At 42.2% G+C, this 70,962-nt stretch overlaps 4 protein-coding genes across 16 annotated transcripts in view; 1 reads left to right on the plus strand and 3 right to left on the minus strand.

The window, feature by feature from the left end:
* Positions 1-3,223: 3,223 nt before the first annotated feature.
* Positions 3,224-4,783, minus strand: LOC116332049 (C-C motif chemokine 20-like). The gene is made up of 4 exons (XM_031754904.2): positions 4,650-4,783; positions 4,418-4,529; positions 3,785-3,862; positions 3,224-3,644 (listed from the first exon to the last, which is right to left on the minus strand). Exons 1-4 carry the CDS (start codon positions 4,729-4,731, stop codon positions 3,521-3,523), a joined length of 396 nt encoding a protein of 131 aa, XP_031610764.2. The 5' UTR covers positions 4,732-4,783; the 3' UTR covers positions 3,224-3,520.
* Positions 4,784-11,885: 7,102 nt separating this feature from the next.
* Positions 11,886-39,553, plus strand: LOC116332047 (ephrin type-A receptor 4-A-like). The gene is made up of 19 exons (XM_039601632.1): positions 11,886-12,309; positions 12,987-13,054; positions 15,248-15,445; positions 15,743-15,853; positions 16,265-16,619; positions 26,299-26,454; positions 27,057-27,593; positions 29,993-30,117; positions 30,262-30,421; positions 30,510-30,621; positions 31,411-31,469; positions 31,670-31,783; positions 31,883-32,068; positions 32,141-32,202; positions 32,357-32,566; positions 32,881-33,057; positions 35,309-35,496; positions 35,699-35,884; positions 38,229-39,553. Exons 1-19 carry the CDS (start codon positions 12,153-12,155, stop codon positions 38,344-38,346), a joined length of 3,279 nt encoding a protein of 1,092 aa, XP_039457566.1. The 5' UTR covers positions 11,886-12,152; the 3' UTR covers positions 38,347-39,553.
* Positions 39,554-51,994: 12,441 nt separating this feature from the next.
* On the minus strand, positions 51,995-67,219 carry LOC116319173 (phosphatidylinositol 4-phosphate 5-kinase type-1 gamma-like). 13 transcript variants are annotated; one of them, XM_039602389.1, is made up of 18 exons: positions 66,948-67,219; positions 63,189-63,217; positions 62,961-63,050; positions 62,695-62,825; positions 62,490-62,607; positions 60,518-60,670; positions 59,783-60,082; positions 59,329-59,537; positions 59,167-59,250; positions 58,749-58,797; positions 58,500-58,584; positions 58,233-58,403; positions 56,836-56,992; positions 56,667-56,735; positions 56,347-56,582; positions 56,024-56,256; positions 55,354-55,428; positions 51,995-53,652 (listed from the first exon to the last, which is right to left on the minus strand). In XM_039602389.1, exons 1-18 carry the CDS (start codon positions 67,039-67,041, stop codon positions 53,392-53,394), a joined length of 2,544 nt encoding a protein of 847 aa, XP_039458323.1. In that variant the 5' UTR covers positions 67,042-67,219; the 3' UTR covers positions 51,995-53,391. The 13 variants fall into 13 exon arrangements, 12 of the variants coding, with proteins under 12 accessions (XP_039458323.1, XP_039458328.1, XP_039458327.1 ...); XM_039602394.1 differs by having other exon boundaries at positions 51,995-53,450; positions 53,566-53,649; positions 56,024-56,582; XM_039602393.1 differs by having other exon boundaries at positions 51,995-53,450; positions 53,566-53,652; positions 56,024-56,582.
* A 1,001-nt stretch (positions 67,220-68,220) lies between these two features.
* Positions 68,221-70,962, minus strand: part of LOC116319194 (phospholipid hydroperoxide glutathione peroxidase-like) — a 3,766-nt gene continuing 1,024 nt past the window's right edge. The window contains exons 3-7 of the mRNA XM_031738450.2: positions 70,779-70,923; positions 70,261-70,412; positions 69,333-69,357; positions 69,115-69,174; positions 68,221-68,742 (exon numbers count right to left, since the gene is read on the minus strand). Coding sequence (XP_031594310.1) covers positions 68,710-68,742; positions 69,115-69,174; positions 69,333-69,357; positions 70,261-70,412; positions 70,779-70,923 — 415 coding nt within the window. The 3' untranslated portion in view covers positions 68,221-68,709. The remainder of the gene's footprint in view (positions 68,743-69,114; positions 69,175-69,332; positions 69,358-70,260; positions 70,413-70,778; positions 70,924-70,962) is intronic.

The raw sequence follows: 70,962 nt of genomic DNA on the forward strand, positions 1-70,962 counted from the left end.
CGGCTACATAGGGATGACAATGTCCTTCAATGTCTTTCTTATCCTCCCTCGCTGGTGTAAGATCTGCTTTCTTGCCTCTTTGCTGACTTCTCTAAAATTAGAAATATCCTGTTTCAGTGCTTCCTTTACAACTACTTCATTCTTTTATTACTTCAGGCTTGAGGACATGTTCTGCCCTATGGTCAGGATGTCCTAAAACTCGCTGAAAAGTGTTCCAGAGGGTGATCCAAAAGCTGCAGTAAGGGTCCTGTGTGGGACTTCCGAAAGAGACTTCATATGTTGAGGTTGCCTTCTCTTCATTGGCTTCCTGTTAAATCCAGGAAAGGAATTCAAAATCCTTTGTGTCTTCCATACAAGGTGAACTTGATAATTCAGGCCACATCATTATCTTAAAGATTCCACTTAGTACCTTGATTTCACCCAGGTGTCGAGCACATATCTGTACCAGTGGCTGGGTACTCCTCCTGAAAGAGCCTACCTTTTGTTCCTTCCTCCATTTAAAGGTTGGCTAATGGTGACAGGGCCCATGGCACAGCCATGTTTTTCTCTGTAGAAGCCAGCTTCCATTTGAAGATTTGTGGTAGACAGACAGGTCTAACAGTGTGCAAATTGATCGGCTGTGAAGTTGGTCCTGTCTTCCAAGGAGCTGTCTTCTTGGGCTGGACCAGGTGACTCTGACTCCTCCCTTAGTTATGCAAGCAAGAGAGAGACTACATCAAAGGACACCATGGTTTCATCTGATCCAGGGTAATTTCCTTTCGGTGAGTCGGTGGAGTTCTTGATGTGGTGTGGGGTGTTCCCACTTAATAGAGGTGCAAGCATGGTATCATATTTCGCTGTTATAAATGGCTGAGTCTATGCACAGCATGTCTCTGATCCTGTTCCTTGTGGATCTTAGGACCCATAAATGCAGGGTATGGCCCCGCCCTCCCTGAGCCTGGATATTTGCCGCGGTCAGGTGATTTTTCCTGTTAAAGGGAAGGCAAGCTATAACTTTCTTTCGTAGCTGCTTTGCTTGCTCATAAAGGGGTCATAGGTGATTGTCACTGGGTTTTTGATCTGTATTTAATTGTTGTGTTTTGAGTTCTGTCCAAGATAAAACGCCCACTCACATCCTTTTGTTGTGACCTCAGGAATTATATAACAAATTGGGGCCAGGTTTCAAATGGGCTGACCCGAAACCTCAGCCTGATTCCTGTCCCACACCCGTTATTGGTTACTTTGGATATTTTGATTAGAGGTATCCACCAGGGGTCCTTTTAACCTCATTGGGGGATACTCCCACTGTTTAAATGTGTGTTTTGACCTTAGAACTGAAGAAGCTTCAAGGATGAGAGCTCTCAACTCTTCAGCTCAACTCAAAGAGTCCAGACATCTTTCTTTATTACAAATAGGAACAACTACAGACATTTGTTTTAATTTGAAATAATTTTAAATGCTTTCTAATGTCATCTCTATATTACCGTATATATTTATAACCAGTGATGTTTATTTTTTCTGTTTTGCCTTTTTAATATAAATTTCTGCCTATGCTATGTGCTTGCTCTTTGCAGAGACACACGGTATATCTCCATGACGAGAGTAATACAGCTGAGACTTGTATGGTGTTTGTCATAAATGAAATGACTGATCCCATCATGTATCCACAGTCTTGATGTTATGTGATTTTCTTTGCTCAGTTAAAACTCCCTCACTTGACTTCACTGAACACATCCATAAAACAGAGAAGTAATGCTTTGAGAACACACCAAACCCAACATTTGAATGCAATAACAGCTGTTAACAGTTACACTGCTGATGGAAAAAGTAAGCAATTTGACATCATTCTTCCCTCCTGAACCACTTATCAGCCATCTTCTTAGGATGTCAGTGACTTTCTTGAGGTTATTCCAAAGCATTTAAGTTTGGGCTCTGTCAGAGCTCTCAAAGTGTCGTTCTGTAGTGGATTAACTTCAGTCTTTACAGTCATTCTCCTGCAGCGAACTTCTACTGAGCTTCTGGCAAAAGAAACCACAAAGCATGATGCTTCCTCCTGGGGTATTTTCATGTTGCTGTGAGGTCTTCCCATCTATGTCTCATTTTTGTCAATCTACTAAATCATGTGAGTACTGTTGTAATGTGTCCAGCAGTTGCATGCAAGCTTCAGATGCATTTTTTAGCTTCATGGTGTATGTGCAACCCTGAATTAGGATTTATGTGAGGTGGACGTTTGAAGAGACAAGTCAAATTATTCCTTTAAATCTCTCTTATTCTATTTGCCTTTTTTAGCTCACAGCAAAGCATCTGTAATACATGACTAATAACAACTGGTTTAATGAAATTGTGGATATAAACTCCTCTGACTTCTCTCTGTTTGGGAGGCATAGACCTTGAAAAATAGAAGAGACTTGATTTTTTTAAACGATAACTTTATTTTTAAAATTGCGTTAGAAGTACTTAAGCTTAGGTTAGACAACTAATTGCTTCCACAACTGAATGATTTTTAAATATGAACAAGAGCACAACAAAAACTGTGTAATTACATTGAATACATGATGATGTTTTAACCCAAATTTGTACACGAAGATAGAGCATCTCAAAATGTTTTCATGTCCTTGTAGCGAGAATCAAAATCTCATGATGTAGCAGACAATAGTGTGTTATTTTCAGATTCATTCTGCCCTCTAGTGGATGCTTTAAGTGACTGCAGTGCATATTCAGTCAAAGGAATGTGTCACCTTGCATGACTGGTACACCAACCTCTTGGGGTGTTAATCTGAAATAGCACAGGAAACTGCCTCCCTAACAGCCATGTCATACATTTACATGAGCTCAGAGATCAGTATTGCTCATCGAAAAGTTTTCACCGTCCAACACTTAAGTACAAGTGCTTAAAGTGTATGCCATGTACCTAACTTAACCCGTCTGTGGGTCTTCTCTCATTGATTGTTTGAAAAATATTCTCTAAATGAAGGATTTGGTAAGGACATTGCACGTTACCTGAAATATTTTGTGAAACTGGTTAACAAGTTCTAAAGGCACTGAAATAACTTTAAAATCCATTCAGTGAAAGTTGCATGGCGAATTTTAGTTACAATGTTGCAATTTGACTAAAGCAATGTAGACAACAGCGTTACATTACCCTGAAATAAATTCATTTACTTGTCCAAAATGCAATATATGTATATTTTAGGTCATTAATTTGTTTACGCAGGAGATTTGTTGCAGTGAATGAAACAAAACATGTTTTTGTAAAGATTTATTGAGAGACTGAAGAAATAATCAACATTTGCCTCAAATCTGTTCTTAATACAGTTTTAATACAGGAGTACTGAATTTAAACCTGAGGCTGAAGAAGTTAAGAGCAAACAGTAAAGCAAAGGCATTACACATTTTGTCGGTTTTTCAAGGGACAGTGCCCTCAGCGTTAACTTGATTATAAATGCTTGAGTATCTTTATAACAAATGTATAGGCACACTGGGTAATTCTGCATGGCGATTTCTTTACTTCCAGCTGTCTAAGGTGACAACCTGGTTTTTGCTAATAAGCAGTGAAAGCCTCTGTTGCAGATCCACTTCCATCACGACCTGAAGCGTTTCCAGCTTTCTTCACTGAAGTTTTTCCTCCAACCGAGCCACCCTTGGACATGTTCTTCAGTTTTGCGCTAAAAAATAAGTAATTCTCACATGTGATATCCCCAAAACAAAGCCCCATTCATTCAAATTCATTATGCTTTTCCAGATCTTCAGGTGAGCATCTAAGCAGCCCCTAACTGACAATTTAAAGTGAGTAAGCATGTCATACCTGAGTTGTTCGAGGAGTTTTTTCACCCAGTGAGCTTTTGGGTCTGCACACACCTGCCTATTTGCAACCGTGTAGAAACTATAACAGTGAAACACATCATTAGAGTAACATAGAGTAACATAGTACTGAAGCGTATTCATTTATGCTGCATGTATATGTGTTGGTATATGATAAATAATATCATATGCCAGAGTCTCTGCTCGAATACTTTAATAACTCAATTTAAGGATTTTAGATTTTAAAATATAATGTAAAACCTAAAATGATTTAAAACCTATGATTCATTTTGATTTTAATATGAATCAAAAGTTTTGTTGGATTAGACTGATTCAGAATAACTGCAACTTTAATTACATTTTTATTCATAATTTAACAAAAACTGTTAAAAATAAAAGTCTTATTTTTATTTCACAAGAATCTGCAGAAATGACTTTTATACTTCTTGCCACCATTACAAAAAAAAAAAAAACTACCAGTGTCTTTGGAATATTTTGGAATAGATCCAATCCACCCCGTTAGTCCCCACCAGTCCACTTGCAAATGTTTGGAATGCTATGACTGTTCTAGTCCAGTATTATAATGAGTGATTTAGAGGTTGCAGGCAAAGTTGGATGGCTTGGAAGAGAGTCTTACATGATTGCCTCAATGCGGCAGTATTCAGTAGCCAGTTGTTCTCTGTATCCCTTGATGCGATTGAAGGACACTTGCGTCTTACTGTAGCTGGTACAGCAGGCTGTACGGGCACCTAATGCACACACAGACACAGATGCAAAGGCACCAGATCATTAACATGTCATCTTTGAGTCTTTATGTCATATTTTCATTATTAACTGACCAAAAGTTAAATGCAACAAAATAAACTTACATTCGGCTGGAGCTGGACTAAGTATGCCCAGTATGAAGCAGAGGAGAAGAGCCGTCAGGGTGATTGTACCTCTCAGAGCCATGTTGACAGTGCAAAAAGAGTGGCAGGGGACTCACTGACTACATGGTCTCTGCACATATATATATACTTTTTCCACTACTGATGTTTTTGCACCTTGCGGCTCCTAAATTGAGGACAGGAAGCCCACTGTTGCATCATGTTGCAACTTTGCATCTTCATTACCAATTTAGTCATGTACCCAGCTATTACGCAACACTAGGATTTGTTTATGTGGGATGATATGGGCCTGGTGCTCTGATTCAGTTAGTTCATATATCTCCTTTGGCTCTAATATGTATTTATACTTTCTGCATATGCATGTTATACTTTCTGAATAGTTGTACACTGAAGTTCTTCATATATGGCACAGCAGATTTGAATCGTTATATAGCTTAGCTTTACTTTGATTTCTCTTGATTTCATGGCTGCGTCTTCCTGTGTGAGTGCATATACCCACATGGCTACATGCGAATGCACGTGAGACTCACATGCGATATTCCCATAGAGTGTTGAAGTCCTAGCAAAACACGACTGTCATAGGCTTTGTCGTACAGTACTTTCACATTGTAGCTTAAAGCGGTTGTCTATCTTGGGTTTTTGATGTTATCAGCAATCTTGGGATTGTTTTGTGGTGAAAACTCAAAGTGTATGTAAAGGTTGTCAAACTTCCCCGCCCCCTTCCCCTGGTTCTGGTTAGCATGACCTATTTAGTCTGCAGAAAGCTGACAATTTCAGATCTCGCTCAGCTGACCTAGATAGGTGCAACAGCTTCAAGTTGTAGCACATACAATATGTATAGAATATGTTTCAAAAACAGCATAAACAGGCTGTTTACAAGTACGTGTAAAAATCAACAGCTCATTACAGTAAAATACTGATATCTACTGTATTTTATTTAGGCACAAATATGAATGTTTTGCAATTAACATGAGTTTATTTGCACCACATACTCCATGTGATTGGCCTTTATCAGTGGGAAATCACAAGTGTGAAGACCACCCACGCATTTATATCCACTGCAGTTGATAGGAATCTGTGGCTTTGCTCAAGGACACTTCAGAAGCATAAATGCTTGTTGACCGCTACTTGAGTAAGTCTTCTCACTGAGTTAACTGTCAGCTGTTTGATTAACACATGTGCTCTTGCCAGAGGCTGGTTTTTCATGTCCAGCATCACGGAGTAATTATGAAAACGAGTCATTTTCATGGTAACCATTTTCTTTCCCCTGAAATTCATGTGTCTTTGAGCATAAAGTAATTCAGTAATTCGAGAACAAAATGCCTAAAATGTATTTATTTTCACTGTTGTTTATGCATGCTGATAGCTTTTATAAGGAATCTGATGAGACGGTTAGATGAGAAGTCATCTGAAGCCTGAAGTCGTGATCCTAAATTAGTTCTGACTCTTGTGAGCTTTGTGTCATTATGACTTGCACAACTCCTGCCCTTCTTGAAACCTTTGCTGTCCTCCTACTTGGCAGGCTGACCCACACATCTAATTTAGAGCATCACACATGCACGGACCACGCTTGTTGGTGTCCTCCAGCAGTTTTTGCTTCCTTCTTTTATCCCTTTATCCATAGGGGGCACTGTGGTCATGGCCCGTTGATGGATGCCCAGCAAGATTTAATAAATAGAAATAAAGCAAATCTAGCCACTTTATGACCCACAGCAGTACAATTGTTTTTCATACCACCAACAAGAATTGCCTTGTATCTGTAAAATTCAAATTGTTCATTTTATTTTTTCTTTTCTGTTTTTGTATAAAACATGTTGCGGGGTAAGCGACTTTTCTCAGCAAATTTTTATTTGTGTCATTGAGTAAACGAAATGAAGAAACTCTCACGGTACCAAAAGTAACCGTGTGGGAGTCACCTACATATCAAAATCAAAATGAGTCAGGTTCAAATCAACACAAGAATTAAGGTAACTCATTAACATCCCACCTTCTATTTCAACCTCTCTGTTTCTACACATGTAGGCGTTTGCGTGTGAAATCTGCGGCATGCACTGATAAAGGGAAAGGTGGCATGATTAACTGAGCAATGTCTGGTTTAACAGCCTAATCCCTGCTAATCCGACATAAAACACAGCCTCTTGCCGTCCTGTCTCCTTCACTTAAAGAAAAACAAACGCCTTCCTGTGAGGTTACAGCCGCACTGAGTCTTTATTACAGAGAATTTACTCATCGTTTTTAAGGACCCAGTCAACTGTTTGCTTGAAATCACTCTAATAGTCTTTCATCTATAAATTTATATTGTATTTTCTTTTTACACATTATTGAGAAAATTAACCAGTTAATGCAGAAATGCCAGGATGATGATTATTATTTAAGCCTAAAAAGATCCAGATAATTGTTACACCTTGAAATTGTTTTCTTGCTCAAAAATATTAACTACTGTATTTCATTGTATTAAAGTAGACTTGTGTTCAGGCGCCATGCCAACTATTAGTCCACCTCTAATTGGTCGTTGCTTTTTAACAGCTCTTACTATCTGCCTCCACCTTCTAAATTCTCCATAAAATGCTCAATAGGCAGTGCATACAATTATATGCCATTGCACAGGTAGTACAGAGTGTTTCTCACTGAAAATGCTTGCTTTATGTGACTTGAAGCATTGTTTCTGCAGCTACAGTGAACAGAAAAGGTAACAGTAGCAACATAATTCAAACAACCCTGTGTTACAGAGAGGATTTAACAATTTCCTCACGGGTTGATCACTGTAAATACCGCCTTTTTCAATAAAGTAACTCCTTCCTTATATTGTTGTCTCCTGTATCGCCCTTTTCATTTTTCTGTTCGGTTCTTATATCATTATTATTATTTGCTAAAGTGCTGTTATTATTTTAATCTGTAGTAGTGGTTAGTTATGTGAAATTCAGGAAAAATGGTTGCTACCTCTGTAGCAGCTAATTGGGATCCAAACAAACCAGAAACAATTTAATGAGATGCAGATAAAGATCGTTTGTGATTATTTTCAGTTTGACTAACTTTTTGCTCAGCTAGTTTTTGTTATTAGTCATGCTTTATCACTCGTATATACAGAAACCACTTCGTCACAGTCAAAGGGCACACACACACACACATAGATATATATATATTCTTATATCATCTTCTTTTTATAGATGTATGTTTGGTGATTGTTTGATTTAGAGTGGGTGTGAAGTAGACTTTTTCTCCTCGTAGGCCCCTCTCCTTCATTTTGAACTCATGCTGGTGGACAGAGGACAAGAAAAGAGCGAAAGGGAGGAGAGACGAGAGGGTAAGGGGGTGTTGGTGGGGGCGGGGGGGTCACCATTGAGTTGTCCACCCACACAAGGCCCCCTCTGGTCACCTGCGTGGGTTTAGGCCGAAAGAAGGGCGAGGATGCACGCACACACGCGCGTGAGCACACACATGGGCACACACACACAAAAAGAACAAAACGGCAGCTTTCTAACCCCAAATGTCAAACGTACCAAAGTACTTTGGAATAAAAGCATTTTAAATGAGCAAAAAAGAACTTCCTCGAATCAACAGAGAGGGGGCATTGTCAGGATCCTTAAAAGCACTTCACAGCAAAGATGAGTTTAGCCAGAGAGAGAATCGGCAGAGAGATTAAGAAAAAATCTCCCAAAGCTCTTGGCTGTGGCATGATCTTCAAAAAAATCATCATAATTAGCATCGTTCCAGACTGTCGAACCCGTGAGGCACGAAAAAAACAATGCACTCTTCAATATTTTATTGCGTTATGGTAAATTATTTGATGTGTAATTAAGTGAGCCCGGCAGATTCTGTCCTCATCGTTTTCCTCCTACATGCCATCTGCCCCGTGTGTCCAGACTGTGGGTGACTGAAGTAGCTGCGGGGGGAGATGAGGAATTATTGTGGAAAATTATAAGAAAACTTGTGATGTAACAGTCTGAGTTACACTTTTGTTGTTCAAACCAACACTGCAACATCCACGGCCTCCAATAGAATGAGTAGTAGAAGATGAAAAGGGGGGGAAAATATAGAATTAGAAGACCTCTGTGACTCTAGGAAGCGCCCAGAGGTATTTTAGTCTGGCAGAGCTAACTCCTGGCCGGGGAGACTCCGGAGGATAGAGTGAGCCAGAAGAGGTGAAGCGAACAGAGGGGAAGCGAGTAAGTTGGTAGAAAGATGAGTATTTTTAGGGTGGTCTGTTATCTGTGGAGACGAGGGCGTGCGGTATCAGAGCCGGGTCATATCGCTGAGGGGGGAAACAGCACGGGCTCTCGGCTGAGACGATAGATAAGGAGGATGGGAACAATGAGTTCTTTCTCTGTCTCTTGTACATGCATACACTCATACAAAAACACACATGCACACTAAAAAACAAAAAACAAAACAACCACATCCACAGGAAGATACACCATAGCTTCACTCATACAAATACTTAGAAACCCTCAACCGTGTTAAAAGATGGTTTCAGAATGGAACCAGAGAGCTGTTACAGGTGACCCAAGAGTGTGTATTTACTCTAAAGAGTGTACAACAAAAACCAACAATATTGCAGAATCTCTTCACTGCACTACTTATCTCGCTTTCTTGCAATTTCCCTATCTGTCTCTCCTCTATTGTAGCCCTCTTAAGATGTAAATGCCAGCAGAACAGATGGATGGAGGGAACATCTCATCACTCTGACACCATGTTTATGCAATCACATGCAAACACACCACACAAACACACGCGGCATGCACGCGCACAAACACATATACACACCATAGAAAGATGCTGATGGAGATTTCTTCAGTCATCAAAGTGAGCACATGATGCACAGCACACATACACACACACTTTTGGTGTTTTTGATGAAACCTTCTGTTCGCTTCTTCCTTTGTTGATACTGAGCGCACGCGTGCGTGGACACGGACGCACATCCACACACGAATTGAGTAATTCGCCAGACTAGCAGCTGTTATGGAGAAAACCGGGTACCAGCGAAACGCCTCTGACATGCTAATGACGCTCTGTCGACCCAAGGAGTTCAACCACACACGCTCGCACCATACAGATTTAGAAAATCTGATTATTATCTGTCATATAACCCCGGGAATATCAGCCTGGTTGTGTGAATATTAAATGGTTTTAGCTCCCAGTGCGATGTAAGCACTCTGTGTAGGACTGCAAGCCAAATGAAACCTTAGCTCGCTCCAGGAATATCTTAGAGAGGCTTTGAGGGAAGATCCCTTTTCAACACCCAACCACCCCCACCCCCCCACACGCACACATACACCACCACCACCACCACCCACCCACCCAATCAAATCCTCACTGGCAATGCGCTGCTCCTCATCTCTCTTCCCTGCTTCTTTTGTTCATCTCTCTCAGCCGCCCACACACCTACCGTCCCTCGGGCTTTTCTCTTAACACTCTCACGCACATGCACAAATTTACATTTGGCTACTTTGTATGTACTTTGCTTAAATTTCTTCCTCTTCTCTCTGTTCTCCTCATCGCTGTTTGACACTTGGCGATTCTGGATGTCTTTAAATGCTGGTTCTCATGTGCTCATACGCTAACAAGCGCCTGTATCTAGTGGTCAACAATACAGATGTGTGGGCAGGAGCCATCTGGGGCCTTGCAGGGAACAAAAAAGCGTGTAGGGATGTGTGTTTGTGTGTGGCGTAGGGCTAAGGGCCAAACGTAAAGTAGGGGTTCGACGCAGGGGGATCTTTGTGCAAACCCCCCTCCAGAAAGCTGTGATTCTCAGGGGAGAGTGGGAAAAACATTTCAACCGTCATCAATCAAAACTTTGGTGACACAAATGACCAGAAACAATGGCGCATTCTCCATCCATGTCACCATGTCCCCTCCGCCTCGCTGCCATGTCCCACCCACCTGTGCCGCTGCCCCATTGGCCTTCGCCATACGACGCCCGATGCCATTGGCTTGCCGGTCCCCGAGCGAAATCGTGGTCCCCTCTCGGCTAATTGGGCCTTTGTGATTGCGCATTCTATCGTGGGCCTGGCGAAGAATGAAACGTGAAAACGCTATTATGGCGGGTGGGGGAAGAGTGGCAGGTCGATGCGGGGAGATCGTTTTTGCCGCCTCAAAGTGCCAGATGCTCTTCCTGGGTCCATTATGATGCCACACAGGGCTTTGAGATGGTTTCGGCGTAGCAACTGTGCAGACACAAAAGCAAGATGGAGACCGGCTCGCACAAACACATACTTGCAAACGCAGGCACGCACACACGCACACATGAAGTCTCACATACAGTGAGTCCCAAAAAAAGTCCCGAAAACCAGACAAACACCTGCCATTTAGTGCTCTTTGTTGCTGGTCTTCAACAGGGGTTATCAGAGCTTACCTTTGTACATGTTAAACAAGGACTGAACACGGTGGAGCAAGTCTTTGCTTCACCTTTTGTTGTTAAAATGGACGACAGAGGAGAGAAAACCAGACTGAGTCGATATAAATCGAAGAATTTACTTCTTCGAGCTGCGCGGCCCCTCAGCAGTGATTCCTTTCCAGGGTCTCTGAGAGAGGGAGCGTGTAGGAGGACAGGTCATGAGCCTGGCTCTTTGTTCGCTCCATCACGCTTACACACAAGGCCGGGCTCTTGAGCCTTTTTGTTTACGAGTGCTTTTCTTCTTTCATTAAGAACATGCTCATTTCTTTACATCCATGTGGGAGTTGAAAAAATACTAAAAACTGTAGCTGACAGACGGCAGGGAAATGACTGCAGCTCCATCAAACCTCCTGTTCTCAGCCTTAAAATAACCAACAGCCCACTGTGAAATGATCCTGACCATTCTTTGGGTTTCTCCTCCTTCACCCAGCAACCATCAACAACAGGTGGCGCTGTAGTCACATTCATGGGTGTTTCGCTTCTCAGGACAAAGGACAACCTCAACTCCAATCAGGCACTTCAGGCCTTTATCAGGAGAATGTGACATATTCATGTTTTGAAATGCACGTGACTATGTGATTATTTTTTAAGTGCAGCATTGTGACGTTTATGGCCTCCTGTACCCCTGCTGGCCCTCCTTTGGGTTATCACTGCTAAATGCCACTTCTGACGTGCGCCAGACAGCTTCTACTGACTACAGCGTTCATTTTTTTCCATCATTATATTTCTCAGATTAGGTGTTTTAGAGTGGGCTGAGTAAGTTTTGTGGTCGAATCAGTGAAAAACGTCACAATTATTTTTTAACAATTTTATGCAACTTAAATTTACAGCCAGAGGGAAGTTATTCTTTTTAACTAATGTCACCCGTTTTTAAACACAGAAGCTACAGATCTGCATTTGCCTTCTTGGAAACAAAGATGCTGAAGGATAACACACCGACGCTCGTATAGTCAAGAGAACAGTCATTTGCCTCGTGTCATTTATCATTACGGGAAGCATAGGAAGTGTAGGAGACCGCCCCAGTACCCACTGCTGCATCCAACTCGCGTTCACACTTGGTTTCATTCAAACACTTTTTTCCCACTGGGATGGAGCTGCTAGAGCGAGTGCGCGGAGCCGACGGGGAACGCACACGCTTCCACGCTGCACACATGGCTGCAAATCTGTGGCGAACGTTTTCTTCTACTATCTGGATATTAACATTAGTTTCAAGTTCGAGAACAAGGATTTATCCGCCAAATGAAGGTAAGCAAGGAGGGACTCGAATCCGTGTTGCTTGTGTGGCACAGTCGGGTCTTTTTTTTCCGCTCTTGCGAGCTGGGAGAGATTCTGCGTGCGCTCAAGGCGCGTCCTAGGATAGCAAAGAACAGGGACAAATCTGCAAACATCTAGAAGAGGAAAAAAAGTTGAATTCTTAGATATCTTTGTAATATTTGTGCAGTCCAGCTGTGAGCTTTTTCTTCCTTGAAATATTTTTCATTTTTCTTCTTCTTTTTTGTTTGTTTCTTTATGTTTGTGGATATGGTCATTGTGGCGAACACTGTACAGCTCGGCGTTTTTGTTATAAACTGTTAAACCGTGGAATTCATAGTTTTTGGTTTGGGGTTTTGTGCATGAATAAAGCTCTGAGCTCTCAAATCAACAGTTTAAAATTCTGTGAAATATATAAATGTATGTGATATTAAATGTACATATATGACTCTGTGCAGTGGAACTAAGATAAAATTTTAAACCTAACAGTGCCAAACCAAGTGACGCCTGCTTTTACTTCCATAACTGTTCACAGCTTAACCATCACTTACTTCTCGTGAGAAGTCTGTCAAATTAATTTTCTCTGCTTAAGAGCAATTTAAAAATATATATATATATTCCAGACTGGTTGTCCTGAATCCACCTGCATGTGTGTGTGTATGCAATTTCAGTGACCCTGCTGGATACCAGGACAGTGCCAGGAGAGCTGAAATGGGCAGCCAGTCCTTCAGAGGGAGGGGTGAGTGGGAGCTGCCTGTTCTTTTTTCTTTTTTTTTTCTTTATGAATACACTGTTTACAACCTGCTCTTGGAAAACGCACTCACACACCCTCTCTCGTTCCTCACACGCGCACATGCACACGCTCGGTCTGGAAACTGTAAATAATCATCCCACAGATTTTGAAATGTGCTGTTGTTCACCAAGCCTAAGTGCTAATATGAGACTGCTGCCATTGCGTTTGGCACAAGTAAAGGCATAAACCAGCTTGGTGGTGGGTGTCATTTTTTAGGAATTTTTACTACCGTGCAGTTGCCAGAATGAATCCTGGAGATATCTGTTTCAGATTTGATCTTCTCTTTGTGTTTTTTTGTCATTGTCGTGATCTGCCATCCATAGTTCTTCCTCTCTTTCTCTCTCTCTCTCTCTTTCTTTGTTGTTCAGTGTCTCTCTTACCTCTTTTGTTGGTTTAAGAGTTAGTGGTGAACTTGACTGTTATTTCTTCACTTGCCATTGCCCTTATACTCTCACATGCTGCTTGATTGACAGGGTCCTGGTCTGCACGCACTGAGCTTTTGATTAGAGGCACTCCCCCCACCTTCCTCACCCCTTAGCTACACACATACATACATACAAAACTCCATTTCTGTATGTTTTTTTTTTTCTTCTCCCTTGACAGCTGCGTAGGCTGACAAAAACTCTGAAGGAGACTAGACACAGAGACATCATACCCCATGTCAGCTTTTATACAGCTGACTTCCTCAACCCGCAAAGACACTACAACAGCGCACAAACGCTCACACTATGTGGGCTTGTGCACACGCTCACACTCACACAGGCCCACATTTTCACACACTGTACATAAAGAAATGCGTGGCTTACCAAAGATCAGTCTCGATTAGATATTCCAGGCCAATAGAAGTGCTGATACATTTTGAGTATTAAATCAATAAAGAATGGGCTTAAAATGTACATAAAACTGTAAAGGCTAACATATTTACTGCACCGCTTGCAAATCACCCAACATATACATAATATTATTATTAGCTGATGGCATATAGGCAATAAGCCCACATTAGACAACGAAATTGACTCTGATGGCATATCGATCAGTCTAAAGACACACACTGACACACAAGCATGCCCTCCTACTTCAAACACACACACACACACATTCTTCTGTCATTCCTCTCTCTTTTTCTCTCTTTGGACACGGTGCATTTAGTGTGTATACAGCTCTCACTAGCAGGGAGAGAGCAGATTATTATTCAGTGGCAATAAAAAGCCAATTTGGACTTGGGAGGCTCAGCGGTCATTTGAAGGGTCACAGTACAAGGCAAATAATCGGCTCTATTGAGATGGATGGCGCGGTGAAGGTTGAGCCTGCTTCACTCGTATGGAAATGTGCCTGAAAAAACCTTGGAGTCGCAACAAATCTGAACCACCGTCCGCTGCAGAATATTGATGCAAGAATGAGCGTTAGCCCGTGAGGCTTCACACAGCAGCGGTGAATCACAGGGTGCACACTGGCATCTGAAAGTTATTTTGTGTATATGATGACTAGAAGTACCTCCCAGTGGACAGGCAACCTAAGTTTTTCACAGTGTGCACTTTTTTGCCGGCCATCGCTGCTTATATGTGTGTGTGTGTGTGTGTGTTTAAAGCGTGTGCCTACGCTGAAGAGTTCAACTTTATGCGACGTATGCAGTCAGTTTCAGTTCACGCCAGCACAGTATGAAAATCAACTTTCAGACACTTTAACATTGCTGCCATCACAGCGGCTATTTAGATGCTTTTGTCAAAATTATATAACAGCCTGCAGCTGCCAGCATGGAAGGGTTTTGAAAACCCTTCTCTGTTGGTGCATTGTGGGAAATTGAACTGGCGTGTCATCTGAAATTTGAGTGCCAGCAGCCTTTTTAAATGACTGCTGCTTGGCAAATGACTCTTTCAGACTATCTTGAATTTGGAGAAGTTTTGGAAACCTGTTCTCCACATGACAGTTACATTTAATTAATATCAAGTCATTCATCAAGGCAACTTTGATGGAACATCTGCTTCAGTTCATTTCCAGTCGCTTCAACGTTGGGCTTCATGATGTTGGCCTGAACTAAATGCATTTATGGAATGTAGTCTAATGCCTGTAGGCAGCAACATATGTCTTACATGCACAATCATTGCTCTAACGCAGTAATACAAATGTGCTTGTTTGAAGTGGGAAGAGGTGAGCATTATGGATGAGAAGAACATCCCCATCAGGACGTACCAGGTGTGCAATGTCCTAGAGCCCAATCAAAACAACTGGCTGAGGACAGACTGGATCCCTCGGTCCGGAGCTCAGCGGGTCTACGTCGAAGTCAAGTTCACCCTGAGAGACTGTAACAGCCTCCCAGGGGTCACCGGCACCTGTAAGGTACGTGAAAGCGTGCTGGTGAATGTATGGCCTGACTGCGGTAAAAAGTTTTAACAAAACAGCAAAGAATTCTGATAAAGGGTCTGACCTTTTTTAATATGTTAACTCTCATGATAATTACTTAATGGACAGACTGCCGCTAATGGACCTTTATTTTATATTACAGCTGCTGTTTATTCAAGCACAAACCCCACTTTGACTCATTATCATATTAAGAGAAAAGATGAGTGCTGGTGCTGACGATAAATAGGTGCCTCGGTCTGTCCCTTTTTTTTAAATTCCCCTTTTGTCTTGTAGGAGACATTCAATCTGTACTACCATGAGTCAAACGAAGACAGAGAGAGCTACATCAAAGAGAGCAGCTTCATTAAGGTGGACACGGTGGCAGCAGACGAAAGCTTCACCCAGGTAACACCGAATAACTGAGTCAGGCTTTGAGTTCCCTCCTCCACTCAGTGTAATTTGCTCCTATGTGGAAAATAAACCCCCCCAAAAGCACTTAGCTGTAATGTTTTTATTTGTTTTACAAGCACTTTTATCTTGGACGTCCGTTTTGCTGTCCCGGGAATGTTGGCAAGGTGCTTTTGCCCAGTCTTTGCTAAAGTGACTTACATTCTAATCTTGCAGGCCGTAAAGCTTATTTCGCCTTAGCAATCAATAAAAGTTATTCTGAATCGGAGCCAAGTGCTGAAGATGTGGAGATCAGCGGCGGTTCAATTGAAACGCCCACTTTAAGTTGAACAAGCAAATTGAATTAATAAGGGGTGACACGGTTTACTGCACTGTTTATTAATGCAATGCTGTTTCCTCTCAATTCAGGTGGATGTTGGAGACCGCATCATGAAACTGAACACAGAGGTGCGAGATGTAAAAGTCACGACCCGGAAGGGCTTCTATCTAGCCTTTCAGGATGTGGGCGCCTGCATTGCTTTGGTTTCTGTCAGAGTTTTCTACAAAACCTGCCCGCTCACCGTTCGTAACCTGGCAACATTTCCCGACACCATTACCGGGGCCGACACATCCTCCTTAGTGGAGGTCCGGGGGTCCTGTGTCAACCAATCGGAAGAAAGAGAGGAACCTAAAATGTACTGTGGTGCTGATGGAGAGTGGTTGGTTCCTATTGGTGGATGTCTCTGTAACCCCGGATATGAGGAGAGGGGAGGTGCGTGTAAAGGTAAGTGGTGCTGGCTACAGCAGAGCTACTTCTCTTTTATGCACTCCTGAATTAATGTGTTGTCACTTTGAAGTTTAGCATCTCTGTGAACAACAATCACATATGTGCTCAGCTTAACAAGCTACTCTGAAAATATTGATATTTGGTTCCTTTCGTTTTTAAAGGGGCACTCGCTAGCTTGGCAAATGTGGTTTGGACAGGACTACATAACAAATTTTATTCTGTTGCAGAAACAGTAGACAGTAGCACTTTTTTAGTGTTTTGTAAGGTATCCAACTGAAATTGCAAATTACACAAAAGAACACAAAAGAAAATTGACACCATTCAAAATCTAATGATATTCAGATTGCAGGTAAGCTGAGAACAGAGAAAAGAGAAAGGATAGGTCATTCTGAAGGTAATAAAATCCATTTATGAACATCTTTAATCAAATTAATGGATTTTCTTTTTCTGGTGTTTCCGCTGGATACTTAGCAACTGCATGGCAAAGTCAAAAAGTAATGTGCACCGTGTAAAAGTGTAATTTTCACTTGATTTTTAGTAAAAATTCAACAACTTTTAAAATCAGTGAGCTTTAGTGGTGCAGTCCTATTACTGGCCTGCTCAGATCAACAGGGTGGCATGCACTGGGAGCATTTATCTGTATGGGCACATGCCCAGCCATCATTTAGAGTGGGTTAAATTAAGACCGATCTTTTTGCAAGTTGAAGTTCTGCTTTGTGTACCGAGCGCTAAGGTCTCCATATGAGGTGTGCTCGCATAACCACAGCCATCTGGACAAAAATGTCTTTCTGTCGCTTACAAATTTGGTCTGAACTTTACTGTAACAAATATGCAAGCTGTTCACACCTTTCACCGACTCACATGTGGCTCGGATGACGTGTAATATTTGGAAGTGACTGTTGTGATAGTGAAGACTGCAAATGTCCGCGCTTATGTGACAAAGTGGGGTGAACGGGGTTCGACAGACTTAGTGGAGACACTTTTACAACATGGCTCGACTCCCTCCATTCATGTTCACTCAAACACACAACACACAAACACAGATGGACAGAGACCAATAGAAGAAGAGCTGTGGTGGACGGGGTGGGGGTGAACGATTCACTGATGTGCTCCCTCGGTTTTATTTATGAAGCGCATCCCAGCAGGCTAATTGTATAACAAACAGACCCATAATTCAAAGAGAAAAGAGGGGACACTGAGAAAGAGAAATATACAGAGATGGACATAAAAAAGAGGGATGCGTTGCCAGTTGGCCAGTTGGTGATTAAGAGAGAAAAAAACATGACTTTTTTTCTTTGCAATGAGAGATGCAGTTGCCAAAATTCTGTATGAATATGAATAGTATGTGTCTCAGATGTTCTCTGAAACCGTCACCCAGCTTAGCTCATTTGTTTCATCTGAAAGGAGGGGGAGGTTTGTGGGGTGGTCCCTGAAGCCTGAAAGATGTTCCTCCTCAACTAGATTTAGGAGAGACCCTTGACTCTGTTGAACCTCCAGCAGATGTGAAGTGCCATCTATCTATCTGCTGCTCTCTTCTTCATCTCCCTACTCTCTCTGCCTGTCAGGTTGTTGGCTGGGCGCAGCTGCCTCAGTGGAAATTCATCAAGGTCTGAATGAACACAGAATGCATCTCGCCAAAACCTCTGACCCGACTGAATTAGACAGACACCTTAACTCTTCTCCTATTTTAAGTTTAAAATTTGCAGAGAGAAACAGAACAGGAGGGCGTAGTGGGATGGAGGGAAGAGAAATAGATTTCAGAAGAGATTAAGATGATCTGTCTCTCAACATGTCACAGACACTAAGAGATTTCTGGATCATGTAGACTCATGTGCCATCTCTGAGTCGGCACAACGCGTTCAGGTGAAGACAAAACCAGGCAAACTAACCTTGACTGGCAATACGTCATTAGAGGCTGTGCTCATTTTGCACTTGAAACACAACCATATGTCTCAGTTTGGAGTCTTCTCTTAGCACTGCAACTTACAGCTGTCATGCTTGTAAGTTAGAGTTGTCATTTAATGCAGTAATGTTAGAACCCTGATGCACGGGCCTAGAGACCTGTCTAAGATCATCTAGCAGCCACCAGTTGGAAGGAAAAATGTATATTCACTATGAAATTGATTGCTAACGCCCAGTTCATGCAGGTCAGCGACCCATTTAAGTACTTTTGCTATTGATAAATGTATATTCTGAAACTGGTTGCTGGCATCAAGTGTTACACAAACCAGAAAAGGAGCCTTCAAAGTGAAATTTGTGCCTTTGTAATTTGTTATTACACTGATAAGGCACAACTTTGCACAAGTTTGCATTGCACTTTTTCCAAGTTTCAGTACAACTTGGAGAGGGAATTGGGTGTATTTGGAAGACAAGTCAGCATCTTCCATGCTAACTACAGCCAAGCGTGGCAATCTGCTATCAACCAAAGCGATCACAAGGAGGTTTTTGGTGCAGCACTCTTTTTGCAACCAACTTCACCTTGCAGCAACCACTCACCCACTTGTCAAGGAATAGAAAATTTGCCACAAACCAACCAGAGATTACCGGGGGTTGTGACCTGTTTCTAGACCTGTGCAGCATTATCTCACGTTGAACATCAGCATCTTAAAAATGTAGCTAGCTACCAAGGATTAGCATTAACAACATTTCTCTTAATGCTTTAAAAGATTTTGATGGTTCATCCCTCCTGCTATACAAGCTCAAGTGACCGTTGATGGGTCACACTCAGGTTTGAGCGTTATCACTAGACAATCCAGGTTCTCGTAGTGCACTACATGTCGGTGTGAGTGCACTGAAATGGCAGCTGTCAGTGTGGAAGTATGAGGTCTGTGACGCAGTAAAAGAAAAATAATTCACACAAGCAAGGATTAGTTTGATTACCTCCTAAATAACTCCCACTTTCTGTTTTTGCATGAGTTTTTAAGGTGTTTATAAAGACACAGCAGAAAAATCTAGTCTTTGATAGTAAAACATCAAACAAGTACATTTAATTATAAATGTAAAATCTATGCTTGTCTGCTGGAAATGTTTCATAGTTATATGTCTACTGCTTCGATGGATTGTTACCCACATTAATATTATCTGCAGGTGCACTTTTGCACTGTTAATGCATTTAAGCTTCAGCGACAGTTGCGGTTAATTTAAACTGAAACAAGTGTAGATTTAAAGGAGTAAAATGTGAGAAGTTCATTTTCAGTGTTGACGCAAAATAATGAGGATGGAAAGGATGAGCGGAGAAGCTCTGGAGAGGAAGAAGGGATTAGATCATGAATGGGGTGAGAGAGGGGTTGAAAGAAGGCCACTGACAGCAGAAGGCATCAATACAGAGCTCCCCCTCCCCTGCTGGGGGTTTGTCACTCGGTGCAAAGGGGGCGAGTAGAGAAACACAAGAGAGAGGGAACTCCCCCTCTTTCTAAACCCTTGGTTAAGACCGAGGTCATGACTGAGCCTTATGAAGACGTCAAAAACTTTGGCTGACAGCCACACACACACACTTGCAGAAAGAGTTGAGTCGCACAGAGCGGGGTCACGACCGAGGTGGATGAAGACGTCAAAAGTTTGACAGCTGCGATCCGTCTGGGAGGATCGGAAACGAGGGAGGAGAGACAACAGAGAGAATGTGAAATGTGAACGGCTGAAGAGGTGGAATGAAAGCGGAGCCTCCTGCTTTTTGTTTCACCGTCTCTCTCTCTGCTGGCCTCCTTTTTCTCTGTCGTCCGAATCTCCTCAATTCTGCTCGGTGCCTGGGAGGGTTGGAATGTTTCTGTGTGCGAGCGTGTTTGCATGTGTGTTCCCTCCGTCCAGAAAGATTTCATGGTTGTGCTTCTTTCCAACGCACCTGCAGTGTCTCGTCAACAGCAGAAAGCAGTTGGACAGAAAGAGGCAGAGGGAGAGACGGCGACACTGAAAGAGAGATGATAGAAAGAGCAAGCGGATGATAGAATGAGTGCGTAATCGCTGTATTCAGTCCCTCTAATTATTGCATCGCATTTCTGGACTCCGGACATGTTGGACTGCTGACTTAGAGTGTGTGTATGTGCGAGTGTGAACAAGTGCACGTGTGTGTGTGTCTGTCTGTCTGTGTACTGTATCTCTGATTTTCTGCCTAACAAAGCCCTCCTTCCAATATACTCACAGTTTGGAGGACTGCCCAGGAATGCCTAGAGAAGAGTGTGATGGGGCAAACAGAGAGGGAGGAGTTTGTGTTTCTGTGTGTGCATGTGTGTTTGTGTATATGTGCACATATGGCAGGTGACGAGGCAAAGACACTGGAATAGCACGAGTGATTGTTTGAAGTGAGCCAAACTCAGGTGGGGGAAATGCTTTGCATTCCTCCATAACAATCAGAGTGCGTGTGTGTGTCTGTCTGCGTGTGTGCTATTGTCTGCCTCTCCCAGGTTGTTCTTAATGTACAGGAGGTTTGCCAGCTTCACCAGGCTGTGTTGTAGCTCCCTGGCATGGGCACAAGCTCCGCTCTCCCTCTCTGTCTTGCTCCTATTATCCCTCCTTTCGCTTCTCCAACTCCTCTCCCCGATCCACAGTCAGGGGGTGGGGGTGGGGGTGTTGCTGCTGCTATGGTGGTGGTGGTGGTGGTGGTGGCAGGGGGTGATGTGTGTCTGATAGGGAGGGGGGGTTATTGTTGCAGAGTCCCTTTCACATGCTAATGTTCAACACTGTTGGCTTTAGGCAGACACACACTCACAAATCCACACACTTCTCACTTCAGACCACCAGTTTATGTGAATATTTAAATTGAGACAAACTTAAAGCTGCAGGCTCGTCTCTCCACTTTTCTGACATTTTAAATGCAATCCAGACTCCATTGACCCTGTAAAATACAAGATAAAATTGGCTACAGGGGAACTTTGATTTTGGAGCCAGGCGGTCCATTCTAGGAAGTCGTACACTTGAAAAAGATAATCCGATCCTATCTTCGGCCTCACCTCCAGTGTTTCCCCCTGCATTTCCTTGGGCGATAATTAAAAAGGGGCATGACCCCTGTGATTAACAGCGTCCCTCCTTCTCGCGTCTATCAATCCGTCAATCCATCCGTCCCTCCATCCATCACGCAGACAGGTGTCAGACCGGAGCAGTGAGGGGTACTTCCTCCATCTCCACCCCTCTGCTGGGAAGAACCAAGGGACGATGACAGCTAACACGGGGTCAAGGAGAATTCACGCAAACGCACACACACCCACCCTCACACACACACACGCATGCATACAGTGTGCCGACGAGGCTCTTAGTTAGATTTGGAATGAGCTGCATTTGCATTTTGGGTAGCAGAAGAATGCATATGCAAATGAAGACAATGCTGATAGTAATCAAAGGGCACCTTCTCCTGCATGTCTCTCCCTTCTCCCTCTCACTTCGCCTCTCCCTCTCTTCATCTCTTTATCTTTCGCTTCTTGTCAGTGTTTTTCTTGTGCTGCCTCTCCCAGTCAACCTTCCCAATCCTTTACACTCTGTCACTTTGTCTCGCTTGTCTCAAGCAGCCGAACAGCTGATTGCTTTGTAATTATCGTCCTGTCTAACAGGCAGAATGTTAATGTGCCCACAGACACACACGCATCTTTTTTTTTTCTCCAAATTTCCACCTTATCAGTAAGAGTGCTTCCCTATCGCCGCCGCTTTACCGGTCAAACCCAGGCTCTCGCGCGGCCTTCGGTAGCGTAGGGTTAATGTCGGGTTAATGACACCCTCATGGGCTCTCATTCCAGGTCACCAAAAACCCACCGTCCTCCTGTAACCGGTGCTAAAGGAGACACAAAAGGCTACAGAGAAAAGAGAGAATAGAGACATAAGAGGGCGCTGAGGGAAGTTTATGGCTTCAAATACTTGCTTGCTTCTTTCTCTCCCCCCTTCAGCGTGTCGTCTTTGTTTGAGAGGAGGATGGAGGATTAGATGGGACAGAAACAAAAAGCAGTGTGCTACCCCCCTGGCAGATTCTTGTTGAGCCTTGTAATCAACCTCTAAGTCCTCCTCAGAGGTTCAGATAATTTTCTCTGTCTTTCTCCATTTAATTCCTTGTCTTTTCTACCCGTGGCTTGCTTACCTACACTGTTGATAAAGGAATGCGGAGAACAGCTGGAGAATGACTGTATTTTTATCTTGCACTTTATTGTCTAAACTGCCACAACACGATGAGTCACTCGCCACATGAAAGCCGTTCTTATCAGCCGTGAGTGTGTTTTATGAATTTACAGGTTTCGACCGAATAGTTTTCAGCTGTGTGTGCTTGTGCGCGGCACCCCTGGTATCGATATGGGGGTATAAAGAATGCCAGCCAACGCTTCAAAGGTTTCTCATGGCTTGATACTGCGAGAGGAGAGCGATGTATGGAGAAGAGTTATCGGAGAAAGACAGATAAGTGGAGGTCGAGGAGGAAGTGCATGGGGAGGGAAGGAGGGAGACTGTGAAATGTGAAAGGGAGGGCAAATGAGTGTGTGAAAGAGCAAATCTGTGGAGGCTCACACACAGATGGGGCAGGATGGTTGGTCTGAGTAGATTACAGAGGAGACTTCCTCCCTCTCATCTACCGATGAGTGTCATAAAGCATACTAACGCACTTAAACACAAACACGCACGCACACACACATCATTCCCAGATTCCTATCCACTCCCACTGGGATGTCTTCATCTCCCCGTGGAAATGTGAAAAGGGCTGGGAAAAAAAAAGCGGAGAACTGGGAAAGACGGTGGGATCGAGGAAGGAGAGTGAATAGGGTGTGATGATGAAAAAAGAAGGTGCTGAAAAAATGATTGCAGTGGAAACAAATAAAGGATTTCCTTCTGAAAGTAAAGAGAGAGAAGAAATTGCTCTAAGCAGCCATGCCTTGCCATCTCTTTTGCTTCACCAGTGGATGTCAAGCAGTATAATTATGCACTCATTTATTGTATTGTTGTTCTGTCAATGCATGAACTCCCTGGTATACAGAGAGAAGATGTATCTCCCTCCACTCTTCCTCTGTCTCTCTCTCAGCCCCTCTCCTTCTCTGTTTCTCCTCTTTCATATATTTAAATGTCAATTATATTTGTGTGGGCTGCCGGCACTGAGGAGTTTTGATGTATTCAGTTCTAGTGTTTCTGGTTTCTGCGTGTGAGTGGGAGCTGATCAGTAAGTGTTCTTTTAGGTGTTCCTTTCTTTGCTCATCAAAGTTAAAGATAAAAGAAGTCAACGTGCCCCTCCCCCCTCGCGCTGGATCTGTTTCTCTCTCCAGATATTTTCTTAGCAGTTGTTTGTCTTCGGATCAAAACGCTGTCCAAGGAAAAACCTACTCCGCTTGTCAGTTTGAATTTTGCAAAGGCTCTCTGAGCATTCAATACAGGCGAAAACAAAGAACTGTATCAAGGGTTAGGACCTTGGAAGTAAATGTTGACAGCACTAATTGCAGCCTGCAGCGGGGTGGACTTTAACTCCTATAATCTCATTAATTATTAATATGTTTTTAAAGATATCTTGCACAACGTTTCATACCAAAAATTATTGGGTGTATAATACATTCAGAATGTTTTTCACTGCCTATAAAGAATTAAAAAATTTCATTTCAAATTTATTAGAATTTATGAATTGAATTGATAAACTGATTTTTAAACTAGATGTGTTTGCCACGTAATAAATGCAGAAAACTGCATAATGCCACCTGTGTGACTGGGCGCACAGTCGGAGCCAACATCAGAGCCAACTGCATAAATCCCAGACAGGTTAGCACTAAAACAACACAATTATTTTCTCCGCTTAGATATACAGCCCTGTGCAAAAGTCTTAAGCACCCTTTATTTCTCTATATTTTGCTAGGTACATGGTAAATACTAAGAGATAGTGCTTTTCTACTCTATCTGCAACCTCTGTTTTACACAACATGCCTCGTTTATACAAATACATTTTTATGCTTAAGTACTTTCCATATAACATTTAGACTCTGATGGATGCATCGGAGAGCAACTTGGGGTTATGTTGCCCAAGTCTGGAGCAGCCAGGGATCGAATAACCAAACTTCTGAATAGTAGATGACCTGCTCTGCCTCTGAAGTTACACCCACCCCATGGTGGCCATGGTGACTGTAGCGCAGGAAGTAGATATGGGAAATAGGTGCCGTGATTTATTTATTTAAAGATACTTGGAAATCGTATATAAGAAAGTTTGTGCAATTCTGACAAGCTTTTACTGCATCGGAAGTGTGTTTGGGGTCATTGTCATACTGAATAATCAGTTTGTTGCCAATCACTTTCAAGATTGTCTTGCTTCAAGGACCAAAATCTGAAATTCTCACTCACTGTTGTGAAACTCTTCTGTACATATCAACAATGATTTGAACCACAATTTTAAATTCGGACCTGTTGCCACTGATTTTCAGTTCAGCCATATCAGTTTTTTTCAGCTAACAGCTCTTTATGAGTCACCTTGTTGGTGAATTCTATGTTATGCCTCTCAAATTGTGATAATGTCTTCATAGATTCAACTAAAGAAATGGGAAAGAACGATGTGTTTTTACATCTAGGTTGCTAGGAACAATGTTCTAATGATAGAATATGAAATTGGTGCTTTGCCAGGTTGTTACTGGTATATCTTTAGACACAAAAACACTGGTTTGTCCTGATGGGGTTTTTTTGCACTTGAATATTTTGTCTAGTGTCAATTATATCGTCAGTTATATCGTTATCGCAAATTTTCAAATGTATATCGTGATAAATATTTTTGGTCATATCGCCTGCTCTACATATCAACAATGATTTGAACCACAATTTTAAATTCGGACCTGCCTTTTATTCTTGAATGATAGGTCAGTGAACAGAAGATTATTTCCCTGAAAATGGTCAGGTAGAAAGACTGGACTGAAAATTGTCTGTTATGTCTAGACACAACACTGGTTTGAAAAGTGTTAAGTGACTTAACAAACAGCTGCCAATGTTGAAATCCAATGTTGAAATCCTGACACATTCAAAAGGCCTGGAGAATAATTCCTCAAGAACACTTTAAAAAATGACTAGAAAGTCTAACACACTAGATTCAAAATACACTTTTGCACAGTACTGTAGGCTGCTGTGCTGTGTGTTCTTTGCTGGCTGTATCATTCTTTTAGAGTCACCTTTGCTAACATCAGACTACATGGACTGGTCCAGACAAGCAGGGCACAACAGTTGATCATTTTACTTTGTATAGTGGATCATAAAGATTTTATTGCGTGTCTACTCTGACCAAGGGTATATACAAATATCTTGTATTTCTGTACTTGGCATTTGACGTTCACTTTTATGCTAATAATCCTAATCTTTCATTAGATATAGCCATGACAGCAATTTTTTCACATGAAGACATCAGACAATGACAGAAGAACAAAGTGGGGATTTCATCTGAAGTTGTCCTTTATTCTTTGTAGCACATAGCAAAAATAGTGAGGTTCAGACATGTTCTCACCTCTGAAAATACTCATTTACAAAGCAAGGGTGGTGCCTCGGTGGAGCGGGCAGGAGGAAGGTGTGATGCATGAGGTCAGCGTTTTTATGTTACGAAGTAGTGGACCAACACAGCAGTGCTCCTGGAGCAATACTAATGCAGTTTTTTGTGCTCTCCAAAAAATACTGTTCATGTTTGAGTCAGTGTGGCCTGTTTTTATCATTGTTTTTTTAATGCAGATGTTTCAAATGGAATCTTTCTTTCTCTGTGTCTCTGCAGCCTGTCCTGCTGGTTTCTACAAGGCCAAGTCTACAGATCCAGGATGTGCCAAGTGTCCTCCACATAGCCACTCACTCAGAGATGGGGCAACTATCTGTGATTGCCATGCTGGATTCTTCCGTGCTGATACTGACCCTCCCTCCATGGCCTGTACCCGTAAGAGTACACACGCAGACACAAACGATACGTGTATGCGTTTGCACAAACAAAAGCAATAAGCACAGCCGTCGTTACCCAAAGTCTATATCTCTACCAAACAGAGGGGCACACAAATGTGTCTGAATGCCACTCCTGTTTCACAATCCCATTCCTTATGACTAAGCCACCATCTACATTCTGTTAGGGAGTGATAACTAAAGACATCGGGAAGTGAATGAATGCTTCTATCCCCTCTCTCTCTCGCTGTGTAACTCTATGAGTAGGTTCTGTGTGACAGACTTGGTGGCCTTGGTTTGTGTCTCTTAAACTTAATTATGCCTATATATACAGCACATGGTTTTCTTGGCCTGGGAAAAGTAAAAACACATACACACAATTTCTCAGGCACACATACAAAAAATAAAGGCCACAGACGAAAACATCAACCCCATCAAAAACATCTCACAGCCGTATGATTTTCAGTCTAATGCCAGATGTCTACATTTTAAGCCGTGCCAGAAGCCCCCGCTCATTCCGTTTACTTCCACATTTTGAATTCGCAGTATATGGTTGATTTCATTTATGCTTATGCCCCCCCTCCCCTCACCCTCTTCTTTCAGAGCCACCATCAGCCCCACAGCAACTCATTTCAGTGGTGAATGAGACCTCAGTGGTCTTGGAATGGACCCCCCCTCATCGTTTGGGAGGAAGAAGTGACACAAGCTACAGTCTGGAGTGTCTCATCTGTCAGACTGGGAGCCACAGCCACACTGGTGGTAGAGCCATTCCTAGGAATCGCAGCATCTCTCAGCCTGAGGCTCAGCACAGTGGGCTGGGAATGCAGTCAGACCAGGGGATTGTGGGACCCGAAGCTTCTCATCTAGGCAGAGGTGTCTTCCAGAGCAGGCCTGGAGATTTTCCCCGGCCTGGCTCTGGCGGCAGCTCCGTCTCCAGCTCTCAACTCTGCGTGCCCTGCGCCTCAGATGTGCTCTTCTCTCCCGGTCAGACGGGCCTCAAGGCCACCAGGGTGGTGGTGAGCGAGCTCAGGGCCCACACGCACTACACCTTCATTGTCCATGCGCGCAATGGGGTTTCCCAGGCCAGTGGTGCAGGGGCAGCACAGAGCGTGTCTGTGAGCGTCACCACCAACCAAGCTGGTGAGAAAGAGAAGTGTTTGTTTGTGATAAATCTGTTTGTCAGATTGTTGACTGTAACACAAAATCTGCTTATAGATGTTGTCCGTAAGTGGGTCAGCACAATACAAGCCGCTACTCAGTGCGTGCGAAGGCCCACGGGGAAGTTAGGTCGCATGAGTAAAGCTCAAAACTGTAGATTGCACAAGCAGATATGCACAAGATAGGCACATGCTCTGCATGTAGGTATACTGCGTGTATCTGTGTGTATTGAAAGTAGCATCTGCTGTAAGCACTTTAAAGCTGTAAAACAATGGCAATTTTTCCACTGGTGATAGGAAGTAAAGGTACATATTGGTTTGCAATGAATGGAAAACATGTGAGAAGCAGAAACATGACGGCCAGTGGGGCTAAACCTCTCTGTATGTGTGGAGTTGTATGTGAGAACGCAAATGTACCACACAATGGGATATTTTAATTTAGCTACTTGCAAGAATGTAGCAGGTAATGATCTGGAGGATTCAGAGTGAGCCAGCGGTCCTGCCTCCTGCCCCTCTGCCTCCTGCATGCTTTACTTAGGAATACTTTGTTTAGCTCCTTACTTAAACAGAGTATCCCGGTAGTGAGATCACATCTAAAAGCAGACTACTACTTTTAATGCCATCCTGGCTTCATTGTCTCACGTTGTTCAGGCTTCATGTGTGAAAACTGGTTAAGTTGTTAATGGAGAAACACACGACAAGGCCTGTGTCGTGCTCTCTTCCAGCCGGAAACTTGTTCTCTTACTATCACTGTCACAGTTGCCATAGTTATTACTCTGTCCTCCTACACCTAACAACAGCTGAATTAATTATAGGGGTGTTTTCAAGAGGATGTCAGAAAGCATTCTGGAAAATGTAAATCACAGACTTAAAAACAAATAGAGAGTGTTGGTTAAGGGGGAAGCGGATACAATAAAAAGTAAATCGCCACACTTAAATAACTGAGCAGAATCGTGTCGACACTCAACAGCGCCGGCGTACCAAAGGGTGGGATTTTCCCTTTTTTTTTGCCCTAAAATGCTTAACCGCAAAACTATTTGAAAAGTCACCCACATTTTATGAAGTGTTTCATTTTAGTTGTGAAGGTGTCAGCTGGTGTGTGGCGTTCCTCGCACATGCTCTCCATTAGTTTTCAGCGTGTGCTTTTATTTATTTCTTTTTTTCATGCTGTTACATCTCAACTGTCATTGCTGTAAGTCTTTATGGTGGCATTTAGAAAGCAGCGCACCTGCCTGGTTCCAGGTGCCCCGGGGAAATAACTTAGCTGCGTGTGCACAGCATGAGAGCGTGCCTGGGATCTGTCAAGCCCAACCTGCACTACCATATGGCTCGATATCGTATGAGCAGCCACAAAGGAGGACAAAGAGAGTTAAAAGGAGGGAAATATGGAGGGATTTAAGGGGAGAGAGAGTGCAGAATGAAGCTTGTCTCTGTGGAATAGGAAGGAACGGGATGTAGGTCAGTTCTCGGGTGCACTGGGTCAATGGGACTGTTGATAAACAGCCATTCTGAGCTGCGTTCAGTGATGCCAAATTATCATACGGTTTACCTTAGAATCAGCATTAGAGCATATTCAGTTTCTCATTCTGCATATATGTTAGAATAATGCTCCTCAAACTTTCTTTAAATAATGCAAACTATTTAAAATATTTCAAGGCCAATATGATGTAAAAGCCAATCAGTGTCAGTGTCAGTTAATAAAAATACAAACGAGTGACTGAGAAACCGTTACATTTTGCATTTACCGATTGCAAAAGTGGTGGAAAACCACCAAAGACAGAGCCGCAGTTTCACTGAACCGAGACTTTCTTGTGGGTTGCACCTCAGATTTAGTAACAAACAGGGACTCGTGCATCACTGAGGATTTTTGTCATTTTCTGTGCCAGAGAGGCAACTGCAGCGATCAAACTCTTTTCCAGGCACAGTCGGTGTCTTTGCTTTGTTTTGATCAGAGTCATTACACAAAGGGAAGCTTAGCACAAATATATGGATCACCTCTTTTTCTGTGGTGTCTGTACTTGTGCTACGCTTGAAACTCCGTACCATTTTCTTGATTGTCGTCTGTCATTAAATATCTGTATGTGGTTTTGTGCTCACAGTAGACGGGATTGCACTTGGTGCTTTTTCCTTCTGTGAGGTATTGCGGCATTTGGATGAAAATAGGAATATGAAAAATAAAATGTAGTTCAGCGAGCTTTTGTTATTGAAATAATTGCGGCTAAAATATGTTTGGCTCATATGTCGTTAAAATACCATTTAGAAAAAAAAATAATACCTCCTGCAGTACTCTGAAGTACCCCTAGGGGTATGAGTACCATTTGAGAAACACTGGGTTAGACTATTGTCTTTGTATTAGTTCTCATCATGTGTCTCTCCTCTCAGCACCCTCTCCAGTGTCGTCTATCCAAGCCACTGATGTCACCAGGCACAGTTTGTCGTTGTCGTGGCAACAGCCGGATCGACCCAACGGGGTCATCCTGGAGTACGAGGTCAAGTTCTATGAAAAGGTGAGCTGCCCGCAGGTTAATTCAGCTCAGGCAGCTGTTTGGAATGTCAATATGCCGGCTCGCTGTTCGCATTGCACTGATGGTGAGGATGGATTTGCATTCAGACACTGAATAGATACCCTTCTTTTTGTCCTGTCTAATCAGGATCAGAGAGAGAGGTCGTACCGCATAATGAGGACCTTCTCTCGGAGTGTCGATGTCACGGGTCTCAACCCCCTCACTGTTTACGTGTTTCATGTGCGTGCTCGCACAGCTGCTGGATATGGAGAGTTCAGCGCTCCCTTCGAATTCTCCACAAATTCAGGTATTCAAACAACGCGTTCAGTAGTGGGAGTTTTAAAAGAAGCAGCTATCACTTTTTGGTTGGTGACTTCTGTGTCCTTCCTCGTTAGATCCCTTCCCTCTGATTGGAGAAGGAGTCAACTCTGCCTTCCTGCTGCTGTCTGTCAGCGGGGTTGGAATTTTACTGCTGATATCTGCAGCTGTCTTCATCATTAGTCGCAGGTATATATACACACACACACAGGCACACACACAGCAACACAGACATACAAACACAAAAGAACCCATCCAGTAGCCATACACACCTATAGACTTGTTAGGCCAGCTAGAAAGTTCTCATCAGTGCAAAGCTGACGTCAACATGAGTGCAGCCTTTCTGTTAACTACTGCTTCTGACCAAACTGCTTCAGCGCACACAAACAACAGCCACAGTTCCCCTGCTATTGTGGGCCTAAATAATGTGTGTGTGTTACCTGAAGCTTTTAAAAGGGATTAAAGTGGAGACAGTGATAATCCCTTTGTCCCTGACTTGTCATTACAGTCTCTTCAGCAACATAGCATGTGTGTCAGCTTCCGCTGGCGTGCACCCTCGCCAGCATGCGCAGATGCCCACACACACACACTCACGCACACACCTGCTCAGACACAAAGGTGTTTTTGACAGTCTCTTTGTTTAATGGAAAACACCTTTTATCTTGCGCTACCTGAGGCGTTGTGCCTCCTCCCTCTCTCGCTTAAATGCTTTGATCTGGTCGTTCTATGCTTTCCTGCAGCCCGTTGCTCTGCCTTCCTCATTGTCACTGCTTTCCGTTGCGGCAAATCCTTGAAAATCCAGCGAAAGGCACAGCCCTGCTAGAAGAGAAAGCACACAAAGTTAAAAGCAGTGTGACACACATGGCCTTTTGTCAGGTCAAATGACTAAAAATCACAGCACAAAAGACCCAGTGAATGAAAAAGATGGCTACGGGCTCACTTATCTTCATTGTCTGTCCCTCATTTATGTGTCATCAGGAGGAGCAAGTACAGTAAAACAAAGCAGGACTCGGAGGAAGAGAAACATCTTAACCCAGGTACTGCATATGTGCACTTAAGGTCTCGTGGATGCTGTTTCTCCGACTATTCCTTCAGATCCACCTGCACATCTTATACGCATACCAACAAAAGATATTTACATAACATATGCAGTTATACAACAATTTCTCACCCTCCTCTGCATCCCTCCTTCTCCTCCTTCATCTCGTCTCCTCTCCCGCATCTCCTACCGTTGCAGGAGTGAAAATCTATGTGGACCCGTTCACCTATGAAGACCCTGATCAGGCCATCCACGAGTTTGCCAAAGAGATTGATGTCAGCAGTATTCACATTGAGAAGGTTATTGGCATGGGTAAGCCTGGCATCGGTGCTCGCGCACGCTCACAAACCCACACACACATGCTTACTTGGCGCTGACGCTGCTGTTTTTGCTATCTCTGTGTGTGTGTAGGAGAGTTTGGGGAGGTGTGCAGCGGTCGGCTGCGTGTGCAGGGGAAGAGGGAGATCTACGTGGCCATCAAGAGTCTGAAGGCAGGATACTCTGACAAACAGAGGCGGGACTTCCTGTCTGAGGCATCCATCATGGGACAGTTTGACCACCCGAACATCATCAGGCTGGAGGGTGTTGTCACGAGATGTGAGTAGTGCTCAGGCTAGAACTCAGTGTGGGGACTTTGCCTGATATTTATAAAACTCTTTACCTCTTCAGGTAAACCGTTGATGATCATCACAGAATATATGGAAAATGGATCTCTGGATGCATTTCTTCGGGTATGGGCGCTTTTATTATGCGTATAGTAGTATTTAAAAAATGTGGTGAAAAAGATTTAAATCACAGATGAAATGCAGTCATTCATGACTGTACAGCTAGCTGTGGGTGTCTGTGTTAACTTGCCTTCCTGTCTCTGCAATTGTAACATTTCAGAAACATGACGGCCAGTTCACAGTGATCCAGCTGGTCGGCATGCTGCGCGGCATCGCCTCAGGTATGAAGTACCTGTCAGACATGAACTACGTGCACAGAGACCTGGCAGCTCGAAACATCCTGGTGAACAGCAACCTGGTGTGTAAGGTGTCCGATTTTGGCCTGAGCCGAGTTCTGGAGGACGACCCAGAGGCCGCCTACACTACAAGGGTAAGACACACTGTTATTTTCCTCATGTTAAGACAATGCTTTGCTTTTAATGATTGCAAATTCATTATTCTTTATCACTTACATATTTCCAGGCTATATATATGTGCTATCACATCTTCAGTTCACACATTTGTTGTTAAAGGCGGCCAAAGAGCTGTAGAATTCGTCAAATGAATAGACGCCGCTGAAAAGGGGGAAGCTTAGAGCAATAAACATTAGCAGTGAGGAGGTTTTTTCGCCCCCGACTGATTAAATGAAATCATAAAAAACATAAATTATTCAATTAACCAGTGTGATTTTTACTGCTGTTTTAGGAGGCCACTGGGACTTATCTTTCTCCTGGGGGGAAAATCCCCATCAGATGGACTGCTCCAGAAGCTATAGCCTACAGGAAGTTCACCACAGCCAGCGATGTGTGGAGTTATGGTATCGTTATGTGGGAGGTGGTTTCATATGGAGAGAGACCCTACTGGGACATGAACAACCAAGATGTGAGTAATTTTAATATTATCGAATCCATGCGATGCTTTGCAGAAAAAAAGAAAAAGAATGCTGTAATTCTTGATATGTGTGAATTATCTTGAAAGTAAAAACAATGGCTTATATGATGTAACACAAAGCTGTGTTTTTGGACATGTGATGAGCTCTGAAGCTAAAATGACATATCCACATATACTACAGCTTCTGAGCCACAAGCATTAACATTAATTAGAATTTTCACAAACAAGTTGTGAGCTGTGACTTTCTCTAAAGTCACATTAAACTTTTGCTAATGTTCACACAGGAAATGGGGCTTCAATTAACCCCGTCTACATAACACACCCCACTTCTTTTGCATATTTCAGACAAAAATAAACTGTCCTCTGTGTACTTCTCTCTGAGCTGTGTCTTTGACCTCTGTGCTGTTTGTAAAATGTGCAAAATTTTAGTTTGAGATCCTCGGGTTAGTTGAAAGCAATCAAAGGACGTTTTATTGAAGATAAATATTAAGACTTATATGCATTGGCTGCTTAGAGTCATTCCTCAGCCAAGCCAGGCAGTAAATGTGTTTTTAGGACTCTGCACCAGCGACAGACGCAGCTGGAGGCACTATGTTTTCTGCTTTTCCATCCATCATTAGTCTCTCTCTTACTTGTTAACATGATATCTCATGAATGCCTTCAGGGGAATTTTTTTCAAGCCTGGCACAAACGTTCAAAGGTGAAGGTCACTATGGCGGGAGAGGATTTCATTACATATGTTTACTTGGATTTAAGGGCGGGCTGATTCGATTAGACTGATTTTCTGGATAAACGTCACTGTGACCTCATAGAACAAGCTTTTTGGACATAGCTCAAGAATTCATACGCTAATTACACTGAAGAGGGTAAAGAGATGAAGTGATTAAATTATATATCATCATGTGCTGCAAATGTGCTTTCGGTGTTGTAAGCCGGTAATAGAAGGGGAAATGGTTGTAAAATATAACTTGATCCGTTCGAGGAGATATACAGAGTCGGCTGTACTTTGTAAACTTTTATCGACATATGAAGAAAAATCGTGTTACAGAGTTCATTTGGAGTAGCTGAAATAACTAAGGTGACGTGTGGACATGTTTGCAATGTGATGGATTTCATCTGCAGCACTGTTTGGATATTTAGTTGATTTTTATTTTGTCCAAGTATTAAAAGGGGAAATTAGCACAAGCAGAGGTGAACTATGCACTTTATTAGCTTATTTTTTGTAGTGCATAGATTTATATTATAAACTTACTTCACTAACAGAAACAAGTGAACTTTGTTTTTTTTCTTCATGAATATCCCGGCTATACTTTTCATACCAAGACAGGTTTTGACTGAGTGTGTTGCAGACATGTGCTGCTTGATATCTGCACTGCACACAGGAAAATGCAGAGCTGCACACATCTGCAGGAAATTAAAATCAATCGCAGTTAGTGGTGAGACGACTTTGGGAACCGCTTGGAAAACAACAAGCGAGTAATAAATCTTCAGGGAGAAGAATTTGCTTTGCTATTCGTGAAGTTTAAACGGTAGTCGCACGATTTTCATCATTTCCTTACAAAAACCACAGATTTATTTAAAAGTCTAAAAAAAAAGTGTTTTCTGACAGTAAGTATACACCACAGCATTTTTTTTTAGCTAAGTGACTGTACAAGTTTTAGATGGGTTGCCATAATATTTTACCCAGATATTTGTGGTTCACAGAGAATGAATCATAATGATATTTGTCATCGTTTTTTTTCTGGAGCTGCAGAAAAGCACGAGCGGGTCAAAGTTTGTAACTAAATGTTTGAAAGCTATCATCCAAATTTAAGATGATGAACATGGCGAACATTACACATTGTCATTAGGTAGATTAGTGTAGCGCCCATTCAGGGAGAGTGTAACCCGGGTTATTTGGCTAGAATTTACATGACAGGCTGTTACCATAAAAGCTAACAGATAAGCAACTAATGTTACTGCTTTGAGAGGAAGGACAATTAGTAAATGGATGTTTTATGCTTCTTAAAAAGCAACACATGAACTGTGTTTTGCATGAGGATAATTACCAATGCTAACCAAGTCAGCTGCTAAGTAATCAGGAAAGCTCATCTTATAGCTTCAAATGGCCATTTAAACATACACAGGTGCAGTTTCACGTTTTCTTGTGTTTGGTCTGCGTTTAACAATTTTCACATGTGACCAAATTTTTGGAACATCTTGGGTTTTGGGTTTTCTGATAACAATGTGAAACCTTTTTTAGGTGATCAAAGCAATAGAAGAGGGCTACCGACTGCCTGCGCCCATGGACTGCCCTGTGGTGCTGCACCAGCTCATGTTGGACTGTTGGGAGAGGGATCGAGCAGAGAGACCCACATTCAGCCAGATCCTCAACATGTTGGATAAACTCATACGCAACCCTGGGACTTTGCGCCGGACAGGAGGGGAAAGGTACTTACAGTGCATGAAAGCAAAGACAGAAATTTCCACAAGCAAAGTAGCAATTACATGCACATCCACACATATCCACATTCATACTGTACTCACACCCACTCCCACATCTTTATGATTTTTTTTTTCTTCAGTTATGATTTCACACTCCTATTTCAGTCCCTTGCCACCACCAACCTGCTGTTTTTTTCTGCACATATAGACCCACAGGCACAATACTGGAGTCAGGGGTGGGTTCGGAGGTGTGTGTGTCGGTCATACCAGAGATGTGTGTGCCTGAGTGGTCGCTGTGTGAGTGGCTGCAGTCCATTGGGTTGGAGAGGTACAGAGACACCCTTGCAGCAGCGGGTTACACCAGCCTTGACAGTCTTCTGGCTCTCACACACCAGTAAGTGTACCTTCATGTGAAAATGGATTGAAATAGGAGCCACTCTGGCATTAAAAATGTCTTAAAAATGGAATCTGTGATTTTTTTTTAAGCATTGAGCATAATCGAGTTAAAACTAGCAACAGAAACCCACTCGTATTTCTGAATCAAAATTCAGTGTCATGAAAAGCTGAAACAGGGTGTAAGAAATTTATTTATTCTGTATAATCGCAGCTTTCATTCTGTCCTGTAATATTTAACGCTTTAATGATTTCAATGCTTATTAACTGAAAAACATCAGTGATGATCCATCTTAGTCTTTTTAAAGTACCTTCAGTTTGTAAGCCTTGTTCAGTTTAACCAGAAACATAATTAGGGGGGAAAAGTGAGTGATAAAAGCTACTCACGACTATAACATTACATCATTTAAAAAGCTAGTGTCACCTCATAATCTTACAAATGCTTCTTTTTGTGTTAATTGGGTGTTCTCATTAGCAGCGAGTTTAGCTCACACGCACTCTTAATGGCATTAAAACAAACCTGTTTTGCATTTGTAGACTGTATATAAAAGAAGGATGCAACCTTCTGTGATGAACGGTGATGAGACAAACCCAGCGTGAGGCACAGAGGCAGGGGAGGTAAAAAGCAAAAGAGCCTTTGTTGGCAGAGAGTCTAAAAGGTAAAAACTAAGCGTAAAACTAGAACCGAGCAGAAACAGCTGAGATTATAAAAATGCGTCGTGACGGGGAAGAAGACAATGACTATAAATACGCTGTGAGCTAATTACACAGCAAGACACAGGAGGGAGCAGGATAGAGGTGGAAATAATGAATCCCAGGTGAAACAAAGCAGGAATAAATAGAGAATCACAAAGATGGAAACAAAAGAGATAAAAACTAACCTTCAGTGTTAACTAGGGATTAACCAAACAACAAATAATACTGATAAAAGTAGAAAGACAACGATACACAGAAGGCATGAGTTAGTAGGAAGAGAGAAGGGAGAGGGAGATGCTGGGGGGATTATAAAGGTAATAAATGAACTCAAGAACCAGAACACAAAATCAAAACAACCCAAAACCAAAGGAAGTTAAAAACTAAAAAAGTCACAAACTTCTCAAAACCATGGGACTGAGACACATCCATCCATCCATCGTCCTCTGCTTCTTCACTTCAGGTTTAGCTCTGAAATGCTGGATTCTTTCTAATAGTCAGCAGCGTTCAATCACTCCAGTTGCAAAAAAGCAAAGGTCCAAGTCTTTTTTCTAGATTTACAAACCTGTAAACTGAACCACTAGTACGAAGACTTTTTTTTAACAAAGAGTGATGTTTATTTTGTAAATTTTAGTCCCATTTAAATTTAAAAGGCAGAAATGTTTTGTACGTGGCTACACTCCAACTGAGAAATCATTGACCAGCCCGTTCTCACTCCCGAGGTATAATATAGTGACGATTTGTCAAGTCCCGAGGCGTTCCTGAGGAACGTGAAAGGTGACCTTCTGGGTTCTTATGCTACGCGCCGAGGTTATGGATGACATCCAGTAGAATGACGCTCCCGCGGTAATACACTTTCCAGCCATGTATTCCAGCCCTAACTCTAACCTTTATCCCTAACTTTAACCAAAGCGATTTAAGTAAAACGAACATATATGTGTAGATTCATTCCAAAAGGTTCTCATGTTTCCTCATTTTTCTGACCTCGTAATAAAAGTTCGTATTGGGTGGCAGGAAGCGCATTAAACTGACAATTTGTCACCTAGCGTAAAATGTTACGCTTTGGAAGTGAGAACGTGTTGCATTGACATGTAAGCATACAGTGTCCTCGACTTCTAAGCCACACCCACTCCTCACTCATCATGTCTGCTTTTTTTTTTTTTTTTTAAAGCAAGTTGGCGATCATTTTAATATATCAAGCCCTGAAGATGGGAACCCACAGACCAATTCACATTAGACATCACATTAGCTGCAGTGGCCATCTTTTATATACAGTCTTTGTTTTATTAGCGTGTGGTTTCTTGATTACGTTGCTTCGTTTTGCTGCTTTACTCTTTTAGTGCTGGGAGACAATGGTGTTTGCGGTGCAAAGGCATGAAGTATATTAAGCAACATAAACTCTTCATATTATGGCTGTAGTTTAATTGATAGACCGCTGGCCTGTTATTACCCAGTGATTTAAATGCATAGTTGAGCAGATGCGAAACCCTAAATATCTCCAAATGTTTGTGTGTGGTGAAAGTCAAAGTGTCGGTCAATTTAGAATAAGTAGGCTCGTGATCAAAAGAAAATAACAGCCAGCCTTATCCCTTAAATACTGCATATTGTGCCTTTGTGTGTCTGAACATTTATCTCTGTCTGTGCACCCACAGGGAGATGGACAGACTTGGAATAATCACACCGTCACATCAGGACATACTAATTGCTAGTGTGCAGCAAGAAATATTCTCTCAAATGCAACACATGCAGCACACTATGGTTCCAGTCTGAGCTGGCGAACGGATACAAACCTGTTTCATTTACCTCATCTGTGCACTTTAGAGGGACTTTTCACCAGTGGAAATACAAAGGAGCGGCGTAAAGTAGAAACGCAAAGCGAGACGGAAGAAAGGAAGAGAGAAAAGCAGCACTTTTTGTGAACTTCCATCCTGTGGAGTTTTCTATAAACCGTGATCTGGACGTGGTCGCCGATAGCGTTGAGCTACCGGCAGCTTAGACTGAAGCCTCATCCTCTTATCCAGTTTCACTTCTTCTCCTCTTTTCTCATCTGTTTTCTGAAGGCTGACATGTGCATAAGCAGAATGGCTTCCAACCTAGTTTGTCCCTTTGGCTGCTTTTGTGCTCGACTTGAACAAAATGTATTTTGTTTGCTCGTGTGTCTGTGTTTGTGCGTGTGTTTGTGCGGCGTGCGTAGCGTGAGTGCATCCTACATCAAATCTCCCTCGTCAAGATGTCAGCTATCATTGAATAACCTTAATATGCAACGTTAAAGAGGGAGCGGGAGAAGCCGGAAAGAATGTATCATTACGAGCTCTTACTAGTTTCATACAGGAGGATGATGCTAACCAATTGTATGATTTCGCTTGTGTTTTTCTTTTTTTATATTCATGTTTTTATTTTAAACTGTATGAACTTTTGATTCTGTTGAAGTAGACATTTAGATTAGGATGTTGTCCATCGGTGTCCGTGTACTTGTCACTTGTTTGATGCTAAGAAATAGATACATGAAACAGTTTGTTTATTTATGAGCTTTTTTTTTTTAAATCTAGTTTGTGCATAGTAAAATAGAAACACTGAGAAATGTTGTAATGAGTGCCATATTGCATTGCAATAAATGCCAAACCATCAGTGTATGTAGGCTTTTAATTGTGTTTGAACAGAAGTTTGGAACTGTAAGATATTTAAAGTCCACTGTAATGCACTCTCCGGGCTCTTTATGTTTATAATTTCTCCGTTTTGGCAGGAGAAAGTGTCCTCTGTGAAAGTCGAGACTTAGTCAGAGGTGCCTGTAACAAGGAAAACAACTCCAGAAGAACACCCAGCTGAAAGTCTGCTGGTGTTATCGCACACAGTGTTGCGTTTGAGTGGGTACGAAAGAGAAAAGAGACACAGAAGAAGAGAAAAGAAGGAGACAGAGTGGGAGAAAGGAAAAGCTGTGAGGAGAAAACAAACTTAAATTAAAAGAAGAGAAAATTAAGAGTGGGCTGTCACCAAGAGCGTCTGTGTGGCCTCGTGCTTTTTTTTAATTTTTTGGTTTCTTTCCTTCTTCTTCAGTTTTTTTTTTTTCACTAAATTGGGCTGAGCCTGCAGTGCAAACATGTCAAATCAGCAAACATCTGTCTCCCGCTACACCGCCACACAAACATACACTGCATATATATGTGTATACTGCGACACACACAAACACACACACCAGGGAGTTGATTGGAGGAACTCTTTGATATATATATAAAAAAGGCAAAGATATGATTGGGTTTCATTCTGGCAAAAAATGTCAATGTTTTTCCGTCCTAATGAGAGTTGCCTGCGCACATACAAGAAGCGAATACACACACACGACCCCCTGCCTCCCTCTCAGTACGTCCAAATCACACACAGCAAGCAAAATGCTGATGGTGGTTAATGAGGCGGAAGCCTCTGAGTAAGAGACAGAAAGAGGAAGAGAGAGACAGAGGGAAAGAGTTGTGTTGGCTCGGAGCAATGAAACAGGCAGCTTTCGTCAAATAATGAGACACTGACACCACATTTAGCAGGTAGCCTTTTGGAATGATGCATCAATGCACTGAACTCTACCTGGACAAAAAAGAAACAGAGTAGCAGCTGTCTTATTAAGAAAAAAAACTCTTCAAAGGATGAATAAACTCAATTTCCACTGTTTCAAAGTTGGCTGCATGGATGTAGCACGTGTGACTAAGCTGGTAGATGTGCTCTGCAGGTGACTCTGTTGGTTTTGTCGTCACTTGGAAATTTGAATCCTGCTGATTTTGGTGATTACCTGATATTTCCTATAGTGGCGCCATCAGGCAAAGGCACAGGAAAGAGCCTCTCTCGTCAGTCATTCCCGTTTCTCTCCCTTATCTCACTTTTTTTAAGTAATGAAAACACTGTATCTCAGCTTCAGTCATTCCAGTCCACTCTTACGACATCATTGCTAAAACAACACAGTCTGACTTGTTCCTCGCTTCACTGTGTTGCTTTTAATTTGAAATCGTCGCGTTATTAGCCAGATGTCGTTTTTCTGTGTCAATCGCAACTTTTAAACCGTAGCACCCTACTTTTAAGGTTTCACGTGGCACATCAACACGTTTTAACCTTAAGCGCATCTTTTCAGACAGTTTCATCGCCACTGTGGAAAGGTCATGTTAAATTAGAATCAGTAGGTAAACTCAAAACTTTACTGCCAGTAGGGCAGGTGTTTATTAGTCATAGGTTCAGGAGTTTGAGTCTTCTTGGTTTGTGAAATGTCAGCAGCTGTTGAATGGACAGCGATGAAATTTAATGCAAACATTTGTAATTCAAAGACGATGTCATCTTTTGGTTTTTGCTCCAGTGTCAGCATATTGATCCTTTCCCTCTCTGGCTTTGACCAATTAACTTTTCTTGTGTTGTGTTCAGTGTCAAGCACAAACTGTTAGCATGTCAAAACACTAAGATGTGAACCATCAGTACATTAGCGTTAGCTTATTTAGCTCTAATCGCTGTAAACCCTTGAAAAGATTCGCCTTTGCATATCCAGAAGTCTATGACAAAGTTTTTTTAGCAAAGATATTTCATGCACCACTTTAAGGTTACATTTTCATTGCATTTATTACAATAAAGCTCTGCCTGTAGGCCTTCCAAGTTGTCATCAAATTGATCAATCACAGGGATAAAAAGGACACAGTTTAGTGCTGAATCCACATTGACTGATGGTAGAGTGAGCAGTAGATATTTTAACCCTAAAAGACACTCTTGTTATATTGAGAAGGGCAGATCAAATTGAATCTTTCTGTCTACGTGTCTCAGTGGGAGGCAATTGTGGGTTTTTGTCCCTAGATTAGGGTGGGTACAGAGCCGGCTAATCCTACCCGCTCTTCCATGTGGGAGTGGCAGTGGGGTATCTTTGCTGTGCAGCCAGCCGTAATCTAATAGGAGCGAGATCGTGCTTTGTACACGGGCACGCTCGCTCACGCGCAGCTGGAGACGCACAACACAAAGTCTAGATTTGTTTCAGGATTAAAAGCATCACCTCAGTAACTGACATAGTGCCACAGGCATTCCCACGGTAAGCCCGATGAGGTTGCCTCTGTGTGCACATGTGCATGTGAGGCCGTGAGCGTGCCAAGCGTATGCGTGAATGCGGCTGTATTTCTGTCGGCTGCTGTTGAGCGTTATATATATAAAAATCAGAGAAAAAAAGAAATGAGCGGAGGCAAATTTATGTACACACTCACATCCAGACACACAAACTCGCAGCATTCAGTACCACTGGAGAAGCAGCTGCCTAAGTTGGCAGCCCATGTCCCTCTCATTATGCTGGCCAGTCACTCGTGTCCTGGCTCTCTCTCTCCCCTGCTGCTGCTGCTGGACAGGTAGCATCTGACACACATTAGCCTGCTATTAATAACTTCTGTTGCAGCCATTATCACACACTTAGGGAAAACGATCCCCAGGGTGCCATTTTTGCAGTGACATGCATTAAATATCTAAAACCACCTGATTTTCTCTGAAGTTCTGCAAGCAAAGCAACCTTTTTGTAAGACAAGACTCAGTTTTGCTTAGATGTAAACTCTTGTCAGTTGCAGTGCAATGATTCGATTACCCCTTTGTGTCTTTTTTAAATTAGATTTTATGCCTTTTTAATGAAGATAGTAGCCACCTTAGGATTAATCCAGGATGTCTGTGAGCTCAGAAGTAAATCCTAAGGAATGTGGGTGGGTGTGGTCCATGGAATACCACAGTGATTAAGATTAATCCTACAGGTTCGGACAATCAACACAAATACCATCACAGGATCTCCACCATCAATATCCTGTGGTGCCTCTTTCTCGGGTTCTTTACAACCTGATTCAGTGTTGACATTGTGTCTGTTCAAATTTAGGCTTTATTGGGTCATGGAACAATATTTCTTACAAGGATCATGTTGTGTTAGGTTAGCCTATATGTTTACCCTTCTTATAGATGATGCCTCCAGGACTGGCATGAGGTCAAGGATTCAACCCTCAGTGCAATAAACCTTTGTGAGTGTATAGAAACATATACAGTGAATTAAGATAAGATAAGATAAGATAATTCTTTATTGTCATTGCACAGTCATACATAGTACAGTAGTACAATGAAATTGGAAAAACTGTCCTCACGCCGGTACTACATATAACACAACACGACACGATATGACACATCACAACGCAACACAAACAACACAACACAGTATATTAACTTAGAAATAAAAAGAAGAATAAGTGTTATGTGTATTGCACACTGTTATTATTGCACATTAATTATTATTGCACCTTGTTATAAATATAAATATTATTATTGTTATTGTTTTAAACATTGTTACTCCCCTAAAAAGTCCAGGCAGGTAGCCAATCAGGTCAGCTATTTGCATTGATTAGGGCTATTGCCCTGTTGTAAAAGCTGTCCTTGAGTCTGTTTGTTCGGGACCTCAGCAGCCTGAACCTCCTGCCAGACTGCAGCAGCTTAAACACCCGGTGTCCTGGGTGTGTACAGTCTCGTAGGATGCTGCGTGCCCTCTTGAGACAGCGAGTGCTGTACAGGTCCTTCAGGGAGGGAAGAGGATGTCCAATGATTTTTTGGGCCATATTGATGACCCTCTGGAGTGCCTTTCTGTGTGCTGTGGTGCAGCTGGAGAACCATACACTGATGCAATATGTCAGCACACTTTCAATGGAGCAGCGGTAGAAGACGGTCAGCAGCTCCTTCTTCAGGTCCATTTTTCTGAGGATTCTCAGAAAGTGGAGACGCTGTTGGGCCTTCTTTAAGACCGCAGAGGTGTTAGAGCTCAATGGAGGTCTGTGTCTATGTGCACACCCAGAAACTTGAAACTGGAGACCCTTTCCACGCACTCCCGTTGATGCTGACAAGCTGCAGCTCGGACTTCCTCCTTCTGAAGTCAACTACCAGTTCTTTTGTCTTGGTGGTATTGAGGTCCAGGTTGTTATCTACACACCAATCTGACAGCCTCTGAACTTCAGCTCTGTACGCTGTCTCATCTCCCCTGAGATGAGCCCCACCACGGTGGTATCATCTGCAAACTTGATGACTGCGTTGTCTGGGTGGGTACTAACACAGTCATGTGTGTACAGAGTGTACAGTAGGGGACTCAGTACACAGCCTTGTGGAGAGCCGGTGTTGAGGCTGAGGGCTGAGGAAAGATGAGGCCCCACTCTAACTCTCTGTACACGGTCTGACAGGAAGTCTCTGATCCAGCGGCAGGTGGTAGAAGGAAGTCCGATTTCCAGCAGTTTAACTATTAGTCTGTCCGGGAGTATCGTATTGAAAGCAGAGCTAAAGTCAACAAAGAGCAGCCTGGCGTAACGGCCCTGCACTTCCAGGTGAGATATGGTGGTGTGGAGCGTTGTAGGAATGGCATCTTCAGTTGATCTGTTAGCTCTGTATGCGAACTGGAGTGGGTCGAGTGTGGGTGGCAGGCAGGACATGATGTGACGCCGGACCAGTTTCTCAAAGCACTTCATTATAACAGGTGTTAGAGCAACTGGTCGGTAGTCGTTGAGGCTGCTAATGTTAGTGCACGCTTTGGCAGTGGGACAATTGTGGCTGACTTTAGGCACGGCGGGATGCAGGACTGGGACAGTGAAGTGTTGAAGATCTTAGTGAAGACCCCAGCCAGCTGGTCTGCACACTCTTTTAGGACCTTTGCGGTTACCCCATCTGGTCCAGCGGCCTTCCTGGGGTTCACTGCCCTCAGTGTGCGCCTCACCTCATATTCCTGCACTATGAGGCTTGGGCTGCTGCTGCTGTCCGATGTTTTGCTGCTGCTGCCTCTGGTCCCTTCACCTCAAAGCATGCGAAGAAGTGGTTCAGCTCCTCCGAAGCTCCGCATTGCCCTCAGTCAACGTGGTATTGCAAGGTTTGTAGTTGGTTAAGTGCTGAACTCCTTGCCATACCTGTCGTGAGTTGTTGGTGCTGAAGTGGTCTTCGATCCTTCGCTTGTACGCTGCCTTGGCTTCTCTAATGCCTCTTTTCAACTCAGATCTGGCTGCACTGTACTGCACACCATCACCGGATCTAAAAGCGGCGTCACGTTGCTTCAGCAGGACCTGGACCTCTTTAGTCATCCAGGGTTTCTGGTTGAATACACCGGAGACGTTTGTCCACAGTGACACTGTTGACACAGAAGTTAATATATGAGAGCACTGATGTTGTGTGCTCTTCGAGGTCCTGATGTTCAAACACGCTCCAGTCCGTGTTTTCAAAACAGTCCTGCAGCTGATGTGATGCACCTTCTGGCCAGGTTTTCACAGTTTTGTGACTGGGGGCTCTTCTCCCAATGGGAGTGTATGCAGGGATCAGCAGCACGGACATGTGGTCTGACAAACCTAGATGTGGTAGAGGGGTTGCTCTGTAGCCTTTTGGATGTTGCTGTAGGCTTTATCCAATGTGTTTTTCCCCCTGGTTGCACATTTAATATGCTGTTCAATTCTGGGGAATACTGACCTTAAATCAGCATGGTTGAAGTCCCCAGCTATAATGTGCACTGCGTTTGGATGGGAGTTCTGCTGGTTGCTTATTGTCTTGTGCAGCTCCTCCATGGCCGAGTTAGCATTAGCATCGGGTGGTACATACACGGGCCGTTACCATGACAACAGTAAACTCGCGAGGTATGTAGACGGGTCTGCACTTCACAGTCAAATATTCCAAATCCGGGAACAGTGGCTGTCTACAATCTTTGTGTTTTTGCACCAGCTGTCATTGGTGTAGATGCATAAACCCCTCCTTTGATCTTACCGGAGTGGCCGTTCCTGTCGTGACGGTGGACCGTGCAGCCTGCTAGCTCAATAGCCGAGTCCGGAATTGATGGCTGCAGCCAAGTCTCTGTGAGTAATATTATGCTACTGTCCCGTACACACTTGTTGACTGCAATCTGTAATCTCAGTTCGTCGATTTTGTTGGTTATGGACCTGACGTTAGAGAGGAAAATACCGGAAGCGGTGGCTTAAATGGCTGTTTCTTTAGCCGTGCTAGTGGGCCCGCCCTGCAGCCACGCTTTTGCCTCCTTTGTTTACGTTTCCTCTTTGTCTTGCCGCTGGGAAGAACCAACCACGGAGACCCTGGAGCTCTTATTATGTCCTCCGGAATGCCGTGAAAATGGTGGTAGTCCGATGTAATGCTCCTTGCACAGCGTAATCCCAAACTCAGAAGGTCCTGACGACTGTAAGTGGACTCTACTCGTTGTATAATAATAAAAACACACACATCCACACAGATACACGTAGAAAAAGTAAAAAACAAAACACCGAACGTGAGGAGCAGTGAGCCGCTGCGTCTGTGCGCGCCGCCATCATGAACTTCATGGGGTCATGGGGTCTTAGATGGATTTGACTGTAATACTGTTGTTGCTTTTGTTAGTAACTTACTTTATTAGGGACCCAACCTATGATCACAGGAGCAAGATTCTGTTTATTATAGTTTTTCAAAAAGCCTTCAACATCTTCAAAATAGCCCACCCCCCAGAGACTAGTAACTATGCTACTTTTTACTAGTAACTATGCTAAAGTCAAGAAAAAATACATTACATAAATGTTACATATTGATTTGCATGTTACTGAGTAAAATAAGTATTTCATCAACAAGCAAAACATGACTTTCTGGAGAAATCCTTGTTCTTACCCATAGCAGAGAGGTGTTTCTTGTAGATGATCACCAGGTTTGCATAAATCTCAGGAGTTCCTCTGCACATAAATTCTCTAAATCCTTAAGATTTCTTGGCTGCTGCTTGGCAACTTGAAGTTCCGGGGACTGGCTAGGCCACTCCATGACCTTAATGTGCTTCTTCCTTATCTGCTCCTTTGTTTCCTTGGCAGGATGTTTTGGACCATTGCAATGCTGGAAGACTCACAAATGATCTACAGTGTTCTGGTTAAGGGAAGGAGGTTCTAGTCCAGGTTTTACAGTACGGCACACGGGCAGATTCATTGTCTCCTCAACATGTTGCAATCATCCTGTACCCTTAGCAGAAAAACAGCCCAAAGCATAATGTTCCCTCCTCTGTGCTCAACTCGACTGAACAAACTTAGAAATTCAGCAGGAGACCAAATCGTTATTTCCTCACATTAGTTCCACAGTGACTCACTGAGCTTTTTTCTGGCTGAGGTCTCTTCCTGTTAAAAGGGGGTTTTCCCTTCCTGCTGTCGCCAACTGCTTGCTCACAGAGACTCATCTGATTCCTGAGGTCTTCTCTCTATTATTGTAGGATCTTTACTTGTCAATATAAAACACCCTGTGATTACTGTTGCTGTGATTTGGTGCCAATTGAATTGAATTGAATTGAATTGAAGGAGGAAATTGTTTGAATAATTTGAATAAATCTGAAACATAACATAACCATAACATATAACATTTGTCTTATCTGGAATAAGTATGGAACAAATCCACGTCACTCTCCTATATCTGCTACCCATGCACCTCTAGAGAGAAATAACCAATGAGAGCTGGCACACGGAAACATACAGGACTAGTCAATCATCCAGTCCAGAGCTTCAGCAATATCTGATTTAAGACCAGGTGGATGAGGGAATGCTTGTCTGACTCTGTGTAAGCAGGGCAGAGGAGAAATGTAATAAGTGATAAGTGGTCAATCCAATCTCGCTCTGCATGCATCTTTGTGCCTCTATGTGTGCAGTGCATTCATCCATGTTAGTCCATTTTAATATACAGGCAAAACCTTGACAGCTCTGCAGGCTTCTAGTTTTGATAAAGCTCCACAAAAGTACCAAGCTGGATTTGTTTTATGTTCCACCGCAGACCACGTTAAATTGACGAGAACCCCACGAGCAAAAGAGACAGATTAAGAAGACACGGGCAGAGGCGAAGCACGGCAGCACGCTGTCAGGGAAAGTTTTGTCCTTCATCAGCCCTCCATCCCTCTATTCATCCATCTCATTAAGGATGGCTAGATGATCAATAGGAGAGAAGCAGTAGAAGGGGATTAGGATTAGAAATCGATGGCTTTGTTTTCTTCAGCCTGCCAAAGATAAACACTGCCTTAAGACACTGTCAACGCAGTGGAGAGCCTTTCAAGGCTTTTCGTGTGTGTGTGAGAGGGCACAGCATTCCCTCCGCGTGGACGCGCAGACATCTGTTAGCAGCTTCTCACGCCAAGTTAAAAAGAGATGTTTCGATCCCTGCCATGAGACTGGGAAAAGGGGGAGATGGGCTCTGATCCAACTTAGCGGGAATCTTCTACGGTAAGATTCAACCATGACTCTAGCTGGGATTTTAGTAGACTTTTCATCCAGCGCACTTCATCACTCCATTGTCAGCAGTGTTGAACTGTGAGTGGGAGATACAGGTTATGCATCACAGATCAGAGACTGACTTCACATCAAGTCACCATTTCAAGACTCTCTCAGAATAGCTGGAGATGACTGATGAAGAGGTAGTATCATAATTTGCTGGCTGCAAAGAAAAGTGATGCTCCTAAAAACCTGAGTGGGCTGCAAGGAGTGAGGCAAGGCATTCTGGGTAGGTGAGGCTCCACCTCCCACACAGAGATTCAAAAACATACCCCCTGCTTTGATCTCTCTTTCTCTGCTTTCTCTCTCTGCTCCTCTTCTTCTCTCTTCTTTTCACGTGCATGTGCACACACACACACTGCACACTCACCCTGTTTGTTCTGGCTTTCGCCCCTCTCTGCTTTGAAAGAACAAAGCCATTTGTTTATGTTTCCTGCAGATGAAAGCTCAGCTTTGTGATGGCCCATTCACCCCAGGTACAGATGCTGCCGCTCCACCGTGTTTCTTTAAATCCATGAATTATTTCGAAATATTTTTAGTTTATTACTCCTCGTCTAAGGTTTATGTTTCATTCCCCAGCCTCTTTGTTTATTCTTTTGGTGATAATCACCATGATAATATTACTTTTCAAAGTCACAGGTGTCTGATGTCTATCCCAGCCTGCATGCGAGCAGAAAGCAAGGAGAGGAGCAGAAATAGATTGGCAACGAAAGATAGTCATACAGTTTCCAGTGCATCTAATATGCATGTGATTGGCTTTGGAGCTTACAAAACAGCCTCAAGCGGACATTAGGAGAACATGCAAACTCCAAGCTAGGAAACATCATGCAGGTCTGATGCGACTATTTCACACTAAAGAATAATTTTTTGCGTTTTAGCGCTAATCAAGCGAGCCCATTTTTTATCTAATGAAGACACATTTCTACAAATGGTCAAAAATATAGACCTGGGGTTTAAGATTCAAGAAAACCCCACCAATCAAGAAAGCCCTTGGTGACAGTGGGAAGGACAAACTCCCGTTTAACAAGAGCAAACCTGAAGCAGAACCAGGTACAGCCATCTGCCACAACCAGTTGGGGGTGAGAGTGATGTAAGATGTAAAATAATCACTTGAAGAGAAGATAAATGTAGTGAATTTTAATGAGGACTCTTTCCATTGCAGGTGAATGTACAGCAGTGGTACAGTGTACGTACTGGGTCAGTGCACAGTAAACAGTACCCATGCCTGCTTGTGTTACTGTGTGGATTAGTAATGTTTTACCAGTACATGTCTGACTGTTATGGTGCTCTATGGAATAAAGTACTGTTCACTGTTCTATCAAACTTTGGCTACACAGATTTATTTTTTATGTTATTTGTTCTCACTTTTAATTTAAAAAAAAAAAAGCCTGTCTGCCCCTCTGTACATCTGGTCTTCACTTTGGTGGTTAAAAGTTGGTCACTTTCACCAAAGTAACCCCAAAGCAGAGGTTCTCAACATGTGAAAATAAAACTGGGAAAACAAACAGACAATAGTCTGATGATGCTATCATGTTGACCTGCATTTCGATAGATTCAGCATGTATCTTTTATTTTTTTGTTTAAATGATGCTCAGTTGGCACTAAGAGGCCCAAAGCATGCCAAGAAAATATTCCCTAAACCATTACAGCACCATCAGCAGCCTGAACCATTGATACCAGGCAGGATGGATCCATGCTTTCATGTTGTTTATGCTGAATTCTGACCCTATCATCTGAATGAACTTGAGACTCGTCAGACCAAACAATGTTTTCCAATCTTTTATTGTCCATTTTTGGTGAGGCTGTGTGAACTGGAGCCTTAGCTTCCTGTTCTTAGCTAGCTGGAATGGCGCCCTGTATACTTTCCTGCTGCTCTAGCCCAGGTGCTTCAAGGTTTGACATGTTGTGCATACAGAGATGCTTTTCTGCATACCTTAGTTGGAACGAGTGGTTATTTAACTTGCTCTTGCCTTCCTGTCAGCTCAAAGCAATCTGGCCATTCGCCCCTGACCTCTGGCATCAGCAAGGCTTTTTGGCACGGAGAAGCGCCGCTCACTGGATATTTTCTCTTTTCAGAACATTCTCTGTAAACCCTAGAGATGGTTGTGTGGGAAAATCCCAGTAGATCAGTGGTTTCTCAGTTTACTCAGACTTGGCTCATTAGATATTTGTATTAATGAGGCACTGAACAAGTGCACCTAATGAAGTGACCAGTAGATGTGTATATATACGCACACCCACAAACACACACACAGAGGCTTTTTTTTACTCGCAAGTTTAACTATTACAGAAAATGCCCAGCCTCACTGCAACCTTAATTTAAACCTTATTCTAACTTTAGCTCTAAAACCAGGTCTTAACTCTGAAACAGGCTGCCTTTGCTTAAGGTGTGAAAAAATTTGAGCCAGCCAAAATGTTCTACCTTTCACAAAATTTCATCGCTCTAACAGACTGGACACTCAAGACAGCTGCACATGTTTTCATTTTCTAAAATGTATTTTTGTCTTTGGTTTCTGGTGACAAATCACTACAATCACACACCTAGCTGAGCAGTACTTGAGAAAGCTGCAACCCACAGCCTGAACAGACAGTTTTTTTTTAAACAGGCACAATCACACACACATTGAGCAAGTGTATCCTTGCAGCTGTCCTCTTTTTAAAACAGTATCTTGATGATTGCCTGAGTGGACAGTTGTGAAATGTAGCTACAAAACATGGCTTTAAACATGGAGTTAGTTGCACTTCTGGGTTTGTTAAAGAATCTCCTTTTGGCTGAAAATCAGGAAGTAGGCATTAAATAGGATGGAGAGGGGGGGAAAGGGTGTGTGTGTGTGTGTGTGCGTGTGGACTGAAAGGCAGAAGGACAAAAAAGTGGAAAATCAAGAGAGGGACAATTTCATTCTCGGACAATTGGGCAGGTGGCTGCTGATCCTTGTCCATCACACATTCCATCAGTGCCCGACATGCCTGACTTGTCAGCCTGACTGACATTCGCAACTCTGGCCCACACAAGCACGCAGCAATACAAGTGCACCTGCTCCAGCAGTCAGCAAATTCACTGCACACTTGATTATATTTACTCTGCACTTTACTTGTATTTTACTTTTTCTCAAAGCAAATGTGTTCACATACTTACAAATTAAAGGAAAACTTGAACTCCGAGGCCCTTTTGCCGGCATGATTTGAGTCCACGTGTCCCCTTCGAGGAAAGAGACTCTGCTGAATCCAGCGATAAGCTTTATCCTGCGGCGAAACATTTCTTTCCAGTGACAGCAGTCTCTTCCGAGATGACGACGCTCCCATTCATGAGGCACGAGGGGTGGCTTGAAGAGTGTAAAAATGATGTGAATCATATGCTTCAGCATTCACAGTCACCAGAACACCTTTGGCAGATTTCTGGATCTCTCCACCGCCATCGTCAAAACACCAAATGACTGAGTATATTTTGTAAGGGTGCTGTGTCATCTCTCCAGTTGTGTTACAGACATTTAGATAATCACTATTAAAACACCTTTATGCTCTTTTATCCTTTAATTTGTCACCCATCTGTGTATAGGCTACACCCAAGTGCGTGCTGTAGTTCAGCATATTTCCTCAGTACTTTTTATGCTTATAATTAGCGTCACTCTGTCTTTCCTCTGTTCTCTGTTCATTTACCAACACATTATAATGGAAACCACTCTGACCAGCATCACTTTATGCAGACTATCAGCTAAAATTTCTGGTGAGCTGTTTTGGTTGAAGCCTTGTCTCTTTAGAATGGCGTCGCATTTATAGCAGTAAGTCCTCTGCTGATTTATGAAAATAAACACATAAATACAATCTCCAGAAAAGCAGTCGAGATGTCATATCATTATGTTTGCATGCCTTGAAATGTCAGTGTGATGTGGAGGATGTGTGGCTTTAAATACAAGCCCCCCTTTTATCATCCATTAGAAACACAATAAAATGACCTATAAGCAGCTGATTTTCTGGTATATGTCTTTATGCAATTTAATTCTACGGTTCAACTAAAAGGGGTGAGCAACACTGCGATGTTTCAGGCACTGAGAATTCCTTTTCTGAGACACTCTGGTGCCATCTAGTGGACAACTTGTTTGTGATTTAAAACAACAACAACAACAAATTACACAATATAATTTAATTATATTTTACACAGTGATCAGCTACAAACACCGTTGCCCACAACGAGGCAGGTTAACTTCAAATAATACAGTGATATGGTGCAGTGGTGCTTATGGACACAGTCAGGGGGTCAAACCTGCTTCAGCAAGCATCACCGTGTGTGTGGAAGAAGAATAGTACTGCTTGCCTTTTCTTGGATGCTTCAGTTCGTACTTTGTTTAATTTGGTAAATCTTGATAAATCCGGGGTGGCTGAAGACTCGGGCGATTCGACTCTTCTCGCGTAGCCAGCATGCGTGCAGCTGCTTCGGACTTTCATGGCCTTGAACAGCGATAGCAACTTTTCGACAAACAAAAAATATTCGTTTCCCAGTCACACGTTATACGCATGCAAACACATGCACAGACAGAGACATAAGGGCACAGACGTAGATTCATGTGGTACAGCACACACAGATTATCAACAATTTACAAAAGACCTTTTTTCTCTCTTGACCTTTTTGAATATGGAAAACGAGTAAGTGCTTGGCTGATTTCTTGTTTAAACTGCTACAAAACGCAGTTTCTCACAGTCGTATATGGATTTAAGAGTTTCTGTGTTCTTTCAATTGTTACATATTATCAGAAAATATGAATTAACAATGGTTACGATTATACCTTAGTTAAGATCAGTAAGGCAATTTAAACAAAACCTTTCATCGTCAGATCAGAGTTTGACGAGTGGACTGGAAGAGAGAACACCGTGCACGCACAACACCCACAGCATCACCTGTGTTTGAGTGTGTTTTCGATCAACAGTTGACGACAAGATAATAAAACACACATAATTATAATAAAAAGACCTCAGCCACTGGTACACCGATAAAGTGCTAGGAATAAAGTTACACACAGCTTTGACATGCCTCTAGTGAAAAATACAAATGGACACACAAATAAAGCATGACGTAGTAAAGTCGGGTAGAGTCAAAAACAGAAAGAAGTACCACGTACAGTATGTCCATATTGCATAGCCAGAGCTGGAGAGAGTGATATCTGGACTATGTTGCTTCGCCTGCCTCCAGCCGAAGCAACCTGATTCTGGATAAGAGGCAGAAGATAAACACGTGGAGGTTTGGTATATCCGCAAACTTTGGGATCAACTCTAGAATTTATCATGTTGTGTTAGTTGCAGAGAGCCCCGTTTTTATAACACTGAAAGCATTCACAGTGCCAGCGTGATACCTCCACTTGATATCAGTAAGATTGTCCTGGAGCTGATGCTTTAAAATGTTCACGATAATACTGTAAGATTTTTGATTGTTTCTTCGGCTCAGCGTAAATACTTCCAAAAAAAAAAAAAGTTCGCTCCTTTGGTTTTTGTTGGCAAAGCAAGCTCTCACATGCAGCTTGGCCAATCAGCGTTAACTCTTCGTAGCGTCCTGGTGGCTTCATCATTACAATCTCACAGATGACCTCTGGCTGCACCTATCGATGCTGCCTCCTCTGTGAGTTACTGGAGAAAGAGTGAGAAAGAGAAGATTAACATTAGAGAGGCTGGCAAAGCAAATGCGTCCACTCGTGTCTGTTCTGTGATTTAACTTTGACTCATGAATGAACCGTACACCTACTGGCTCACTCTCCCCATCTGAGCCCCGTCTGGACTCTGAGCTGCAGTGCAGAGGAGAGTACACCCAGCTCCGATCCTCCTGAGTCTGCTGTTACCAAAGACAGCCGGCAGAGGGCAGCGCAACAAGGAAGAAGAGCAGAGGACTTAAAACTGATTTGGGAAACAGAGCTCTGCAGAGACAATCCCTATTCCCGGAACAGTTTAGAGCTGCAATGTGCAATTTTGCATGTTGTGGCTTCTGAAGGTGATGCACTTATAAACATTAAAATCAGAATCTGAAATAAAAGCCTCGTCATCAGATCAAGCCATAGCCACTCTGTCCACATGATGCAGATCAACTTTAAGGGCGACTTCTCCAACTTCCAGCAGCTTCTCTATAATTTCTAAATGGAAACTATGTCTGTGTGAAGTAGATGTTACTTCCCCTCTTTGTTGCTTGTAAATTATTTCGTTGCTGCTTTTTTAAAGTCACAAATAATTAATGTAATATAGAAACAGCTTTAAAATGTTCAGCGCCATGTTCATTTACTGCCTCAGAAAGGATGATTACATTCAAAGAGGTTCAAAGAAGCTTGAACATCACTAAAAGCACAAAGCAAGTACAAGTTACAGTCAATTAAATGTAGCACAAAAAGTAAGGACATTTGTGTTTGATTGATTATTTCTTTGTTGTAACAAAGAAATGCTTCTTGCCAAGGATTTACTGTTGGAAATCCTGTTTCTGCTGCCACACTTGTAAGGAAAATGCATTTGTGGGTTGAGGCCATGAAAAACTTGCCAAATCTTCTCTGCTAATGCCAAACAGCTTATTCTGCTGTTGACTCTTGTTTCGAGCCTCTGGTACCCCAGGTGCTCGCAATCAGTTGGCTGATTTGTGCCTGATTGGCAGCACCTGTGAGCATGGACTCTGTTGCAACGGTCAGTTGGCGTCTGCATGCCACATTTGACTGGTCTGGATGGGATACTTGATTTTATGTTCCACAAAACTAAGCTGCATTATTTGGAGTGAACCTAAGTGCAATCTCTAAATTGAAGGATTACAAAATCCTTCAAGACCCATCTCACCTTGATATCTGCATCAACTCCGTTTCACTATCCCAAAAAGACTAAGGAACATGAACCCATCTCACAATCAGATCCAATTTTGATGGATTTACATTGTTACAGCACAATCTCATGTTTACATATTAACTTCAGGCAGATATGGAAGCGTTTCAGATCCATATTTATGTGTATATATATATATATATATATATATTTTTTGTTAATTTTATTTTCATTTTATTCTTTTTCTAGAGACCTCAGTTTCGTTGTCCAATGTTTCATTGTTACAACGGCAATATAGATTCTCACCCTATCAGCACTTAGGAACCATAGGCATGCATTTGCCCTACATAAGTGGGACATTTTAAGGGGAAAAAACTGGCTTTCCAATGGAATAAGATTTATTGCCAAAAAGCATCGTTACAACAATCAAATCTTCAACCAAACACACATTTATCCTTACCTACTGTACTACGTTTATTTAGAGGTCCAGAAACCTACACGTTCCAACTAATCTTTACTACCAACAAACTACATGACATGCAGTTTTATATGCAGCGCCCTTTCTTGTGACATCCGCATGAAATAAATCATAGGAAACAGACTTTGCTTTATTTTACCTTCAAAGATCATTAAGCAGCTATGTGTGCAACAGGCCCAATGGAACAGTTACTACTAGTGTAGTCTAGTGTGTACGAACATCTCCTGGACTAATGCACAGCTAACTACTTTGATGGTGACTTACATTGTAACTTGAACTAGAGTTTAGTTTACGACGGCCAAGAACTGGAGAGTACACCCAATATCTGCCATCTGCATACTGATGAATGGACACACACATGAAAATGAAATGATCTGAACATAAAATTACATGGAAAAATAAGATGCATGAGAATATAGAAGGAGTTATAAGAGAAACATAAAGCAGAAAATGTGGAATGAATGGAAGAATGCAGCAAAAACAAACAAAATCCCACAAAGGATAGAGCTGTGAGTGAAGCTGAGAGGAGGAATGACTGCAGATCAGCAGCTAAGAATCATGCTGTGCAGAAAAGGCAACAATCAAAAAGCATGGACGGTGGCTCCTGGCAGCCTCATGTTTCAGTTGAAATAAAGCATTTTGAAAAGCAAGAGCATTTCCTATAGTGCGTGCAAACAGACAGAGCCCCCTCTCCCCCCCTCACCATCACAACTCTACCACGCTGTCCTGACTGGGCCACTGCAAAAGACCCAGCAGATCAAAGACAAACATCAGATAAAATCATCTTTACTCCCTGAAAATGGATTTTCTCATAAATCAGCTGTATGATCATGTGGTTTGTTTTAACTCCTTTAAAGTGGTTAGTATCTAGTGTGGAATATTTTCTGCAAAACAAGAACCAGAAGAATTGGAGCGCGAAAACGGGGGAACTTACAAAGTATATGTCGGAAACCTGCACCTCCCCATCCAGTGAGTTGTGGCTGCTGGAGACAGACAGCTGATTGCACGACGTACGTGGTGACTGCTGACACACCTGGGGGCTTTGAGGGACAGAGGAGGGGGGTGTCGATGGCAGGTGGTGAGAGGAGTTGTGGGAGTAGGAGTGAGAGGATGCCGGACAGATGGGGGTGAATGCTGATGCAGGAGGAAGGGTGGAGCTGTTTGGACCTGTGGATTGTGCAGCAGAATGACAGACTGGAGAAGAAAGGCTTAAAGACTGAGCAGAAGCAGGAGATGTGAGTGGTTTGGTGGACGGACGGATTGATGAAGTAAGTGCGGAGGATGAATGCCCGCTGCACTGAGAGGTGGTGGAGGAGGAGGAGGACAAAAAGGAAGGAGGAAGGGTGGAGGATGAATACTGAGAGCAGGGGTTAACAGAAGGAGGAGTGGATGACATGGATGATGCAGTGACAGGAAGCAGAGGATCAGCTGCTGGATGGCTGGATGTGGGGATTTCTGTCATCTGTGTGAGCTCCGTGCTCTTTGGGATTTTACTGCATGAACCAAGACATAGAAAAATGTTAGAATAGCACATATGAATAAATGGAAACCATCCTGGGATTTTCATTTTCATCTACCTGAGCTCCACCTCCACTGTTATAGTGTCCTGGCGTTCACCGTGCACCTCAACTACCTCTTTTTGTGACCTGAAAGCAAACCGAAGCACAGAGCAAGCATGACTGTGGAAGAACAATATCATAAGAGCAAGATTAGATATAACATTTTATATTCATCAGATATTCTCACCTGGAAATGTTTGGTGAAAGCATTTGCCTCCTGTAGCGAGGGTGCTCAGGTGTATCGAATGGGGTGGTGGGTAGGGAGTTGTTTGATGACAGAGTGGTAGCGATAGATGCTGTGGTGGCATCTTCAAATGAAGGAGGGGTGCAGGGCGGTTCCTTCCCTGAGGGGCATAGTTAGGTAAGAGATCATGAGCTGTGTGCGCGAAAGAGATGAAAAAATGAACAGGACATAAATTCTTTAAGAAACAGAGAGGCTGTTTCTCAGGAGGCTGTACCACAGAACAAAGATCCATCTACTCCTCTCTGAACCTCTGATATCTGAACTCTGCCATATGCTTGCAGTGGTCCTTAAACTCAGTTACCTGCCTTTGTGCTCAGTAACACTGTGCATCCTTTTTTAATCTCTAATTAAGCCACCAAAGAGCTTAACTTAACCGTAACTTAGGTCTAAAGCATATAAAAGGAAATGTAATTGAGTTTTAATGTCACCTGGTCAAAAAACTATGTGCCAGCTTTTTAAACAGGGCAAAAGAGTGCGCGAAAAGAGCATTTTCTGACATTTAATATTGGTGCAATCAGAAGTAAATTGCTACAAATTGTTACAAACATTAGTAAATCAGTTTGTGCACTTCATTTAATATTGATTTTAATATACTCCTCTCTATATTTTGTGCCTTGAGAAAGTAACAGGGTCAGTGGCAGTCTGCTGCACATGACATGTGACATGTACAAAATTTTTAATTTAATTGTCTTCTTACATTCTTGATCTTACAGGTCTTAGAAAATTTACGTGTTCCCTTATTTACTGAACTAATATTATTTCTGCTATTGTTGTGCACACCTCACATTGTGCTTTTCCTGTGTTTGCTTAAGCACATCTAGTCCTGATTTGTTACTTTTAGTTTTACTTTGTTTCTTATGCCGCTTTGCTGCTGCTTCATTTCTGCACATTAATAATAAACAATAATGTTAGATTTCTTTTATTTAATGAGAAAAGGAGCTGCAGACAATAGAGGATGTCAGTGTCAAGATTAGAAAGTTGTGCTGTGAAATCCAGCATCATCATTGCAACTGGGCTATTGCTTTGCTGTATTAGCTTTTAACTTGGTGTGAAAAAAAACAACAACAAAGGAGATGTAAGCTTTTTTAAGGAGCTTTCTAACACACAAATCACAACAGTAGTTGCCTCAAGGTGCTTTAGATTGTAAGGTAAAGACAGAGAAAGCCCCAAGAATTATATGACCCTAATGAGCAAGCGGTTTGGCAACAGTGGGAAGGAAAAACTCCCTTTTACCAGGAAGAAAGAAAACCCTTAAAGGAAACCTTTGTGCGCCCTGTGAGAAATATTTCTCTGTTCTTATCAAGTCATTTTTTTCAATTAAAGCTTAGAAAAGGTCATACCATTGTCCTCCAGCATGGGGAAACTGCGAGCTCCTCTTAGGTTCTCCAAGTTGTCCAAGTTTTCCGGCCTTTCATCAGTCAGTGAAGGACGCTGCCCCGTCGAGCTGGCTCCTGCACTGGACTTGGACGTTAGAACCCCTCGTCCTCTCTTGGATGGAGACGATCGCAGTGCTGTAAATTCAGCATACGGATTACTTGGACTCGTTCCCTTTATTAGGACCACAGGAAACACTACAAACTGCGGCCTATGCACATGCATGAACTCACAGCAGCTCTTCTTGAAGACAACTGTGCTACAGAACTTGTAGAACCTCTCAGCGTAGAAGCTCGGTCTGTGAACTGACACGGTGTCCTGTGGGAGAATACAGGTCCCAATAAAGAAAGAGTGAAGATAATATATATAAACATTTTCTATCCTTACTATATGCCGTAAAACAAAAAACAAGATATGGTTTAGAGTGGTCTGTTGGGCTTGGATTCAAACTATTACATAGTAGTTACATAAAAGACACTCACTCCATCATGGATGAGGGACTTCCAGGAATGCTCCAGTTTCTTGATAAGCCTGCCAGATGGAAAAATTCAATTATTTATTAGCACATATCTAGCAGTTTACTGCTAAATCAGTGGCTAATATTGCCGACATAAAGCAATCTTCCCAAATTAAAAAAAAAAACAGAAATCAACCATTATGTAGATCCTCATTCCTTCCACCTACATATTATTATTAAATGACTTTGCAGCTATTTAAAATATGACATGCTTGATGAGTTAAGTAGTTCCCAGTAAAACACTAAGGGTTTGAGTATGAACAGTGCATTTTTTCTTAATAATCTTCCCAGAACTGTGCTACCTCTGCACCCACCTATGCCTTAGTTGTTGTGCTTTCTTCAGTGGCACACTGTCTCACATGTAGCACACACTGATCACCTACCTGTAGGACTGCAGAATGTCGATGATTCCAATGAACAGCAGGAGGCGCTCCCCTTTAGCACCCATAGCTGGAATCCCACCCATACTAAAGAGAGCAGAAACGTTACCCTGTGTGTATATTTGAGATGAGGATGAGGAGAGGCTTTTTGAAGTGCCGTCTTACGTGTCATCCTGCTCCAGAGTGTCCCTGCATGTGGAGCCTCCCTGTATTGACTCCATGGCACTGGAATACAAGGATCTCTGCCCTGCGGGCCTTTTTTCATCCCCTCCTTTGACGGGTGAGCCCTGAGACTGACGCTCTCTCTCTGCTTGGGTCTTGTTGTGGACCCCAAGCAGCAAACTGTAGTCCATAATCTTAAAACTCTCCAGAACCTGATGTTAAACACATAAAATGCAATAAATATTTATGAAAACTTTGTGGAAAATTATGAATATTTGAGTATGGATTTAATGTTAGAGCCTAGCAATAGGTGACATTTAAGCTTTTTTTCTGCTTTCCTTAAATTCTTTCATGAACTACCAGGAAGATGTGTGGTTGGCTTGGCTGCTAGATGCACAGTGTTAATCTACTTTTACAAAGACCAGTTTATCCAGCTCCTTTCTATTCTCCCTCTTACCAGGCAGTCTCTTTGCAGTGTTTTGACCAGAGCGCCGTATGTGTCCTGGTCCAGTGTGAGGCCTTCAGGAATATCACTCAGAAAGTCCAGGTCTTTAAAAGTGGGTTTGGACTTCTCTCTTTCCTTCTTGGATGCTCGCCGCTTGTATGTTGAGCCCTTTAAGTCGAACTTGAGGTGCATGCGCACGGAGCGTGGTAGAATATTGTTCATCACAACCACTCTGATGTTCTTTCCTCCACACTGGACACAGTAGAGGCCAAAAAACTTTGGCAGTAAAGTCCGGGGGTTCTGGTTCAAGTTCTGGAGAGGGATTTATAAAGGGAGAGAGAGAGGCACAGGGAAGAAAATGTGGCACATTAGTGGTTAATTTTGGTTGCAATCTGTGGATTTCAGTACCATGCACATGCAAGACAGTGTGACTCAACACCAGGCCTCAGCTCACGCTTGGTCTTCACCACTGTGTCCGTGCTTCACCAATTAAGGAGTAACTCCTTGCTCTCACCTATCACAACACCACCACCTCCTGACATCACCGCTAACCTGGGCCAACCACGGAGGTTTGGATTAAGAGGATAAAGGTGACTCGAAGTTTCTTTTGCTGGTCTGCTCTGTGGCATGTGCAGTTCAAACCCAAAGCAAGATTTCATTCTCCAACTCCTAACATATTATCACACTTATGGAAATCATTCATTTGGCTTACTTTCCCAAAATGATTCTAATGGATGAGATACTTACCATGTAGTATCCAGGGAGCAATTTCTGCAGAAACTCAGCCTCTTTGTGCAGCACAGTTTTGATAATAAACTCATCATCACGGGTCACGTAGAAAATTGAGCCACTAGCTCCTGGATTTGACAGCTCAATCAGTGGCTCATTACACAGAGAATACTAGACAGAAGCACAGATAAGACACAGAGTACAATTTAACCTGGTGCATTTCCTCAATTCAAACAGTCTGACTCTACGATCTCTGGAAATATGTTTTTAACATGCAAATGCTACAAAAGCGAACTAATTCATTAATTTCATATCATGCTTGTGTCACCTGTTTTGACTGAATAATGAGATAGTCAGAAGTTCGTACAATATTCATTATTGTTGGGTGGCTGCATGGCTTTGCTAATGTTTGAGCCACTAGAGCTTTCCACCATCCAACCAAAGGACTAATGCATCTACCCACTCACTCAGCATTACTCATCGGCACAAAAAAGAAACTATGTGAGTATAGACTGTTGAGATTACTACAAATTAATGCTGTATTAGTCACTCAAATGAACTTACTATCTTTACTGTTGCATTCATTTATCTCATGAAAGTGTGCAGAAAGCAGGGATGATGTTTCACCAAAGCTCATTAGGCTTTAGCCTAATAGAGGCATTCCAGTAGCATCAGCAAACTCCTCACTATATCTGACATCTGAGGTATTTGAGGTAATTCTCTGGTTGGAGGCTGGAGAAATGAGCTGAGAGGTAAGCGCGTACCCTTTGATTGTAGCTAATTTGCCTCACATAGGAAGGCAATTTTCTATGGCTTAGCTGACAAAATGCAATTATCTCATTACTCCACCCCTCCACTGGCAGCACAAACACATGCAGACACAAAAACAAACCGCTCTGACCGTCTGCTGCCACTAGTTGGAATTTTAAAAGGAAGGCTTTAGTCAGCTAATCTCCCTCTGGCACAGGTAGAATGTGAGCTTAAATGTGCTGCTGAGAACACGCTCTGTCACCTCATGTGCGTATGCATGTGTGTGCACACTGACATGCACAGTGTGTAAATGGTCGGGCGACTGAGAACTGTGACCTTGATCTTGACCTTGACCTTGGGCGTGATTTGAGTGGAAACTCATTAGGTTATCGTTGTGTTCAGGTTTTACTAAAATCTGACCAATGCTTTAGGAGGAGGAGTAATTCTTGTAAAAATGTAAAGGTGCTCACAGCACAGCAACTATTATTTTGACCTTGAGCACAACGCAGGTGATGATCATTATGTGTAAGTTTTAATACACTGTGACTAAAATTCTAGGACAAGACTGATATTTGAATTGTGGAGGACAAATGATGGATGCCTTGCCATGTCACATGATCTTCTGAATTAAAAATATTGCTTTATTTCTAATAACCGGTGGAAATTACATTGACATACTGCACCCACAATTATGATAAGTCCTACTATGTGAATAATATTCTAGCTTAACACTGACAAATAGCAGGTCTTGGGCAGGATTATATAGTTTGAGCCAGACAGTTAAATTAGAGTGAAATACTCTGAATGAAGTCACACATTTCAGTCAAGATGACTTTAGTCAAAAGAGTCATTTATACTCTTTTGTTCTAACTTGTTCTAACTTTAGAACAAGTACGCATAAATGACCAAAGACATGACTGAGTCAGAAACGGCATAAAAAGGAGGAGCTAGTGTGGAGGTGGGTTACAAAGTGGCTTGCAGAGACAGTGACAATTGTAGGCAGGCTAATGCAACTTAAATAATGTGCTTTATATGAGATTTTCCACTAGGATGTGTAGAAGGATATTAGCTGATGAATTGAGACTGATGGCTAAGCTATGCTATGCTATCTTCAGTTTATGCAAAATTTTAACTGCTGATCCCAAATGTGAAGGAATAACAGTTTAGTTACACTGTAATTTAGATGATACTTAAATACACTGACTGCATTGTGAGTCATCAGAGAAAATAAGTATCTCACCAGGTAATCATCTGGTCGGATCCCAAAAAGCTCTCTGAAGTAGCGGAAGGCCACAGGGGCGTAGGTTTTGAACCTGAAGTCTGGGAAGTGGTGGGCTGGTGTGAGGTTACTCCCTTCGCTGTATGGAGTAAAGTGCGACAACAGAAAGAGGATAAGAAGCAATATCTCATGGAAATTGTATGCACATCCACTGATATGAATGTACCTGGGGAAGAAGATGCTTTCAACCACGTAGAAGTCCTGCATGAGCACATCTCTCTCGGGCTTGGAGCTGAGGTTGCCAACAGTATATCCGATACCCAACTGGATGGCACCTTTCAAAGCAGAGGAGGTTGTCTGGAGGCGGACAACAAAGGAAAGAGCAACAGACCAAGGTGTGGGTGGCAAACAGTTGAAATCGTGATGCCACGAAAACCTACAAACAGTATTAAGAGACAAACAGGCAAAAAAACAAAACAATAAAAGAAAAACCTTCTTGTATGTCGTCTCTCCAGAGGCATCGACCCTCCTGTGGCCAATCTTCTTCTCATGCCCTTGGCTTGATCCGAATGGGGACGGCATCTGTCACAGATAATGTGTATTATTCCCATGAAAGTTACAATGAAATGAACTATTCAAGAAACAAATAGGAGAAGGGAACGAGCAGATGCAAGACACAGAGACAGGTGAGGGGTGTAGAACGTGAAGCAACAATCGCACCTCTGTTATTTGAGCCTTCTTGCTTGAATCTGTGGACAGAGGCAGAAAGAAGGAGAGAAATGTGTAATAGTGCCCACATCTGTACATTACTCAGCATGAGTTAGTGTGCACCTCTAGCTTTAATATCAAGCTAAATAATTAGCCCCAAATTAGACTGAAAGCACACGTCAAATATCCTAAAGTAAAAGAAACAGCCAGACTCATCCTGCGGATGCTCTGGATCCTAGTTCAGAGTAGCAACATAGACTATAAGCACTACATGACAGTATGCAACATCAGCTCAAACTTTATTTATTTTGTAGGTTTTAACTCAAAAAACTTTATCTGCAGAGCTTGAAAACAGTCTAGCAGCATTATGATTAGCATTCAGTTCCACATTCCTTGGCTCAGGGTCATTTCATTTTAGTTCGTTTAAAAATGGAAATGTTCAAACGCTACTTCTGCAGCATTTATTAATCTTGTCAAATAAATTGGTGTTTAAACTCACCGCGGAAGAGTTTAGTCTCTACAAGTTAAAAATTGTTTGATAATCCAGAAAGAAAAACAAGATACTGGATGCAGTGAAACTGTCTAAATCAAACTGACATCCAACTGTCAGGCTGCTGCAGCGTACCGTCTGTGTTTTCTATTCCTGGATCAGTGAGATTTGTAGAGAGAAGGTAAAAACTCTATTGGATTGACTTCCTTCTTAATCTGAGTGCTGCCATTGGACGAGGTGTCCAGATCACATCACCGACCAATCACACGCAAGGATTAGGAAAAAATCTTTCCAAGCGACAGGAAGGACGCAACTAGGCTGTGTTTGTATGTATTTAATAGGATGAGAGAGCAGGAAGCAACTTCATGGTAACTTTCATGTTGTATGAGAGTCAAGGTTAACAAAGCATTGCTGAGATAATGCATGAGAAAGCCATGTTAAAGTACACAGCAGACACTGCAGCAGATGTTGCTGTGAGTTAATCATGACAGAGCAGTTTGCTGATCACATAATTTGATGACGACTCTTCAGACTGCAAGTGTGATCTCAACTGTCATAAACTTAAACTAACATGCAGAATATTTGATTTAACAACAGTAGGGTAGCACACAGTCCTCCAACGTCATTAATACAAGTGTATTCTCCTCTTACCGACTCTTTGCTTTACAATAGCAGCTGTTCACTATCTCAGTGGGGCGTTTGCTGAGTAGCTCTAAACACAATGCACAGCTGAGGCTCACAGGAGTGTCATTAGTTTTGCAGGTGTTTGCTCATGAGTAGAAATATTCCTAGGTTACAGTTACAGGATGCAAACAGTTAATGGGGTTCATCTTTTAATAGCAATTGTTAGGACTAGAGCTAGAGAAAGATTTTTAAGACTGACGCCAATATTTGGCGGTTTAGAAATCCAATATATCAGCAATTATTTTCTTCTTTCCAACACATGAAACATAAATAGATCCCTCTAACATTTATTATGTGCAGTTACTTATGAGTTCTTGTTAAGATGATATGACAACACAGTTTAAAAATAATCTTGTTGGTGTATTACTTGTTTATGCTCAGCTCAGGTACCAACATCAAAGTGCAAAGTGCCCTCTGGTGGACAAACTATGCAACATAACCACTCATAACACGGATGAGCGGTGTTTCTTCCCTCTCTTCTTTACCTTTGTAACCATAGTGACTCCACTAGCATTTATTTTTGGTCACATGTCATTTGTGTAACTTATGCTGTTGATTTATAATGCACATCAGGTTATATAATACAATTTTGTGATTTTGCATTAATAAGTTTTATAATGACTATTTATCCCAACATATGTTTATGTTTAGCATTATTATTTTTCATGGCCCCTATTGAGAAGTAATTTTGGTTCCTACTTTGCAGTGTTTATGGTGGGATTGTTTTTAGAGTGCAAGATTTTGTGTGTCAGGGAGACAACAGAGAAAAAAAGCTGTTCTGTTGGTATTTATTATAGAAGATATTTTTTAAGAGAAACTAAAGCCTGCCATAAACCCACAGCCAAAGAGATTGGAGGACACTACCATGACCGTGACACTTTTTAAATTTGTATTTTTCTGATATAATAAATACCAGGATCAATATATTGAAGAATAGCTAATATGGGCTGGTCCATCGCTCTGCAAATATATTGGTCAGGCACTCAATTCAAAGCCTAAAAGGTGAACTGTGTAGTGTCAGTGAGAATGTCAGGGGATCACCAAAGGTGTTCATCCTCCGGAAACAATTATTGGTCATTACAATCAATCCAATATGTGTTAGACAAACTGACTGATTACAACTTGACATCACCATAGGTAAAATCGAAAATGCTCAATAATTCTTTTGCACGTACACACAAAAAACATTATTTTAACACGTGATGCGCACGATTGCACAAACAAAAATAAGTGGATGCTGATGAGTTCAATGATTTCTTTGAGGGGAGGTTGAGTGGGCTGTTTTGAGTGGCAACGGGACAAAAAGTTCTGCCTTTTGTCAGGATGTACGCACCTGTAAACTGCAGATTAGTACTGCAACAAAGCCTCTCAGGCAAAACAATGAGAAGGAGTATCCTGGGGTGGACGTGCACACAAAGAGTCTCTGTGGGATTAGGGTCAGGCTAGAATAACGTGTCACTGAGCTGCAAGCAATAAACAGGACAAACCCCACTGTGTCATCTGAGATTAGTATGTGGGTGACAGGCCACCTGTAAGATGAATGTGTAATAAAAGAGTTTAAAGGACATGAGCAGTAACTGAGAGCTCACTGAGGTATTCTTGTTATGACATATTTTGTGTCAGTGTTGAGAGAAATATGCCTTAAGGGCTGTGCGTTTGATGGCAAAGAGGATTATAGCTTTCCCTTATCAGCTGGGGTGAAAAAATGGTGGCCTGTTGCTGTGACATTAATGTGACACTAGACACGGGGGTAGATTTTGATGCTCTTTGCATACAGATATATTTTGTGAACCACTTACGCCTGAGCATGCACAGAAAGGAAACTTGCAAAATTAAATAACAAAATTAAAATGTCATGGCATGCTCTGTGGTATGTAAAGCAGTGGTGGCCACTGCAATGCCTGAAAATGATACGCATTTAAGAGATTACTGTGTGATTTATGTTTTAATTCCACAAGAGATTACATGAGGCACTCTCCAGATTTAGCTCGGAAGAGGACCAGACAGATGGCAAGAATTATGAAGACGGAGAGAAGCGGAGGAGAATAAAATGACACCTGAGAGAGACAGAGAGAGCACACAACGTTTACCAATGGATGCTCAACAGCTCACGGTGTGTTTGTCAGCATGTTATTGATGATGCATATACAAATGACTGCTGTCTTGTGTTTGCCATGCAAGTAAACACTTCCACGTACTCATTTGGGCAAATTAACTTTCAGCTCAGCTCAGCTTTATTTGGTCTTGTGGGAATGTGTGGACACATCCCTAATGTGCACCTTGTGCTGGTGCCAGCCTGCGGTGAGTCAGTGGCATTTAAAAAAACACAGTGACTTCAATCTTGAGTTATTCAACCCAGCAATCTATTGTTTAGTCCCACACTTTAGTGGGATTACCCTGGGCTACTACTCTGTGGATCTGTTTTGGTGTGATTTTCTCGTCTGTGCCTAGCTGTGTCCACGCACTGTTTGCAGGGTAGGATGCTGCCCAGCTATGCCCAACTTCCCGGGTTAGATCAGCTTTCATAGGCGGCTGCTATTAATAAAACCGCCCCCCAAAATGATGGCAGTTTGACAATTTCACTGAAACATACGAACCAGGGTCCCCGAATTCAAGCTGCATAGATGGGCCAGCGGCCGCTGCCTCGCTCGGGCTGCCGTCATCCCCGGTTCCCGCAGTCCCCACTTCCATCTCCCGGACGGTTCCTGATCACGATGCGCAGCCGTGTCCTTCCTCAGCGGGAACCAGATGTTGCTGGATGCAGAACCCCGGTCCGATGTTTATTGCTATAAATGCCCACCACATAACTCCACGGATGCAGGTTTTATCGCTGTGGAAGTGTAGCGGCGCGGGCATGCTCAGTGCCAGCGGTGCCGATCATCTCTGCCGCTGTTCTGCGTCATCGTCATTATCACGCACCGGCTGGGGCGCGTGCCACTACAGCGTGAGCCCGCAGCTCAGCAAAGTAACAGCAGGCCGGGATACACTGGAGGAAACGATAGGCCTGTACGTGTAAGGAAGAAGCTGCTGCTTCAAACTTAGAAGGGTGGCATATACGTCTTAAATGGTATATATTATATATTAGAATGTGAAAATCCCCTAAATGTAAATGGAGTCAACAAAATATCCACAATAACACAACCTATTTATTTTATCATTATCTCTTCTAAGAAAAAAAAACAACTATTTTTAGCTATAAATGAGACAAAGTTCCCCAAAATAAATAAAGTATTTTAAGGACATAAGTTGGTGGTGGATTGACTTTACTCTCAAAATGAACACGAATAGTTGTTTCTTAATGTGGCCCTAACACTCCGTAATACTGTTCATCTGCTGTAGATCTCTTTTAAGGCCTGCCACTTCTTTTGGCTTCCACTTGACCAGTTTCCACAAATTTCTTACACTGCACACTATGCTGGTAAACCTTTGTTTTTTTTAGTTTTAGGAATGACCTCACTGGTGAAAAACAAAACACTACTTTATGTATTTAAAGCTCTGGGATTTTCCATAGATTCAACAACAACAAAAAAAAAAAAAAAAAAAAATAAAACTGGGTCTTTGCTTGGTTTTCTGTTATGTGTAGACAACACTGGTTCATGAATCATACTTAAATGATTCATAGATCAGTGTTAAGTTGCTTAACAAACAAGCATTCCTCTAAAAAAGGTCAAGGACTGGACTGAAATGACAACAACAAAAAAAAACAAGGCCTTCAGAAAGCCTTGAGAACTATTTGGAAAAATATAAGTGTTAAAAAATGCTGTGTGTTTCAAAGCTTTTACATACATCAAAAATAAACAGACACTTTTAGCAATTTAGAATTACCATCATTGACTTCTGTTGTGCAGGTGTATAAACAACACATCAACACAATATTCACAACTACATTTATTTTCTAATTTCATTATATAAGCCATGATTTTCAGGTACAACATTGGGCCCTTTGTCGATTTAAGTGCAAACAATAATATCAGTAGCTATGCAGAAATCTATTAAATTTATTACCTTCTGTGTTTTCACATGAAACTGACAATGACACATGAACAAACTTGTCAAAGCAACATTCAGAACAGAGGGTATTTGTATTGGACTGAAAAAGCAATGGCTGTTTGGAGTTTGAAGTATGCTGTGAAGTGCCTCTACTTTGGTTAACCAGTGGATGTTCTCTCTTATGGGCATACGAGGTTTAGTGTGAGTGGGCTCTGGAGATAAGTTGCACGCAAGGGATCATCAGGCCTTGCCCCACCCAGTGCTGGGTTTACAGGCAGGCCGTCACTGGTCCAGGCACACAGACACAACCCTGAAGTCCATAAGAGAGGTCAAAGGTGAAATAAACACATGGGAGATGAGACTCTATTATTACAGGTACGTGGGCAGGTCCTTCTCCACCACCTGCACAGAGAAACAAGTGCAAATGTTACTACGGCAGAGTCGAAGAATAGCAGCAAATACTACACATAACACACAGATAAGTGTACTGGGCAGACCAGATGGTTACAGAGCTGGGATGCTGAGTGATGAGACGCACTGTGCAAAAGTCACAAACAACCTGCTGTCTCAAAATCTGAAGAGTTTCAGTCGTCCTCTGACATGAACACCAGCATAGAAACTGTGCACAGCGCCTCTTGGCCATATATATTAACAGAAATTACTAGAATATGCACACAGAGGTTGAAAGCGTCTTATACCCTGCATCCTTCAAAAGGTGCTGTATTCTACAGAATGCACAAGTATATATTGGGGAAAAGTGTAGTTGTGGCTTACACTGGGATCATCTGTTGGGCCATATCTCTTCACCACTTGTCCTTCTCTATTTATAAGAAACTGGTGAGAAATAAGAGAGCAATGAAAAGCATTCATTTTCAAATGCAGTTGTAGTTAAAAACAACAACAAAAACAATCCCCCCAAAAAAAAAAAAAAAAACAGCATTAAGTACTGAAGAGCATCGCAGTAAAAGTTCTGACTGTATTAGCTTAGTTACCTTTGTGAAGTTCCATTTGATGTTGCTGTTGGAAAAAAAAAAAAAAAAAGTACAAATGAAAACCATACTGCAAACATTAAAAGTCTGTTGTTTTTTAAACTGGAATTCTGTGGATTTACACTGATGTGCAGATTTTGCTGTTGTTTTTTGGCTACACCACCTTTTATCCTACTCCCAGTTAAAACATACAAAAAAATATCAATAATTATGCAAATCCCTGTATATGAATGAACATTAGATTCCTACATTTTCTATCCACAGATGTGAGTAATGAGGATATTCTATAACAAACAATAGTGGACATTCTGTATAGTAACATGATCCATTCCTTTACCTTATTTTGTCCCTGATACCTTATGCATTTTACTGTATGATTTCTTTGCCTGCTGTTATGTGAATTTTGTTCTTTGTTGGAAGGAAAATGTACAAAACTCAGTCAAAAAAAAAACAAAAACAAAAACTGATGGTTTTGACATTCCTTGTTGAATTCATCTACAATGCAGCAAAGTGTAGACAGTGCAAGAAATGAAATCATGTGAACTTCTTTCTACAAACTCAGCAGAAAAAGACAAGAAGCAGGGAGGATGAAGGCAGCAGGATTAAGTAAGAGCAACTCCCATTTCAGGGTAAAATGACATCATGCCTGCCTGCTGTCTCAACACCGTGTGGAACATTATAATAGTTACAAAATACTTTAAACTCAGTCCGTTCCATGGCTACAATTTTAAGCTACTACACTTGAAACTGTGTAGAAACACAGAATTTCTATTTATCCATGACCAGGATTTCAGTCACAGACGTCACTTATGAGATTACGGGTGACACAGGAAGATTTTGTTGCAGGAGGACATGAATGATACAACATTAACATTGTCACTGTACACTTTTAAAAGACAGACATATTGCCAAGAAACACAGAATAACTTACTTTCCCAGGGTTCCCTTGCCTTTGGGCTGAGCCTTCATCCACTTCCACAGAGGGTGAGCGTTGTCTCCATTCACCTCAATCTTACTGAAGAGATCAAACTCAGCATTGTAACCTTTGGCAAACTCTTTAATCTCTGCTTCTGTCCCTGGTTCCTGAATGCCACAAAAACAACAAACAACTACTAAATTAAGCTAGAAAATGTTAGCATGCACAGATATAAATATAACCAATTGGAAAATAGATCCGAAGTATGCAACAGTCCAGCACGCATGTTTGGTACAGAGTGCAAATCAATTAGTACGGTCTCCTCTCTGCCAGCCCACTTTATTCACACAGAACAGTGAAACTGACTCGTGTTGCATTTATGGCCACATAAAAAAATTTGTTTGAGAAAGCACATAATAAAGAAGGCTGCTTTGTTTGTTTTTCTTTGTTTGTTTTGCAATTTAAAAATGAAAAATAAAGCTTTAAAAAAAATAAATAAATAAAAAAAGAAGGCTGGAGTTTATCCACTTTACCTGTCCTCCAAACTGGTTGCATGGGAATCCCAGGATGCGTAAACCTTTCTCAGCATAGGAGGCGTGCATTTCCGCTAGCTGAGTGTAGTTTACCCTGGTCTTTCCTCATTTAGAGGCTACGTTTACAATTATGCAGACATACCCTCTGGCAAAACAGAGCACAACGTAAGGTTAAAACGCTAAT

Source organism: Oreochromis aureus, linkage group 18 (genome assembly GCF_013358895.1).
Source record: "Oreochromis aureus strain Israel breed Guangdong linkage group 18, ZZ_aureus, whole genome shotgun sequence".
Taxonomy (NCBI): domain Eukaryota; kingdom Metazoa; phylum Chordata; class Actinopteri; order Cichliformes; family Cichlidae; genus Oreochromis; species Oreochromis aureus.

What these genes read in the sequence shown, in the direction of transcription:
- LOC116332049 (XM_031754904.2), bottom strand. Translation starts at nt 4,731, where the DNA reads ATGGCTCTGAGAGGTACAATCACCCTGACGGCTCTTCTCCTCTGCTTC. An exon ending in TAGTCCAGCTCCAGCCGAAT is followed by an intron (nt 4,530 to 4,649) that starts GTAAGTTTATTT and finishes TGTGTGCATTAG; the next exon opens with GTGCCCGTACAGCCTGCTGT. An exon ending in AAACTCCTCGAACAACTCAG is followed by an intron (nt 3,645 to 3,784) that starts GTATGACATGCT and finishes CTTATTTTTTAG; the next exon opens with CGCAAAACTGAAGAACATGT.
- LOC116332047 (XM_039601632.1), top strand. Translation starts at nt 12,153, where the DNA reads ATGGAGCTGCTAGAGCGAGTGCGCGGAGCCGACGGGGAACGCACACGC. An exon ending in CGTCACCACCAACCAAGCTG is followed by an intron (nt 27,594 to 29,992) that starts GTGAGAAAGAGA and finishes CTCTCCTCTCAG; the next exon opens with CACCCTCTCCAGTGTCGTCT. An exon ending in CGCCGGACAGGAGGGGAAAG is followed by an intron (nt 35,497 to 35,698) that starts GTACTTACAGTG and finishes CTGCACATATAG; the next exon opens with ACCCACAGGCACAATACTGG.
- LOC116319173 (XM_039602385.1), bottom strand. Translation starts at nt 67,041, where the DNA reads ATGGAAGTGGGGACTGCGGGAACCGGGGATGACGGCAGCCCGAGCGAG. An exon ending in CTTTCACCAAACATTTCCAG is followed by an intron (nt 56,736 to 56,835) that starts GTGAGAATATCT and finishes GTTTGCTTTCAG; the next exon opens with GTCACAAAAAGAGGTAGTTG. An exon ending in ACTCTAGTTCAAGTTACAAT is followed by an intron (nt 53,653 to 55,353) that starts GTAAGTCACCAT and finishes CTTTGGTAACAG; the next exon opens with CAGACTCAGGAGGATCGGAG.